This window comes from Gossypium hirsutum, chromosome D11, assembly GCF_007990345.1.
Source record: "Gossypium hirsutum isolate 1008001.06 chromosome D11, Gossypium_hirsutum_v2.1, whole genome shotgun sequence".
NCBI classification, from domain to species: domain Eukaryota; kingdom Viridiplantae; phylum Streptophyta; class Magnoliopsida; order Malvales; family Malvaceae; genus Gossypium; species Gossypium hirsutum.
Genome location: NC_053447.1, coordinates 61,742,440 through 61,814,528, shown reverse-complemented (window position 1 = coordinate 61,814,528; position 72,089 = coordinate 61,742,440). Strand labels below are relative to the sequence as shown.

Here is a 72,089-nt window from a genome sequence, read left to right as displayed (position 1 = left end):
GAAAATTTTTAAAATTTTAAATTTCTTCATATATTATTTAGATTTTATTTATAAAAAATTATAATTTTTTTAAAAATATAATTTTTATAAATATTTTGAATTTTTGAAAATTATTTTGTTTTTGTTATAACTTTTTTTAGAGAGACCAATTTGCTCATTTTCAAAATTGAAAGTGATCAAAGGGGGCATTTACACCAACCTGTTATTCGAATTATTTAAGTTATTCGAATTATAAAATTCAACTGACTTGAACTCGGAACTCAAATTATTTATTCGAGTTAACTCGAATAACTCAAATAACTTGATTCGATTACCTCGAAATTCAAATTCTTTTTTTTTTAATTTTTTTAATCGAATCGAGTTTTGCTCACTCCTAAATATAATATCATAGTTATATAAAAGGAGACAAGTTTTGAGAAAAATACGTTTAATTTTTTTTATAAAAATATATTGCATAAAAGTTATATTTATGTAGTTTTATATTTTTAGTTAATTTATGTTTATTTTTATTTTCATATATATATATATTTAATTTTAATTTTTTTACTAATTTACATTTAATGTTAAGGTAGAAATGAATTTTTGTTTATTTTCTTTATTTTGCTGAGGTTTGAAACTAAAATTTTTACGATTTTTTAATTTTGTTTTAACCAAAAGTTCAAAAAAAAAAAACAAGCTTATGATTTTTTTCAAGATTTTTTTTTTAGATTTTGGTTGTTCATTGGTGTAGATATTTCATACAGTATTATTTTTAAATATACATATTTCTTTTATTTATTTAATTAAATAAATTTATTTTATTATAATTATGTTTAAAGTTGATTATTGTTATTATTTATCATTTGAATAGAATTTTAAAGTTTGATATATTTCTTTTTATAATATTTTATTAAATAAAAAATTAATATATTAAAAAAGCACTTAAAGTATCGCATAATGTTTAAGCAATCCCGTACTCATTTTGTAGTTAAATAAGCCTATAATCTATAAATTTAGTCATTTGAACCTTTAATTTTAATTGAATAGGTTTTTATGGATAGCGCGCTTTAGCGCACTCGAATCCACGTCTTCCTATATTGACAACAATGTCCATGTCAATCAAATTAAGATTCAATCGGCATACTTATATGCATGAGTCAAATATTAGAAGGGTTTGTCTAAAAATGAAATTGACCTTAAATTATTTGACACATGTTCACACCCTTTGTTATAATAGACATCGAAAATGGCAATAGAACGGTCACAAAGCAATAAAAAAAGGAAAAGTAAAACATATAGATTTTACGTGAAAATCCTTTCGAGAATAAAGTACTGGCAGAGGAGGAGAAATTCACTGATGTTAGAAATTGAATGATACAAGAGGAGTTCTGACTACATCTATTTAAAGGTTGAAAAATCCTATTCTAATCAATGTTAAATCGAAGAAGTGTAATTCTATACAGATTCTACTTGTGCGACATGGTCCGTACCACGGGAACACCCCCAATCACAACCCCGGTCCAGTTTTGTGCTTAATAGGGATCTATGGCGGGCTTTCGGCCTCTTGTCCCCACAAATCCCCTTATTTTTTCACTATATTTATTTTTTTAACAAGTGACGGGATTCGGTTCACTCAAACTCTAATCCCCTTTTTGACTTATTCACTTCATGAATTCTTTAAAAGTTGGTAGTTTTACAATTTAATCCCTCTTCCAAATATTATAAATGAATATAATTCAATAGATATTTACAACAAATTAATAATGAATATAATTTAATAAATATGTACAACAAACGGGATAAAAACTAATTATAAACTAATTATATATATAAAGTCATATATTAATTGTATTCAACAAGATATTTACTTTTTAATACTAATTTAAATGTAAAAATTAAACATTAATTATAAACAAAAAAAAGACATATAACAAATTTAAATGAATCTACTTTTTTTCGTTCTTCCTTCCTTATTTATTTTATCTAATTCTTATCTAATTCGAAAAAAAAAACTAAACAAAGGGGGGGGAGGGGGGCGAGAGAGTAGTCACAGATATTTGATTGTATCTCGATCTAATCTTTTTCGCCCCATCCCGCGGTAATAACTAGAATTAAAAAATAATTTAATTATTGTTTCTTGATTATTCAAAATTAAACATTAACATTTTTTAAAATTGAAAAAAAATCAGCATTTTAAAATATTTAAATTTATTTAGTGCTTAAAAAGTATGTGTTATATTTTTATAATAAAAAAATTATGTATTACATTTTTATAATAAAAAATAATGTGTATTGCATTTTTATAATTAAATATATGTATTTAAAAAATGTTGTTGTTGTTGTTGTTTTCAATGTTTTTTTTAGTATTTAATCAGCGTAATGTTGCTTTTAAAAAAATCATAAAATTATAATTCTGCCAAAGAAGATGGTTATGGAGGTCGAAATAGTTTCCAAACAACTTATCAAACCCACTTCTTCAACACCTCACCATCTTACAACACACAAGCTTTCCTTTTGGATCAGTTCGTTCCTTCATCTTATTATCTTCCTACGGTATTCTTCTATGTGAACCAAGAAACAAGCATTCCACCAGCTGATATCATTGCCTCCAACTCCATGAGGTCCCAATTGCTTAAGGAATCTCTATCACAAACCTTAACTCTCTTTTATCCATTTGCAGGAAGGATCAAGGACCATCTTTCCATCGCTTGTTGATGAGGGAGCTTACTATGTAGAGGCTAGAGTTAACCTTCCACTTTCTGCATTTCTCAACCTCCCTGATTCATCTTATGTTTCTCAACTCCTCCCTCAATCTAATTGTACTGAAATGAGTGCAGGAGGTTATATAGCCATGATACAAGTCACCACCTTTGCATGCGGTGGCATTGCTATTGGCACATTCCTCTCCCACGTAATTGTCGATGCACCTGCCGCCGCCACGTTTATCAGCAATTGGGCTGCACTGACTCGAAAATGTGGTGAAGAAGCTCCATGTCCGAATTTCGACGCCTCTTTTGTCTTCCCACAGAGTGTGGCATACCCCAGGGACGCAACCTTTTTGGGAATGGTCAACCCATTTGTCAAAAAGGGAATATGGCAGTCGAGGAGAATTGTTTTTGATGCCTCAGCAATAGCTTCACTGAAGGCCAAAACAGCAAGTTCAAGTGTGCCATATCCAACACGGGTCGAGGTTGTTTCAGCCCTCCTCAGCAAGTGTATTATGGCTGCTTCCAAAGCAAAATCTGAGATCCAGAAGTCAACTCTTATAACGCATGCAGTGAATCTTCGTCAAAGGGCTAGACCACAAATCCCAAATTATTCAATGGGAAACTTCGTATGCTTAGCAGCTGCACTAGTGACAGCAAAGGAGACACAGTTGGATAACTTGGTTTGCCATCTAAGGAAAGCAATAGGAAAAATAGACATTGATCTTAATACCGCCCTACAAGGAGATGGTGGATGGATTAAATATTGCGAGAACATGAAAGAGATAGGTAAGGCGTCGCCTGGTACAAATGATAAGATTGATTTTATTGTGTTTAGTAGTTGGTGCAACATGGGTTTTTATGAGATAGATTTTGGGTGGGGAAAGCCAACCTGGGTTTCCTATGCCCCTCAAACCAAATCAGATTCTGAGATGGTGAATACGATTTTGCTGATGGATACAAAGATGGGAAATGGAATTGAAGCATGGGTATTCTTAGATGAGCAGCACATGGTTATGCTAGAGCAGAACCAAGAGCTACTTGCGTTTGGCATCTTGGAACCAAGTCCGTTGAATTTAATGAGTTAGGGTGGGTTTGGATGGACGGTAAAATAAACGCATGGCATCGCATCTCACCGCCCATATATACTTATTTAATACAAGAATAAACAAAGTTAGCAAATGACACATATATACTTATTTAATATAAGGAATAAATAATCCAGTATTTGATACATAAATTGCAAAATACGCAATACATACATTTTCTTTTGTTTCGTTATTATCTATAAAATATCATTTGTGCAAAGGAAAGAGAAACCAATAAACGAAACTTTGAGAATTTTGTAACATTAATTAAGGCTAAATGTTTGATTGAATTGAGTGAAAAATTTTATCATCCTAACTTAATTTGAAATTTTTTCGAATCGAATCGAGTGAAATCGATCGAGTTAAATTAAAAAAATTAAACATGTCAAATTAAAATTTTGTTATAATATAACTAATATCATTTTAGAGCCCATAAATTTGTAGTTAAATAAGCCTTTAATCTATGAATTTAGTCATCTAAACCCTTAATTCTAATTGAATAGGTTTTTATAGATAATGCACCTCAACGCACTTGAACCCACATATTCTTACATTAACAACAATACCCACACCAATCGAGTTAAGACTCAATTGACTTGCTTATATACATAGATAGATCAAATATTAAAAGGGCTTGGCTAAAAATGAAATAAACACTCATGTTCACATTGTTTTTTTTTTTTTTTGACATTTGACGTTAAATTATTTGACACATGTTGACACCCTTTTTGACTTGTTCACTTCATGAATTCTTTAAAAGTTGATAGTTTTACAATTTAATCCCTCTTCCTAATATTATAAATGAATATAATTCAATAGATATTTACAACAAATTAGTAACGAATTTAATTCAATAAATATTTTCAACAAACTCGTGCATTGCACCAAATAAAAACTAATTATATATATAAAGATATATATTAATTGTATTCAACAAAACATTTTTAATTAAATATTTACCTTTTAATACTAACTTAAATGTAAAAATTAAACATTAATTATAGAAAAGTAAGATATAACAAATTTAAAATTAAATTTTTTTCAATATTTTTAAAATAATTTAATTATTATTTCTTGATTATTCGAAGTTAAACTTCCGCATTTTTTTAAATGATTTGTTTTTTAAATATTTAAATTTATTTAGTGCTTAAAAATATGTGTTATATTTTTATAATTAAAAGTGCGTGTTGCATTTTTATAATTGAATATATATGTATTTAAAAAATATTGTTTTTTTTTCAATTTTTTTAGTATTTAATCCGTGTAATTTTTTTAAAAAATAATATCATAAAAATATCAATAGCTTTGATTTTGTATAATTTTAATTTCGATTAATAATTAAAAAAATGTTTATAACATTTATTACCATAAATAATAGTTCTCATTTAAACGATGGGGTCTATATTAGTTTAATGTATAAAATGTTGATGTATCAAGCAAAGACACTATTTATTTCTCATTGTTTTAAATATGTCACTTACGATTATTTCAAAAGACCTTGTAATACATATATTATATGGCTAGTTTTTACCCCTGCAATTGAGTGTATTAATTTAATTCAATTGTATTTATTTGCTATGTTTACACAATTTTTTTTGATGAAAACGGGGTCAACTTGGATTTTGAAAATAAAAATGAAAAGGAGAGTCGCCACCAATCATTTTTGATAAGGTGTGATCGGATCACCTTGAAAAATGGTTATTTTTAGTAAACGATTTAATTTTATTAAAACAACGAGTTTGGTCCACGAAATTCAAAAAACGGATTCGGGAGTCGGTTACGTACGAGGAAGGATTAGCACCCTCATAACGCCCAAAAATTGGTACCTAGTCGATTAGTTAATATCTTAATGTCGAAAATTGAAAACTTTGAAGAATTTTAAAATACGATCCTTATTTAAAAAAAACTTATATAAATCAAGTTTCTCGTTGAGACTCTCTCATTTCAGAAATAGAAAATATCATACCCAATGCGTTTAGGCACGATATTTTACCTCTTCAGAAATGAGTTTGTCTAAAAAATTTGCACGATAAAATTAAAAAGGGTATTCGATTGTTTAAGTCAAATGAAAAAATCGCACCCAATACGTTAGGGCACAATTTCTCAAAATTCTAAACATCGAATATTGCCTTTATTTTTTTTTTAGAAAAATTTTCGTCTCGAGAAAACAATGTGTTATATCCAATGCGTTAGGACACAACGTATTGAATTCCCGATAACGAATTTTTATTTATGTTGATTAAAGAGCATTCTCAATTATTTAGATCCAACAAGAAAATGGAAACCGAATACGTTAGGGTTCCATTCTCTTGAAGATCTCGAATACCGAGTAATGCTTTTATTTTCGAAATTTTTCCCTTTTTGACAAATCCGAGTGAAAATGGATGGAAAATAATGATAATGATGACAATGTAAGTAAAATAACGTGTGCAAAACAAAAGATAATTAAATAATAAGACTAATATAAAAAAACAATCACGCAGGCATAACAACAAATAATAAACTGATAAAAGCTAAAACAAGAAAAATAATAGTGACAGACATGTGAGTAAATAAATGAGCAAAATTAACAACATTATAAAAATATAAAAGATATATATACATCTATATATATGTATAGAATTATGAAAACACGAAAAACATATGCATGTATAAATATTTCAAAATTATTATACATGAAAAATTATGTAAGTGTATGTACATACATATATACGTATATAACAGTTATCAACTATAAAAGTATATATATAGGTATATAGATATGAATCATAAAATATAGAGAACATAAACAAAATATATTTTGAAAGTATGAAAGTATCTGTAAGTATAGATATATATTTACGAAAATGAAATATAGACATGTATATAGGTATGTGTAAATGTTATAAAATATAAAAATATATGTGTACGTATAAGAAAAATATATATGGGAATTATAAAAAATAAAATAAGATGAAAAATATATATATATACATAAAAGTATACATATTTTTAAAATATATATGAGTATATATTTACATATTCGTGAGAAAAAGAATATAGATATACGTATATAGATATGTATATATAAAAAAAATGAGTGTTTATGTATATATTAAATAAGTTGGAAAACAATATGCATACATGTATATGTATATAAGCTATTATATAATAATAATAATAATATGATAAGACATATATATATCTAAAATTTACATAAGTAAATATAAATGGAAATATAATGATAATAACAATAATATTAACACTAATAATAATAATAATAATGTTAAAATAATTAACTAAATAATAAAAAATGCTAAAAAAACAAACTAAATCGAAATGAAAACGAAAATATAGGGGCCAATTCAAAATAATAAAGAACAAAAAGGATCAAATTGCAACACGCGCAAAAAATGGAGGACCGAAACAGTAAATAAACCAAAGTCCCAAAACGCGGCGCTTCAGTGGACTAAAATGAAACAAAAATAGAACTATGTGGTTAAATTGAAATAAAAGAAAATAACGAAAAAGGGCCAAATTGCAACACGTTGCAAAGTCGGAGGGACTACGCACGGAAATATCCCATTTGATGAAAACACCCGGATCCTCCCCCTGGGTCGGGTCACCGCACGGGTCAGGCGGCCTCAAATGGCGCCGTTTTGTTCAGGGTATTTAAACCCCATTTTTCTTCAAAAAAAAAACATTACAGCTACTATTTTAAAAAAAACCAAAAAAAAATCCTTCCTTTTTCTCCCCAATGTCCAGCCTTTGGGGTTCAAAGATCCCCGTCGCGCCGACCGTCGGTCCACTGCACCACCATCGTGTCGGCGTCACGCCGGCCACCGCGAAAAATTCAAAAAAAGGTAAAAAATTTTACTTTTTGTATTTTGCGCGAATATAAACTCTTTTTTTAAAAATATATATGTATATACGTATAAAAATAAAATGAACAGGTATGAAAAGAGCAGAGATGCGAAAATGAAAAAAAAAAGTCACCTCTGATTTTTTGCTTTTATTTCTGTGAAAATGTTACCAAAAAAAAAGAACCCCCAAAAATTACATTTTCTTTGGCTTTTATAGCCGATTGCTACTGCTTCTATTGTCTTGTTTGCTTTCTTCTTTACAGGTGACTGGCGGTGCAAGTGGGTAGGCGGTGGCGACGTGACCGTGGCGGTGGCAGGGCTAGGGCGGCGCCTCGCACCTAGGGTTTGAAAAAATTGTTTTTTTTTTCTGATTTGTTTTTGGGCTAGGGTTATTTTGGGCCTGGGGTATTGGGTTTGTTGGGTTTGGGTATTGGGTTTAATTTTGTTGGGTTGTATTTGGGTTTTGGGTTTAGGTGGTTTGGGTTTGGGGTTTAATTGGGTCTTAAGCCTGGGCTAAATTTGGGCTTGTACAGCTGCCCCTCTTTGCTCGTTGTCGGGTAATGAGAATATTACGCGGTGGCATGAAAATTCAAAAAAAGGTAAAAAATTTTACTTTTTGTATTTTGCGCGAATATAAACTCTTTTTTTTAAAAATATATATATGTATATACGTATAAAAATAAAATGAACAGGTATGAAAAGAGCAGAGATGCGAAAATGAAAAAAAAAAGAAATCACCTTTGATTTTTTGCTTTTATTTCTGTGAAAATGTTACCAAAAAAAAAGAACCCTCAAAAATTACATTTTCTTCGGCTTTTGTAGCCGATTGCTAATGCTTCTATTGTCTTGTTTGCTTTCTTCTTTGCAGGTGACTGGCGGTGCAAGTGGGTAGGCAGTGACGTGACCATGGCGGTGGCGACGTGACCGTGGCAGTGGCAGGGCTAGGGCGGCGCCTGCTGGTCAGAAGACCCTAGGTGCGGCGCACCTAGGGTTTGAAAAAATTGTTTTTTTTTTTCTGATTTGTTTCTGGGCTAGGGTTATTTTGGGCCTGGGGTATTGGGTTTGTTGGGTTTGGGTATTGGGTTTAATTTTGTTGGGTTGTATTTGGGTTTTGAGTTTAGGTGGTTTGGGTTTGGGGTTTGATTGGTCTTAAGCCTGGGCTAAAATTGGGATTGTACATGCTAAATTTTAGTACAAAATTTGAATATTTTTAAAATTAAAAGATAAATAATAATTGGCATAAATTATATATTGATTTTATTCAACAAAATATTTTTAAATAAATATTTACCTTTCAATACTAATTTGAATGTAAAAATTGGTAAAGTAGGATATAACAAATTTTACTTTAAAATTTTTCAATATTTTTAAAATAATTTAATTATTATTTCTTGAATATTCTAAATTAAACATTAACATATTTTAAAATTGAACAATAATTTTCAGTATTTTTAACCAATTTGTTTATTAAATTATTTAAATTTATTTAATGCTTAAAAATGATGTATTAAATTTTTATAATTAAAAATACATATTGCATTGTTACAATTAAAAATATGTATTTCAAAAAAAAACATTGTCGTTTTTTTCAATGTTCTTTATGTTCTTTTTTTTCAAAATAATATCATAAAATTAAATATAATAAAATATAAAGAAAGGGATAGAAAGTAGAAAAATATTTCTTCTGTGTCTCTTTTTATTTTAATATATGTGTAACTATCAAAATCTTTGTGTAGAAAACGTATCACAAGTGCGAGTGCTTTATAAATTTTGATTAAACTTTATGCTCCTCATCACTTTATTCTATATTAATAAATACAACTAAAGTTGAGTAATATTTTCTTTTACTTATTTAAAAGTTAGCTGCCACTCTCTTGGACCACCACAATAATAATCAACATTTTTTAAGTATATTTCCTATGATAGGAGCACACTCAATAAATATAAATTTTAAAAAGGAATATATATATCGAAAATTAATTATAAAAAACTATTAGTGCTATCACTATTACATAATTTAAATTTTATTTTGGTTAAGACTTTGATATATATCGTTGTGCTTGTATGTGTGGACGGTCCTCTTAGTACAAAGTTATATGGAGTGTTAGAGTTGTGAGGAGTCATTAAGGATGATGATTTGTTTGAGTTGGGTGTTGGCTAGATGGGTAATCTTATTTATAGAGAGAAGTTGACTTAGTGTAGGTTCCAATCGTCAAGCATTCTATCTCATAGGTGTAAAGGAAAACATAAACACTAGTTTAGAGAGATTGTTGGAATCAATGTGAGATAATTGAACAAGCATCGTGACGCTTAGAGAGGTGATGGATTGATAAATGGTGATGAGAACGTTTCTCTACATATCTTCTAGAGATTTTGTGGGCTCGTCTTACATGATGTGATACTTTAGCAAAGCAAACTTGATATAACAACTATTCTCTTGGCGAGGCCACAAAATTGAGTTCCATCTAGTTTTTCTTTTAAGCATAGTTGTGGGGTGTTCAACAAAGAATATTAGGGTGAGGGTATACAAATTTTCTTTTTTCTAATAAATTTAAAACGATAATATTTTGCCGACAACGTACTGTTAACGTGAAAAGGAAAACGAAATGTTTGAAGCATGCATTTGAACATCCAATTGATCTTCGAGAATGTGCTCCACATGAAATTTCACAATGATATTTTATGTGAGCATTGAAAAAGAAGATGATATGGATAGATCCCTTATAAACTAACCTTTATTTATTTATTTATTTATTTATTATTAACCCTTATCTACCATTAATTAGTTTAATTATTCCAAGTTATGGGTAAATTACTACCATTGTATTTCACTTATTTTAACTGCTACTTTTCTTATTTATTGTGCTCTTATCGTGAAAGAAAAGGGCCCTTTTAAGTAAAATATTTCTCTAGTTAGGTCAATCATATATTCTTCTTTAACAAGTTTTATCTAATAATTTTGGACTCAAATGGATAAGTTTGTAACCTTTCACCTATTATTTTATAATATATATTTTTGGAATTTGACTTTATTAATTATGTGGAATATATCTCGTATTTCAGATGAAATAGAGTCGACGTCCTGACGAGAAGAACTCGTCGTCCCAACGACACGATGCATGACGTCCCGACAATCCGAACACGATGTGGCGACGTGTTCCCTACTCAACCAAGTTTTTCTTCTTTTAGTTAAACTCTGTTATCTTTTCCCGATCTAACTTTGATTACTCTAAGGATGTTTTAGTCATATTTTTCACACGATTTTTAGCCTATAAATAGACCTTTTAGCAACCCTAGATAGTTTGGACTAAAAACAACAAAATTAAGAGAGAGTTTGTGAGAATTTCAGGAAAACTTTGTATTTCAGGTTCGAGGTTTGTTTGTTTCTCCATCTTGTACGCCCCTTTCAATTTTTGCTGCTTTTTAGTGAAGTTTTTCTTTGTCCATGATTTTTTATTCTCTTTGAAAGGATTTTTTCATATAAATATTTGTGGCTAATTTTCTCAATTTTGGTTCGTGTTGGTTATATAATTCGCACAAATCCCAACAAACTAATTAGAATCTATGTTGCATTCGATAATAAAAAATCAATCACATAAAATAATCCAATTCAAATTCAAAAATAATATTCAAAAAATCATAATTCTTAAATTTAAAAGACTTAACTTAAAACTTAGTATGAATTTTTCTTCTAAACCAAAATAATAAGTTAATTTGTCACCCTAAAATGCGACCAGAACAATAAATTAAATTTCTAGCCGCCTCTTATATCATTTAATTAATCTCATTCATACGTAACAATTCCTGACACCTCTTATAATGCTTTCACCTATTATTTTATAATATATATATATTCGAATTTGACTTTATTAATTATGTGGAGTGTATCTCATATTTCAGATGAAACAGAGTCGATGTCGTGATAAGGAAGAGCTAACATTCTGACGACGCGACACACAACGTTCTGACGAGAAGAACCCGTCATCTCAACGACACAATGCATGATGTCCCGACAAGCCGAACACGATGTGGTGACGTGTTCCCTACTCAACTAGGTTTTTCTTCTTTTAGTTAAACTCTGTTATCTTTTTCCAGTCTAACTTTGATTACTCTAAGGATGTTTTAGTCATATTTTTCACACGAATTTCAGCCTGTAAATATGTAGGCCTTTTAGCAACCCTAGATAGTTTGGAATAAAAAGAACAAAATTAAGAGAAAGTTGGTGGGATTTTCTGAGAAACTTTGTATTTAGGTTGGAAGTTTGTTTGTTTCTCCATCTTGTACACACCTTTTCAGCTTTTGCCCTTTTTAATGAAATTTTTCTTTGCCTGTGATTTTTATCGTCTTTAAAAAGATTTTTCCATATAAATATATGTGTCTAATTTTCTCGATTTTCATTCGTGTTTGTTGCATAATCCATGCAAATCCCAGCAAACTAAGTAGAATCTATGTTGCATTCGATAATAAATAATCAATCACATAAAGGAATCCAATTCAAAACTATTAAAATTTAAAAGACTGAAAACTTAGTATGAATTATTCTTCCAAACCAAAATAATAAGTTAATTTGTCACCCTATAAAATGCGACCAGAACAATAAATTAAATTTGTAGCCGCCTCTCATTCATACCTAACAATTCCTGACATCTCTAAAATTTTATTACAATAACTTATAATACTTAGGAAACCTTAAAATCAGTGTGATATTAAGTTTTCCATTTTGAATGTCTATTTTACTATTTCTAGATGTTTACAATATCATCCACAGTGGCCTTGTAATTGATCAAGTAATAGTTGAGCTGAAATTAATATTATTATTTGAGCTATACATAATTCTAAGCTAAAAATAAATAAATAAAATACAGTAGCCACTGGCAGTGAAGAACGAAACAAAAAGAAGCTTAGAAATTACAGGGAACCAAGGAATATGGAAGCTGTGAAACTGGCTAATAAAAATGTCTTTCTAACCGTCCGTTTCAACGGCCATAGTCTTCAACGATGCATATGCTTTGTAACCATCGGATTCCCCGAATTTAAGAAGCATCTCGGTTCATGGCTGTTTGGATGATCTTTCGAACATTATTAAACATTGTCATAAGAGTTGTTGCGAGGGTGGACGGTGACGAGAGACGGGGAAAGAAGACATGAAACGTGGGATAGGAGGGAGAAGGGGGAAATTTTATTTAATTTAATTTTTTTATTTAATTAAAAATGTTTGAGTATTAACTGACGGACTGTTAGTATAGAAACTAAAAATATAAATAAATATAAACCCCTTGTCAGAAACAGTGGATGAATCTTTAGAGCCAGCCCACACGGATCATGTTTAACATTTAAAAAAACCTAATAAATCCAATTTAGACTGTTTACTTACATGCATAATCCCTGTTTTAGTCCTTTCACCTTTCTATATATAGTGTGTTCATGACATTTTTCCTCTCTACCAAACAACAACAAACTTTCCCGGGAAAGTGAGAGAAAAAAATGGGTTCTCTTCCTCATGTCGTTGAAGACTGCTTTGGTCTCCTCAAGCTCTACAGCGATGGTTCCATTTCTCGAAACCCTGAAGTCCCATGTCCAACTCCTCTCCTCGACGACGACTCCGTCCTTTACAAAGACCTCCTTTTCGACGCCAACCGGAACCTCCATCTTCGTCTATATAAACCCTCCTCTTCCACTTCTCTTGAAAAGCTTCCGATCCTATTCTATTTCCATGGCGGAGGCTTCTGTTTCGGTTCCCGTACGTTCCCGCATTTTCATAACCTTTGTGTTCGCCTAACAACGGCGTTTAACATGCTGGTTGTGGCGCCAGATCATCGGCTAGCACCCGAGCACCGGCTACCCGCGGCCTCCGACGATGCGTGTTTAGCCCTAAAGTGGCTGCAGGGACAAGCAGCCATGCATGGGAAGAATGTTGAAGACGTGGATACGTGGTTGACTGGGGTTGACTTTGACCGGGTGTTTGTTTTGGGCGACTCGTCTGGGGGCAACTTGGCACACCATTTGGCTGTCAAGTTGAAGGCTGGTTCAATGGAGTTGGCACCGGTTAGGGTTCGAGGGTACGTGCTGGTGGCTCCATTTTTTGGTGGGAGTGTGAGAACAAAGAGCGAGCTAGAGCAGCCTTGTGAAGAATTTTGGAACTTGGAGATGTATGACAGGTTAGGATCATAGTAATTTCACTCTTTCTTTTTTCTTTTTAATTAACAAATATTACAATTCAATCTTAGTTAATTAACAATTGGGTTAATTTCACCAGGCATCCTCAAACAATTGTTTAAATCTAAATTAATCTTCAAACTTCAAAACATTCTAATTGAGTCCTCAATACTAATATTGTATCAATCAAATTTTTTCACCAACTTGAACATTAAATACCAGTTTGCATCTGACGTAGATAATATTTAAAACATGTCATATCCTACAATGCTTTAATATGATATGTTAAAAAAAGTACTAGATAATGTCGTTAATACACATGTTTTAAATATGCTCTACCGAATATCTAAGTTGAATAGAGCATTTTTAAAGTTTGGAAACTAATTTAGAATCTAAACAGTAGTTTACTAATGTCTGGTGCAATTAATCCTGTAAAAGTACCATGGAGACCCTTATATTAAGAGCCAGATTGCATTTTGCCCTTTCTAATAAAAAAATAGGCAGATTAATCCCTATACGTCTATTAAAAATGTCATCAATTTCTACTCTTAAAAACTAGTATATGTATATCAACATGAGTTATATGTAGCACGTCACATGTAACTGTTTGGTTATGCCATCAACCGCATCAGGTTTTAACAGTGAAATGGATGAAATGTTTAACAAAAAGGATTAGTTTACTCTTTGATCTAACCTACAGGACTAATTTATCCCTTTTTAGAAGACAAAATTAATCGTTAACAATTAATGGGATTGGAATCCAAATTTCATTGAAAAAATTCAAAAATTTTTCATGGGCAGTTTATTCGATATTCTATATAAAGGTAAAATTGAAGTTAAGGTAAACAATTGTATATATTCACTGCTTTTATCATATTTATTATTAATAATTAATTCATGGTTGTTCCACTAATTGCAAGGATAAATTCCTCTTAATTTTCCACTTTAGATAAGCATTTTAGCCTACTTTCTTTCTCACATTTCTTTCATCTTCACTGTTCACTTAACATAAAATTAATTCATAGTTTGAATGGAATATAGAGGACCTTTTCTTTCACAAAAGTTTAAGTATAAAACCTTAGAATCTTTCAGTGTTCCATGATTTTTGAACTGTCCAATTAACACATGAACAATTGAAAAATCTTTTTCAAAAAGGAATGAATGCATAATGTCAATAACATCCTTCAAATTAACGATGAAAGCATCTAGAGACAGTACCCTCCATTATAGGATTAAATTGAATTGCTAATATTTAAGAGGACCCAGATATGGAATATAACCATTTTATACATGTCTAATGAAGTGACCTTTCATTATATCAGAAAGAGAAGGCAATAAGCTTTGATCAATATAAATATGGTTTAACCCTTATCTATGCAGAAAGAACAAGCAATATGGGCAACTAATATAATCAAAAATCTATTCAATGGTGGAAACAATTATGATTTTATGAGAATCTTTTGAATAGAGCAACCAAAAAAAAATTGAAAACGATCGATGAATGGTCTAGTATTTTCGATTTTGTAGAATGAAACTAATGAATCAATTGTGAGGATAGGCCAACTAAATTGAAATGTCACACTCAATGAAGGACCCCTAAAATCGATGATTGGCTCTTTGATTTCCGTGTGTATGTATATATTTCCCCCTCACCATGCTTACACAGTAGTCAGCATACATGGAGAACTTTTATCTTGATGTTTTCATTTTCATAGGTTTTGGAGGCTATCGATACCTGTTGGAAGTACTTTGGATGATCCGTTGGTGAACCCTTTCGGGCCCTGTAGCCAAAACCTTGCGGAGGTACCGTTGGATCCCATTTTGGTAGTGGTGGGTGGGGGTGAAATATTGAGAGATAGGCTTGAAGGTTATGCTACAAGGTTGAAACAATTGGGGAAGAAGGTTGAATTTGTGGAGGTTGAAGGCCAACAGCATGGCTTTTTCACTGATCATCCTTTCTCCGATGTGGCTGAGAAAGTAATACAACGTATAGGAGACTTCATCTTAGATAACTCCAATTGAAAGTCTTATATATAGTGATTTCTGAATAATGTGTATTATTTAGCAAATTTCTTTTATATATTTTTGGTGTAGCTAGTTACTTTTTTGTGTTATATTGTGTTTTTAGATGGTTTGTTTCACTGAAAAATAATTTTATTTTTTGTAGATCAACTTGTCTCTTTATATTTCGAAAAAAGAATTTATTATAAATAATGTTATATTTTATATAAAAATTAAATTCAATCAAGCCTAATATTATTATATTAACAATAAAGTTTTAAATTTAATTTTTAAAAATATTAAAATGTTAACATCAAATATTATAATATCCAATACTATTAAAAATACATATTTAATAATATAATTAATTGTTTTTAGTTAATTATTTAATAGTACAATTTTAACAATAATAATTTAAATTTTAAAATAATATTCTTATTATATTATTGGAAATATTTATATTAATATTTTAATAATAAATATATATATCATATTTAATAATAAATGTTTTATTGTGTAAATTATAAAATATGGATATTTTAATTATATAAATACGAGTATTTATTTAAATCATGCTCAACTTCATTTATCACTTCCAACTCTTATGTGTCCCTATCGACTCTCATATATGTAATATGTGTTATTTAAATTAAGTTTTAATTAGAGATTTTTTATTATTAAGTTTATATATTATATTAATTATTATTTTATTATAAAAAAAGTTTTATTGTCAAAAAGAAATGCTACTATAATATTTTGTAATAAATATATTTATGTTGCGTTTATTTCACTAAGAACAACTTTTAAAAAATGATTTCAGGATAATTTGTCAAACAACAAAAAATATTTTATGCAGAATTATCCAAATACCAGAAAATTAATACATTTTTCAAAAGCTGTTTTTAATGAAACAAATGAAACCTTAATTATTTTTATTGTATCATATAGTTATATATGTGAAATACTATATTAATACTATAGTGTAAAACCCTTTTTAGATATGATAATGCCAATTTAAACCCAGAAAATTTTCCCGTCAACTTGAATTTAAACTCAATTCAATTTAATCATAAATTAAAGTGAATAACCCGAACTCAAATTAACTTAAATATAAAATAATCTGAATCCAAAATAACTTAAAGTGGAGTATGAGATTAATAGAGATTGCCATAGTACAAATTCAAATATTCCAAAATTAGATAATATTAGATAATAATATAATAATAATAAGCTTACTATCAAAATGGGTGATTGATTTGTTCTGGCATTCATGGCTGCTCAAAATTGGTTTGAAATTGAAGGAACAAGAAAAGGGAATGGTTAATCTTCCAGACGATAATGCTCCTGAAATTAAGGATTAAGTTGTCAAAAGCGATGATGTCTCTTTCATCACCACAATCTCTCCTTATTATAAACTAATCTTTATCCTCTAAATTATGAAACAACAAATTCCATAATTTAAGCTCTTTCAGATAGTTCATCTTCTTTTTTAAAATGGCAAAATAAAAGGTAATATAAATAATACATTTTGATTTATTTTTTTACAATATCCACGTGTGTTAAAGGATGATACAATCATGTCATACAAACCCACATAAAATTAGTCTAATAAAACCAAACAAATAACGAGCAAGAACATGAGTGATCTATCTTCTCCCTTTTTGTCAAAAATAGACAAAGAGTAGGCTGCCCCTTGTAGAATATCTAAAAGGAAAATCAAGAATCTGTCTCTAAGGTTGGGTGAGTTTGTATAGATCTAGACTATAAAGTGAATGTTGATACACATATTCAACAAAGGAGGAGACAAGGAAAAGATGATTATAGTGGTGTTAAGGAGGTCAATTCACCTAAACAGACGGAGAGTCGAAAAAGTAAAGGAGGTAGAGGAAATTGTAAAGATGAGGAAGATAGAGTGCGGAGGATATTGCTTAGGGTTGCTAATGGGAAAGATCCTTTCTTTATCCCTTCTTCATGTACTGCTCTGATATTCTAGTTAAAAGCAAACGACCTGGTGAAAGGTGAGATGCCCAAATAACTAATCCCCTAATAACCAATCGGATAATGCATGATAAAGTTCCACCCATAGGTACTTCACAAATAACCTCTCGTGGTGTCACATGCACAAACACTACAGCAAAATGGGTTTTTAGCGGCGCTTTTTTAAGCCTATAGCAGCGCTTATAAGCGTCGCTAAAACTATTTGCAGTAATTTTATAAGTGTCGCAAAAAACGCCGATATAGACAACGCTGCTAAATTTTGCGGCGTTTATGTGAAAAACGCCACTATAGACATGACCTTTAGCAACGTTTCTCACAAAAACGCCACTATAGAACATAACCTCTAGCAGCGCTTTTAACACAAATGTAGCTAAAGAACATGACCTTTAGCAACGCTTTTCCAATAAATGCCACTAAAGAACATGACATTTAATGGCGCTTTCACACAAACGCCGCTAAAAAACATGACCTTTAGCGGCGCTTTTCCCAAAAACATAAGCTAAGCTACTATCATTTGGCCGCGACTAAAGTTTCAAATTTTGGAAATTACTAGAGCTAAAATTGACCAATTCAAAGAATACATAAACTAAAATTGATCAAATTAAGTACAAGAGTACTGGCAAATTATTTATAAAATTACAAATATGTTATAAAACCTTATCAAATTAAAATTATTGTTTAAAAATATGATTATAAATTTAATAGCAGTATTTTAGTAAACATATTAACAAGGGAGAGTAAAATTTTACCTAAACAATATCTTTAATGTTGCAGGAACTTCAGCTGGATAAATTCATCACACACACTGTGCCCTTCTCAAGGATCAACAAGGCATTTGAGTTGATGCAGGCGGGTGAGGGACTGAGATGTGTTATTCGTATGGATGAATAAGGAATGGCTGGCCCGGATTGTTTTGCAAAGAGTGATCAAGGAAATAAATAATGTATGTTATACATGGTTTTGTTATTTTTAATGGTAAATTTTGTCCTATATTCATGTCTCTCATTCTGCTTTCTTAATGTCCTGGGTTCAACTTGTTGACCCTTACAGGCTTCTTTATTAAATGTTTCACATGTCATGGATAAATATCATATTCGACAAATGCCAATGTTACTCACTTTCATAAAAAAAATATTGTATTGAAATAGAGAAAAAAGAAGAAGAATAAGGTTACAACATATATGCTACTTTTTGGCATAATTTCCAAGGGCACTTCACCTACTAGCAATATATTTCTCAAAATCTTATTGAATGCAGATATCATTGGTGGTCAAGATAGGAAGAGACTTTACTTGAGAATTGATATGATAACTTAGAAAGTTTTAACATCGAAAGGTCTAATGGAAATAATGCTTCTAAAACTAAAAATTTTCAATGAAAAAATCAACCCAACCCATCCCTGAATTCGATTTCTTTTAAAAAAAATAAACAAAACAGGATAACATTTACTTTTTCTTGTTCCCTTAACAGATAACATTTACTCTATTTAAAAGTAAATTATTGTCATCAAGGAACATGTAATTTTAGGGCTAACAATAATCACAAACAAACGGAAAAAGCTTACACGCCAATGCGGCAGAGGAGTGTAACGGCGATGCGACAGAGGAGGGTCAACGACGATACAGCAGAGGAGACAGTCGACGGTGATGCAGCAGACAATCGGTGAAAATCAAAGAGATTTTGGGATTTTGGTTTGGGGGAAAAATTAAGGGATTTGGGGATGCCGAAATTTTAAGGGGGAAAAATAAGGGATTCTGGATTTAGGGATATAAACTAAGGGATTTCGGGGTTATGGTTTAGGGGAAAGAGAAGGGATAGAATACAGGGAGCAAAACGGTATTGCTTACCTTTTGCGGCGTTTTTCTCATAAACGATGTTAATGCCTTTGATACTAATAAATATTTAAAGTTAAGATTCAATCCAATTTTCTTTTTTGTTTATATATTTGAAAGGTTTAATTATTTCTTAAATTCCTTTAAATTAAGTTTGTTTTGTTTCAAACAATATATTTAATTTGTAAAATTTTATAATTTTGTACGAAAATACTTTTAAAAAATGAAACCAAACTTCCTTACGAAGAGTTTGTATCCACGAGTTTAATTTTTTGTGCAACTGATAGAATTTATCCAAATTGATAATTTTGATAAAATTTAACTTCTCAAATTCTTTTTTGATATTATGCCTACAACTACTCATAATTCCTCCCCAACTCATAAACAGGAGGATAATGCTTTTCAACACACTCAAACCCATGTTCTCTTATCTTGATAACAATGCTCACACTAATTGATCTAAGACTCAATCTGCTTAACTTCCCAAATTCAAAATTACCAAGAGGTGGATTTTTGTATACGGAAATAAATCCTAAACCCTAAAACTCTAAACCTTCAACCTTAAAACTCTAAACCCTAAACCTTAAACATTGAACCTTAAAAATCATAAATCCTAAATCATAAACTTTAAATCTTAAACCCTAAAATAAAATATTTTTTACGGTGTTTTTATCAAAAGCTAAAGGAATTGGGGAAATTGGGGAAAAGAATTTGGGGAATAAATAAAGGGTTTTGGGAAAAATTTTGGGGAAATCTGATTTGGGGAAAGCTAAAGGATTTTCGGGGCTAACAAAATGACGTCGTTTAAATCAAATTGGTATTGCAATTTTGCGGCGTTTATGAAAAACGCCACTAATATATAACCTTTGCGACGTTTTCAAGCCAAATGCCACTAAAAAACTTAATTCCCTATAGTGAAACGACGACGTTTAAGTCAAATTGGCATTGCAATTTTGCGGCGTTTATGAAAAACGCCACTAAAAACTTAATTCCCTATAGTGAAACGACGCCGTTTAAGTCAAATTGGTATTGTATTTTTGCGGCGTTTATGAAAAATGCCACTATTGTATAACCTTTGCGGCGTTTTCGGTCAAAACGCCACTAAAACCTTAATTCCCTGTAGTGAAACAACACCGTTTAAGTCAAATTTGAATTGTAATTTTGCGGCGTTTATGAAAATGCCACTAATGTATAACCTTTGCAGCGTTTTCAGTCAAAATGCCACTAAAAATTTAATGTTCTGTAGTGAAACAACGATGTTTAACTCGAATTGGTATTGCAATTTTGCGGCGTTTATAAAAAACGCCACTAATGTATCACCTTTACGGCATTTTCAATCAAAACGCTACTAAAAAAACTTACTTCCTGTAGTGAAACGGCATCGTTTTACGAAATTTTAATACATATTCACAGCGTTTTTGGTCCAAACGCCACTGTAGCTCTAACCTTTTGCGGGGTTTTCCGATTAGCGCCACTAATGTATAACTTTTGCGGCATTTTTGGTCCAAATGCCACTAAAAACGCCGCTAAAAGCTTAATTTCTTGTAGTGAAACTAGGTAAAGATATAACAACCAACAATTAATACGAACCAATACTAGATTTCTAAGTTGTAGAAGCTAATTAAGAGGGGTTGAACAATAGATCCAAGATGATTAATCCTTTCTAAGTTGATATTGAGTGTGCTCCACCAAACCATTCGTTCTGCTTCATCGATGTCTTTTTTTTTAAAAAAAATTTAACTCATATGAGTAATACTCCATTGAACCAATATTACCACTCTGGTGACATCTTTTCTATTTTTTGGAATAATTACATATTTGGTATTTAAACTTTATCAAACCTTCTAATATGATATATGAACTTTCAAAATGTCTAATTTAATACTTGTACTTCTGTATCGTTAACCATGCGGTATTTCTGACTAATGGTGTTAATTTTTTATCTATCAGAACACGTGACCTAATTGTAAGACGCCACATGTCACTTCTTTTAGAAAATTTTTAAAAAACACTAAAGACCGCACCCCATATTCAATAATCCTATTTTCCCCTTGCTTTCATATCGTTTCTCACCCATTATCCCCTAATTTTATCTTTTCAACAAAAAAACTAAATCCTAACATGTTAATTAATCCTATTTTCACCCTTGAATTACAATTGGGCCACATGTCCTAATATGTCAAAAATTAACACTTTTAGTCAGAGGTACCACATTGATAAACAACATAAAAATACATGTATCAAAATAGACATTGTGAAAGTATAAGTACCACATTAGAAGATTTGATAAAATTCGAGTACTGAATATACCATTATCTCTTATTTGTATTAGACGAGATCCAACAATGCGATAATTTTAATTAAAATTTTTAATTGGTCTTTTCTAAGTTAGGTTTGTACTTTTTTAACCTAATTTTTTTTAAAATAAAAACCAACTTCAAATATTAAAATAAACTTTTAAAAAAAATCATCTCCATCTTGAGCGAATTCCAACAATTTGAATATCATATCTGTTTTTTTTTGACATAATACCTAAAATTACTCATAGTTCCTCTCCAACCCATAAAAATAAAAAGTCTCAAACTTACATCCTCTTGCATTGACAATAATATTCATACCAATCGAGCTAAAACTCAATCAATAATAATATTGGTTCTTAATTTTCTATAATTAACATATCAATATTCCATTCATCGGCAAATTTAATTGTCAAATGGAGGTCGCTAATGGTCTTGATTCAAGAAAGCAAACTCAGAAGGATTGAAGCAAACCTCTTGAGGATGCTATTGGCATAAAATTTAGATTAAGGATTAAAAATTTTGAAAGATAATTTTGTCAATCACTTTTAATTATATCATAACATTAAAAATGTTTTAAAATTAAATATTAAAGAAATATTTTGGTCAAACACTTTTAATAATTAATTTGCATGGTAAATCACTTTTAATTATATCAAAATATTAAAAATGTTTTATGTGAAAAAGATATTTTAGTAATCAGTTAACCTGTACTTCATACTTATATATTGATGATATATATTTGATACATTTTAGCTTAAAGTTGTCGAATTTAACGGCAGAGATTTCATGGAATTGGAGGATGAGGGACTCCGTTGACGACATTTTGAGGCGGCGGCATTAATGAAGGTGGGGATGGTGGAGGGCAGTGGATGAGTGGGAGTAGAAGTGGAAGGAAGGAAATGACTTTGTGCTTTGTGAGGTATAGATACGCAAATATTGTTTGAACTTTAAAGGCTTTGTCTTGGTTTGAAATATGCCTTTAGGTTTTTAAATGGTCGGTTCGGTTATTAATTGAACCGAATTAGTATTAATCGAATTATATAATTTTTTAACCGTTAATTTAATCAAAATTTTTTCAAAAAAAAATAACAGAATCGAAATATTTTGATTAATTTGGTCGGTTAACCGAATTAATCAAAATTCATATGTTTTTGTCTTTTGGTCAAAACAAAGTATAAAACATATAAAAAAATACATTGAAATTAACCGAAATATATGTTTTTGTCTTGAAAGTTAACTAAATTAACCAAAATTTTATGTCTTGAAACACTACATAATTAAAAATATTACACAAGTCTTGAAATTAACACATAATATTAATTATTAAGTTCGGTTAATTCAGTTAATTACTCGATTTCGAACTGAATTAACCAATAACCAAAATTCTAAAAAAACTATTAACTGACCTCCAGCTGAACTAAGTTCAGCCACCAACCGATTAACCGAATTAGATCGGTTCAGTCGGTTAATTCGATTTTAACCGAAGTTTGAATACCCCTATAATTCTCTGTAATTTTTATATAGTTAGAATTTAATCTCTATACTTTTTATTTATAGAAATTTAGTTTCTCTACATTTTAGATTTCAAAATTTATGTCCAATTGTTAATTTTACTATTTTTTGGTTAAATTTGTTGGTGTGATATTTTGAAATAAAAAAAAAACTAATTTGATAGGTATGTAACTAAAAAAATGATGTTGTAATGAACATGATTTAACAAAAACAAACTTCAGTAATGTTAATAGTTGGACCTGAATTTTGAAATCTCAAAAAGTAGAGGAACTAAATTCCTATAAATAAAAATATAAGGACTAAATTCCAAATTTATGAAGAGTGCATGTACTTATGACATATTTTAACCTTTTGTCTTTAAAGAAAAATTTAAATTTAGTAGTCGGTGTCATTGGTCATCGGATAAGACATCAGACACAATGGAGGTGAAGACGACCGCAGCTAAGTTTGGGGGAGTAAGAAGAAAGGAGAATAGAAAAGAAAAAAATGAAGAAGATAAGGAGGAAGGAAAGAAAAGGAAGTAAAAAGAAAAGAATTTTCATTTATTTATTTTTAGAATAACTACTAAATTGAGATAATGTGTAAATATTAAGAGTTAATTTCTTTAAAATCATGACCACGTTGGCACAATATTTAAACGTTGAGGGTTAAATTTGTTAATATGTCAATTTTAGAACTGCCTTGTCACCTCTCCATCATAAAGTTAATGCCAGTTAATAGAATTGGACCAAAAAATGAAAATTGGATTGGTTGAGTGATCATTTTGTATTTTTTTTTAGTTAGGTGACCAAAAAAATTAAGTATGGTAAAAGTTGGTTGATTTTTGCTAGGCAAATGTAAGATCAATTGCAATTGGACCAAGAGTACTGTAAGGAATATAGAGAGATGAAAACCAAGAACTTGTTTACATAGTTTGAAATCTTCCTACGCCTGCGGTCTTGCTTAAAAAGTCATTCCACTATACATTAACGAGTATAAGGTGTGATTTAAGTTTTATTCTAGCAATCTCAATCTTATACTCTAAATAGTCTAAATAGGATCACTCTCTCCAAAGATTTATCTCCACAAAGTTCAAATTTATTTGTACAATATTTGTACTTAAAAAGACAGTTTCTTAATGAACAAAATGAATTTTCAAATGTATATATATATAAAGGTCTTCGATTATCTTCGTAACTCGGGATAAAGATGAATAAATAGTGATATATATATACATAAAGATTAAAATTTCCTCTATTATAAGATAACTTAATTTATATTAAAAGATTTAAATTCAATTCTTGCTTGATTTTATAGCAACACGTCTGACTAACACAAAGGGCAAGAAACTAAAGCCCATAAAGTTTTGGGTAAAAAATGGCAAGTGAGCTCCATGATATGTAGTTTATTCTTTAAAAAGGTATTAAGCTAGTAAATTTAGGGGTGAGGTTGAATCGAATCAAATAAAAAATTTTAAGTTAATTGAGTTGATAAATTATATTTTATTATTTTTACTCGATTTGAACTTTTCTCAAATAGAATCCACTGAGAAGAAATTCAAATCAAATCGAATATATTTGTTCAAGTTAAATTAAAAAAATGACTTAAGGTTTTTGTAACGACTACCACCCACCGTAATCAAATTTGTTATTAACTTTTATCCCCTCATAATTTATTTATTAATCTTTTATACGGATTAGCTTATTTACTTACTTAGTAGCTTCAATTATCTTCTGATTCTTGTCACCGTATATTTTGAAATTAAAAAAATATAAATTAAATGTAAAAAATGTGATTTTTTAATAAAATTTATTTTAAAGATAAATTTTATAACATCATCAATCATTCAATTTTAACAGAAATTGATAAAGATTCAGCATAATTAAATAATTAAATAATATAAATAGTACAAAATTTGAAATTTAATTCAATAATATAAATTGTAGACAAAAGTTAACAAAAAAAGTTTTTGAAGTTTGTTGGAAATAAAAGTTCTAGGGAAAAGCAAAAGGAAATTTTTTTTGAAGATTTGTAGGAAGTAAAAGTTTTGTGAAGAAAGTTGTAAGGCCCAATATTTGCCCGGCCTTTAATAAAAATATATATCAAATCAAAATAAAAATAAAAACAAAAATTTTTATGTTTAAAACACCAGCCCAATGGCCTAAATCTCAACCCAATACCTAAACTTAGACCCGATTCTGAGCCCAGAACATAAGCAGAAACCCTAGCAGTTTCTGAAACAGCTCCAGCCACCACAGCAAGTAAACCCCCAGCAGCCACTGCCCTCACACACGAGCCTCATGTGCACCACCATCACGCGAGCCTTCGTACGTGCGTTCCCGCGCACATCCGTGCGTTCCACGTCCCAGCTGGCCCTCGTACGACCGTACCTGCAACGCAACAAACAAGCAAAAACGAGCAGAAATTGACAGCAAAAGGGAAAGAGAAGAAAAAGAGCGAAAGGTGTTTTTTCTTTTGTAATTTTCATTTATTTTCGGCTATATAAAGCCATTTTTTAGCGTTTTGTAAAAAACCGAATGGACACACATACATACGAGATTGAATAATAAAGCGAAAAAGAAAATATTCAAAGAAAATAGTGTAAAACCTAGTTTCATAAGGTGATTTTTGAAATCTTTCTTTGTTTTTCCCTGTTTCTCTTTTGTTTTTCTTTCATTGTTAGTGTAGAAATTTAAAAGGGGGTAAGTTTAGAGAAAGGAAATTTACCTGGTGACTGGTCTCGAGCTTGCTCCACCGCAATCGGAGCCGTGCATGGGATTCGGAGAGCCCTTGTTTTGAGGCGATGAACGGCGCAAGAGGAGAGGGGAGAGGCAAAGTTTTCTCTGTTATGTCTTAGTGGCCGAATAACCCTATTTAGGATTTTAAAGTTGGTTCTTGTGGGGTGTCGAAACGGCGGCATTTGAGGCCTGAATCAGTGGCCACCAAAACGGCGCCGTATTGGCCCTATAACTTGCGCGGTGACCCAACCCGAGGGAAGGATCCGCGTATTTCGTTTGATGGTCTATTTGCTCGCACAGCCCCTCCACTATTCAAGCGCACTTCAATCCCATCCTTTTATTTCTTTTCAGATTTAATCTCTTATTTTGTTTTTGTTTCATTTTAATCCATGTCAAGGCACTGCGTTTTGAGGGAAGGGAATATTTCCCATTTGGCCCTCATGTTATTCGCGCATTATACTCTGGCCCTCCGTTTTGTTTTATTTTTGTTTTTTTCTTGTAATTTAGTCTTGATTTCAATGTAGTCCTTTTAATTGATTTGTTTATGATTTATCAATCCGTTTAATATTTTTATGCTAATATTATTTTTATTTTTATTTTTATATTATACTGTTATTTTATTTAAACTTTACTTATTAATTTATTTGACTACTTATTATCCTATTATTTAGATTAAATACGGCTTTTCATATTTTTCTTATTTTTTTAGCATATACATATTAGTTAATTTGAAAATTTGTTTCTTCCCTCTGTTTATCATTAATTGGTTTTATTTTTTTTAAATTTCTCATATATATATATATATATATATATATTACTTTAAACTTTTACATGATTATTTCAATTTTCTTTGTAAATTATTATGTTAAGTTGCTTTGTGCATTATTTTATTTTTTTTATTAGTTATTTTAAAAATTATCCTATACTATCGGTTTGAAATCAATTTATATTAGTCATTTAAAACTCATTGTCATGTACTATTTAAATTGGTCTTGTATTTTTAAAAACCCTATCTTATTACATTCTTTGTTTATTTCAACCTCTTGTATATATGAATATATATTATTATTTATATTAAGATTATCATTTTATACGTATGATTTGTTCAAATTAATACATATATCGTTTTATGTATTTTGGTTTTCTTTAAAATTTATTTATATAGTATTTATTTCAATTCTATTTTGATTTATTCTAAACTTTCATACATGTGTATTTATTTTTCTTTGTATGTATACTTTCATATATATGTGTATATATATATCTATATATTATTTATTTTTAATTCATTAGCTTTTAAATATGATATTTACATGCAACTATTGCTCTTATAAATACGGTATTTTGTTTATTAATTGCTTATTGTTCATTGGTGTACATTTCAATTTACGAATTATCAATTCGCGTTGTACATTATTATTCTATTGGATTTTATTCGCTTAAAAGGTTATGTTTCAATCATTTAAGTATCAAAATCAATTTATTCAAAAATATTCAAAATACTCGAAGTTTGGAATCCTCGAGAGAATTGAGCCCTAACATATTAGGTTCCAATTTTCCTCGTCGAATCTAAATAATCGAAATTTTTTTTAACATACAAATTTCAAATAAAAACCCATTCTTGGGAATTCGACACGTTGTGTCCTAACGCATTGGATATGACATGTTATTTTCTCGAGACGAGGATTTTAAAAATAAAGGCAATGTTCGATATTTAGGAATTTTATGAAATCGAACCCTAACTTACTGGGTTTTGATTTTCTCATTTGACCCAAATAATCGGATATCCTTCTCAAAATGCATAGGTTTTAAAAGTCGAGAGATAAATTTAATTTTGAGGATGCAAAATGTTGCACTCTAACTTACTAAGTGTGACGATCTATTTCTTTGAAATAAGTGAATCTCATCGTCCAATTCATTTTACTCAAATTTTCTTTTCAAAGGATCGTATTTTAAAAACTTTTCAAAGTTTCGACATTAAGACATTAAACAATCGATTCGGTACCAATTTTGGGCGTCACGAGGGTGCTAACCCTTCCTCGTGCGTAACCGACTCCCGAACCTGTTTTCTCAAAATTTGCAGACCCAAAATTATTTTCAAGGTGATCCGATCACATCTCAATAAAATATCGATGGCGACTCCTTATTTTTATTTTCAAAGTCAATCCCACTTTTTTTGAAATCAACAAAATTGATTTCGACAAAAGTAAAATTAAATTTTAAGGGTTTGGGGAAGTAAAATTTTCGATGGTAGAGTAAAAAGTTTGAAAGGAAAGTAAAAGGAAAAAAATTTTGGAATTGGGAAAAAGTAAATGGGTTTGAGGGAGTTGAAGGAAAGGAAGTAAAAGACTTTGGTATTTAGTTTATTCGAATTAGAGTTATTTAAATTCAAAAATTGAACTTGATTCGAACTTAAAGTTCAAAAAAAATTAAAATTAATTTAATTAACTCGATTAATTCAATTTAAATAATTTAAAATTTAACTTTTTTTCAATTAAATTAAATTTTATTCACCCTTCCATCCAATTAATGTGAGGCAAAGACAAAAGAGTTAGGAAAAGTGGAAGCCGCTGATTAGTTTAAATCATGATCTTTGACTTTGAGTCAGAAAACATCCAAACTTATATTGTTTGGCTTTACTTGACAAAAGCAAATTGAGTCAAATCATAATCTTTTATCACACTAAATCGCCAGATTTTATTCCTTTTTTCTTCTTTCAAATCCGTCTATCTAAAAGTTAAGACACCAAAATAAAGTGAAAATATCTTAAAAAGATAAAAACAACTTTAATTGAATAAAATAATAGTATTACAAATAATAAAAAAACCTCTATTTATATTTATAGTTGAGTTCTCCTAAATTTAATCTACAGATATTATTCAAGGTAATTTTAGTTTAATTAGAGTATTTCATTAAACTACCAAGACTTCAAATAAATAATTTTCTTCATATATTCCATGAACCGAAGTAGTTTAAGTGCATTAAATAAGTCTCATTTTATCAGTTGACCTCTAGGATAATTTATGTACATTTTTTATCCGCAACCCATGACATCGGACCAATTTAATATTTTTTATCACATATTTATATTTTTATTCCATTTTCACCAAATAATTATACTTTTATTGTTTGCCTTTAATAATTCATTCATCTCTGTTATCATATAGTCCGATCACTTTCGTTTCCCTTTCCGGGTTTTCACCAAAAGAATATATACATACACACATATATATACATGTATGAACATGTGTCATGTCCATTGTATATGCAATTAAAGATCAGAAAGCCGACAGAGAGGTTGATATATCATTAACTTCAGTGGATCAATCTGATATTTTTATACTTTTCCATCACCATTTAGATCCCACAATAACTCACTGCATAGAAGTTTCATCTCCAAAGCAAAGTTCCATTGTTAGTTTAATATTTTTCTCCAACATGGTTAGTTTAATAACCATTTTTGGGTTGCTAGGTAATACCAATAACTCGTTTTAGTTTTTGATTAATGCATTGTGACTTTGTAAGAGTGTCATGATTGTAAGATTATATGTTTTTGCAGGCAACATTACGACAGGTCTGGTTTACCTGGCTCCAGCGTAAGTACTATGTACCTGTCTCTTACATTTTTATGACACTTATGGGAAAAACCATGCTTTGTTTTGTGAATCATTTCACTGTCATATTTTCCAGCAAAACATTCTGGTACATCATGCAGCGTCGATCCACCGAGGAATTCGATTGTCTTCCTTACGTTGTCAAACTATTAAATGGATATATGTGGGTTTACTATGGAATTGTGAAGCCTAACAGTATACTTGTAGCCACCATTAACGGCTTCGGTGCCGTCCTTGAGCTTGTATATGTGACCATATTCCTCATCTTCGCACCTCCCAGGACGAGAGTAAGTTGGTAATTTCCATTGATCCTTTCATATAGATTGATCATATATTCTTAAACTAAGCAATAATCATGTTGTGTTTGGATTCTGGGAAAATTCCAGGCTATAACTGCGACACTTTTCGGAGTGTTGGATGTGGTGTTCCCAATAGGAGCCGTGTTGGTTACTCAGATTTTTTGTAATAGAGAAATGCAAATCGATGTTTCAGGATTCTTGTCTCTGCTTTTCAGTGTTGCAACCTATGGTTCACCTCTTTCTATCATGGTATATCACTTCTAAACTCTTGTTTTTTTTTTCCAGACGTTATTGCATGTAGTGATTCAAAGTTAATCGTAGCCAAACCCCATTTGAATAAAAATCATTCCAAGTTTTTTGAATAAGATCTAGCATTACATGTGGGAGATGTTTAATTTGATAAATATAAGAGACCAAATTAGATCTGGTTTGAGCCTAGTACTTATCAAAGTCAAATTTGACTTTTGTTTTAGCTAAGCTTAATCTTTGTCCAAACTTTGACAATATTTTTGTCTAGGTTTTCTTAAACATTGATTAAAATTCCTATATTTAATAAGTAGTATAATTCTTAAATACGAAATTGATATTGATGTAGTAATAAATGATATTGGTTATAATTAATATATTAACCTAAATCAATTTGAGATAAAAGTATCGTAGAGACACTTATAATAAGAGTCCGTCCCTCTACTAAAAAATGAATAAATTAGTTCTATAAATCAATTTTTAACGATACAAAGAGATAAAATTTTTAATAGAAAAAATTAAATTACTCTTGAATTTAATATATAAAGACTAATTTACTCTATTTTTTAAATAAATGTGACAAATAATTCTACTCCAAATTAATGCATTCATGATTTTACAATTGTGTGTGTTGAGAAGTGCAGAAAACAGTGGTGAGTACAAAGAGTGTGGAGTACATGCCATTCCTCCTGTCTTTCATCCTTTTCATCAATGGGTTAACCTGGACTGTTTATGCAGTGCTTACTAATGACTGGTTTATTGGAGTGAGTTGCCTGCCATCATCATCTATATATATATTATTTTTATTTATTGCAGTCAGTTCATTTAATGTCCATCCCTATCTTAATGTTATAAAATAATGGATTTTTTTTTTGAACAGATACCAAATGGGAGTGGGTTTGTTCTTGGAACAACTCAGTTGGTGCTTTATGCAATATATTGGAAACCTAAACAATCAAAGACAACATCTGATCATGTTGATGATGGATGGCAGCATGAGAGCCTCATGTTAAAAAATTAAATGATTATCTCCTCAATAATTAAATGATTGGGTTGTTTGATTATCTATTTAGTGATATGACTAATGATTATCCAACTAATCATTTGTTTGTACAATAATTAAAATATTAAATAATGTGGTGAGGTTTGTTCACGGTGGGTTAATAGACCGGGTGGGATGTGTTTCAAGTAATCTGTAAAATAAAAAACAGATTAAAACTTTTATATAATATTTCGAATTAATTCATTTAATGAATGGAATTATATAATTCAGATAAAAATAATAATAAACACTTATCGTAGATGTTAAAGGATAAATTTCACCAACACAATAAAAGTTTTAACCTCAACATCAATAAAATATTATGATATGTTGACAATCGATTTTGTCACAACTCAAAAACAAAATACCTCGAGCGATTGCAAGCACTTAATACGACAAGGAAATCAGCCTCGGATGATCCAAAGCAGTGAGCAAAAATTGACAAAAAAATTAAGCGTTCACCAAACTAAAGAGGATGACTACAAAATCATTGCTAAAATCACTTGTAAAACTAAGATTCCATGCATAAGCAAGACTAAAAAACGTGCTACAAGAGCAGACAAAAACTTCTAAAACTGAAGACTTATTAAACAATGGAAAAACTGTTAAGTATGACTCCTATTTTCAGTCAAATTTGAGAAATAATCTTTTAGTTAAACTCTGTTTATTTGTTTCAGTCAAACACTGATTAGTTTAGATTATTTTATTATTATTTGACATATAAATTTAGCCTATAAATAGGCTCTTTTACAACCTTAGAAAAAAACACTCATTAGATTAGAACTCATAACACATTCAGAGAATTTTGTGTTTACGTTTTGAGGGTTCTTTGTTTTTCGGGTTTTTGGGGTTTAGTTTTATCTCCATCTTTTGTACTCTTAATTTTTTTGCCATTATAGTAAAATTATCTTTGCCCGTGGTTTTTTATCCTCTTTGGAGGGGTTTTTCACATTAAATTTGTGTGTTCATCTTCTCAATTTCTTCTGCTATTTTACTTGTTTGTTGCTTAATCAGGACGATCCTAACAAGTGGTATCAGAGCTAGTTCAATTTTCATAGATCAGCCCATTCAGATATGGCAACAACAAAGTTTGAAATTGAAATGTTCGATGGTGAGACAAATTTCAATCTGTGGCAAGTTCGGATGATGGCAATTCTAGTTCAATCCGGTTTGAAAAAGGTTGTTACCGGGAAAAAGCCTGAGAATCTAAATAAAACAAAATGGGAAGAGCTTGATGAAAAGGCCTTGTCTGCAATCCAGTTGTGCCTCACGAATACGGTATTGCAGGAGGTATTGATGGAGAAGACCTTATCCGCCTTGTGGAAAAGGTTAGAAACTCTTTATGCAACTAAGTCTTTGGCTAACCGTTTAGTGTTGAAACAACGTCTATTTACGTTTCGCATGAACGAATGTGAGCTTCTTAGAGATCACATCAGTCAATTCATTACTCTTTTAAATGATTTAAAGAACATTGAGGTTCATATTGATGATGAAGATCAAGCTATGCTATTATTGTACTCTTTACCCCCTTCATACAAGTCTTTCAAGGAGACCCTGATTTATGGCAGAGACAAAATCTCGTTCAAAGATGTGAAGGGTCATTTGTTGAGTAGAGACAAACTCGACAATGAGCTTCATTTGGATAGCAAGGTAGATAGGCAAGCTTCCGTTTTGGTAGCATCAAAGAAACGAGACAAAAGGTGTCGCTATTGTAAAAAGTTAGGTCACGTCAAAGCAGATTGTTATAAACTGCGAAATAAAAGAGCTGCTGAGAGTAACGAGGAAGATGTAGCTGATGCTAATTTGGCCAATGAAAGCGGTGATGATTTCTTGTTACTGTCAACGAGCGATAACTCCAAGCTCACGTCCGAGTGGATCCTAGATTCGGGATGTTCTTTCCATATGTGACTCAATAGAGAATGGTTCTCTACATACAGTTCGGTTGAAGGTGGAGTTGTGCGCATGGGAAACGATTCATCTAGTAAGGTAATTGGTATTGGTACTGTTAAAATTAAGATACACGATGGGACAATTAGGACACTCTCAGATGTCAGGTATGTACCTGATTTGCGAAATAATCTCATCTCCTTGAGTATTTTAGACTTGAAAGGATGCAGAATCAACATTGAGTCAAGCGGCATTAAAGTATCTCGTGGAGCTCTCGTTTTGTTAAAAGGTAAAAGAACTGGCAGTCTTTATATTCTGGAAGGTTCTACAGTGACCGGTGAAATCGGACGTCCCTCGTCCGTTACAGAGTCGAAGTCAACTCGTTTGGAGCAGATGCAACTTGGTCATAGGAGGGAAAAATGTATGACTGTTTCGTTGAATAGAGGTTTTCTTTTGGATGCAGGTTTTGAAAAGTTAAGGCACTGTGTTCGTGAAAATCAGACCCGGGTTAGTTTTGATTTGGCAGTGTACAAGTCGAAGGCTAGAAGTCTTCCAGTTTCTAAGCACAGATTCGACTCAGTTAATTCCCTGCATAGTTCAAGATAGGCTCGTAGCGGGCTTTGGCAAAGATGACGTTGTGGAAATATAAGTCAATGTGGAGATTTGTTAAGTATGACTCCTATTTTCAGTCAAATTTGAGAAATAATCTTTTAGTTAAACTCTGTTTATTTGTTTCAGTCAAACACTGATTAGTTTAGATTATTTTATTATTATTTGACATATGAATTTAGCCTATAAATAGGCTCTTTTACAACCTTAGAAAAAACACCAATTAGATTAGAACTCATAACACATTTAGAGAATTTTGTGTTTACGTTTTGAGGGTTCTTTGTTTTTCGGGTTTTCGGGGTTTAGTTTTATCTCCATCTTTTGTACTCTTCATTCTTTTGCCATTATAGTAAAATTATCTTTGCCCGTGGTTTTTCATCCTCTTTGGAGGGGTATTTCCACGTTAAATTTGTGTGTTCATCTTCTCAATTTCTTCTGCTATTTTACTTGTTTATTGCTTAATCGGGACGATCCTAACAAAAATAAACTAAAGAACATATAAAACTTAAAACAACATGGGTCAAAATCGACTCGTGAAATCATTTATTATTTTGAAATACTCTTTAAACAGGAAACAGATTAAAAAGCTGAAGAAAAACCACCCATTTTCCAAGAAAAACTACTGGTGGATGGTGGAGTTTTAACGAACAAAAGAAAGAAAAAAGTGATTGGTGGGTGGAAGAAAAAGGCAGGTCGTAGCCAGCCCGGAGACTAACACTGCCGCTGAGAAACAAACATATAGTAAATCAAAGTTTAAAAGGATTAAGAAAAACAAACGTACATTCAAATTTAAAGTTTATGATAATACCACACTCAAAGTTCAAACATATACTCTTCCCTAAAAGAAAACATGCTTTATTACTGCAACTCGTATTTTTTATAATATGATGGGTAGATCTTATAATGATCTTGGGCTGGCTTAAGTAACAAAAACTAGCCCAAACTCACCAAGAACTAATCTAAACTAGCCTAACCCAGAACCACTTAATATAGTAATATTATTATAACAATAAAATTCCAGATATCTTGCCGTTGAAGGAATCATTTGATTAGGACAAATTCATGGCTGTCTTACTTTCATTTCTGGTTTCAAAAAAAAAAAACACCACTTATATTGAAATACATCTAATCTAAGGACAAACAAAGATCATTACTACAACAGGGAAAAAGAAATAGAATTTGAGAAATGGGTTTTTTCTCAATTCAAAGATTCATATTTTCATCAAATTTTCTCTTCCTTTTTCTTCTCGTTTCACAATCTTTTGTCCCGGAAACAATCGCCCTTGAAAACAACAAGCCAACAGCATATGAAGTTCTCAAAGACTTCGGTTTTCCAATTGGTATTCTCCCAAAAGGTGTTGTGGGCTATGACTTCGACCATTCGTCGGGAAAATTCTCTGCTTTTTTGAACGGTAGTTGTAGTTTCACCATTGAAGGGTCTTACCGATTGAAATACAAGAATACCATTAAAGGGTATTTGTCAAAGGGCAAAATTGCAAGCTTGGAAGGTGTTAGTGTGAAGCTTTTCTTCATGTGGGTTAATATTGTTGAGGTCTCAAGGAGAGGGGATGATCTTGAGTTTTCTGTTGGGATTGCTGGTGCTGGCTTCCCTGTTGATAATTTTGAAGAATGTCCTCAATGTGGGTGTGGGGTGAATTGCAATGATATTAATCAACAAAAAGTAGGGAAGATTTGGAAAAACCCTCTTGTTTCTTCTAATTAGCAGAAGTTTGTCTGAGAGGATTGTACTATTATGGATCCTTGTTGAACTTTAATGCAAATCAATGGAATGGACTGTGCTTATATTAACAAATTGATAATATGCTTATGGGTTTTATTGTTTTAAAGTCGAAACTATGCTCTCTTTTTTTTTCTTTTTTTTTTTTATCAAATCGTGATATGGAATGGGTAGCTATTTCATAGAATCTTTGTAACAGTGTCTCAAAATGTTTATGCTATGCATGTGAATGGTTCAATTCTCTTTGGGATGCATGTAAAATGCCATATGCTTCCATGGTTGGAAGAGGGATACTGAAGGCCTTTTGCTAGAACCTTGAATATCTATCTATGTCTTTAACATTAGTTTAGAGCTTCAGATAGACATAGTTTCTGCATGTATTGTGCTTCATCTTAAACCTTCTTCCCTTGCATTGCCTGTCTTAGTACATTTGGAACAAGATTCTTCATAAACTCCATTGCTGATGCAGCAAGGATTGGTCTCTTTGGACAATGAGACCTGACCAGTATTATGATTGGCATGCTGATGCTTCTACTGTGTGTTTGAAGTATACCTGAACCCCTAGTTATGCATTTAGAATAAATAAAATGGAGTTTGGAACAAGTTTTTGTTGTGTAGTTAAGTAGTTTCTGTATTAACTAGGTATTAGGATATAGATCTAGAATAAAATTCAGGGGATGTTTTTTCCTTTCCCGGAAATTCAGGATTGAAAGGGAATAAGGGACCATGATTGGTGATACATTTGGAGATGAACATTAAAGTATACCATGTCATTTTCATCTTTTGACAAATCCTTTGTCTTTTTATCCCTCTTTCCTAACCTTAGTAGCAAGGCAACATGTTTGACTTGTTAGCCCTTGCTTACAGTGTCAAGTTATCGATCTGTTTCGGTTCATCTCATTTGCATGCATGCTGGTTTCTTGGAACCTTGATATAAGGGATCACACCATTTTTTTTCCTAGATTGAAAGTGACTTTCAATCTGCTTTACTGACTACAAGTGATTTGCCTTCTATATAAACCAAAGTTGCGGTCTTGCTGTGCCTTCTAGATAGAAAGTGACTTTTAGGATTAGTTTCCTACACTTGTTTGACAGTGTATTGTGTTGTAGTCATGTCTTCCCACCGTTTAAGTCATTGGTCTCTTCCATTGTTTCAACATCAAATATCTTAAGCCATATACTATGATTCATTGTCTCCAAAGAACAAGGTTTCAATAGATATGGACTAGTTGAAGCAATAATTAAAAATCCAACCTTTTAAAAGTTACTATGAGTGAACTTTATCAGCTAACAAAAAATATCTGACACCTAATCTACTTGATTAAATTAGGAAGATATTATTAAGACAGAACCATAGTTGGAGCCCATTTTCTGTTTCTTTCTTTTGACATGGCAGAACTCTGTTGGCAACCAACAGCCAATGTTCTGTTCCTTTGGTTAGTCAACTGTAATAAAAAAAGAAATGGATCCCATTAAAGAAAACCCCAAAAAAACTAAATACAGAAAGATTCCAGTATACTGGTATCGAAATTGGACCCCATCACTCAACCATTATCTCTCTACACGTGTATATAAACGAACTTTTCAAAAAACGCGGTTTTTTACCCTTTGCTTTTGACATTCAAAAGAGCAGAGTGCTTGAATTGAACCTAAGAAGACTCTGTATTAATACATTACAGCATCCAATTTCTTTTCTTTACAAGTTTTGTTTTTTTCTTTTTTTTTGGGGGGGGGAGGGGGGTTTGAAGGTTTCAAAACTATTGGCCATGTTGAATCTTTTATTGGCAGTTGGCATAAACAAAAGAGATAAAGAAAATGACAGCAAAAAATCCATGAAATTACTCAAAAAATATCTGTCTTCTTCGATTCCCTTTTTGTAAAGGTTGGTTCTTTATCCAAAGTTTTATTTATTTTTTCTCTCTAAATTCCAAACAAGGCCCTCTCTTTCTTTCTCTCTCTCTCTTATCTCTAAAAAATAAGTTGAAGTATTGTTGCAAAGAACATTTCTGGAGAAAAAAATGATGAAGGTGACAATGGAAGGAAGCATGGATAAAGGAGTATTGGATGATATAATAACAAGGTTATTGGAAGGTAAAGGAAGCAAACAGGTTCAACTTTCTGAAGGAGAGATCCGTCAGCTTTGTATTAATTCTCGTCAAATCTTCCTCTCACAGCCTAATCTGCTTCAGATTCATGCTCCCATCAGAATCTGTGGTCAGCTCTCTTTCTCTTATTATATATAAATTATGAAGTTTCAAGCTTGTTTATTCAGTATTTATGGTTGTTGATAATTGGTTTTCCTTTGTGGAATTTTGATGGCATCAATTTTTTAAGTGAATTTTGGAATTTGTTTTGTTTGCTCATTAAAATTCTGGGAAATTGCAGAGGAATTTTGATGGCATCAATTTTTTAAGTGAATTTTGGAATTTGTTTTGTTTGCTCATTAAAATTCTGGGAAATTGCAGAAGAATTAATATGTAGGGAAGTTCTTTTTTTGATAACTGCAGCCATTCATTTTCATTTCTTTGTGGATTAATTGCATCGTACGTCCTTAAATTATAGGCCAAATTTTAAATTAGTTCCTAAACTTCATATAATTCCAATTGAATCGCCGAACTAATTGACAGCTTCGATCTAATGCAGTTCTGTTTTTAAACATGTTTAAATCTGTCGAATACAAGCAGACACTCAACGCCAAAGCTGGCTGCTATACTAATAGAATGACTTGATTGGAGCCCCTCCTTAGTTTGATGATTAAATTGTAACGTTTTACGGTTTATGGACCAATTTAGAAATTAGACTATAATTTGGAGATGTTTAGTTTGTTGAAATGTTTGTAGCCAAGTATATAGACTGTTTGAATGGGATGATTTTTGGTTCAAACATGCATTTTTTATATCAATTCTAATGTTGAAGGTCATTTGCAGGTGATATACATGGGCAATACCAAGATCTCTTAAGGCTGTTTGAATTTGGAGGGTACCCTCCATCTTCAAACTACTTATTCCTTGGGGATTATGTGGATCGAGGCAAGCAAAGTTTGGAGACAATTTGTTTGCTTTTGGCCTATAAAATAAGATACCCTGACAACATTTTCCTCTTAAGGGGAAACCATGAAGATGCAAAGATCAATAGGATTTATGGGTTTTATGATGAGTGTAAAAGAAGGTTTAACGTTAGGCTTTGGAGAGTATTCACAGATTGCTTCAACAGTTTGCCTGTGGCTGCACTTATTGATGGGAAGATACTTTGTATGCATGGAGGGTTGTCTCCGGAACTGGAAAATTTGGATCAAATAAACAATATTAGAAGGCCGACCGAAATCCCAGATAACGGTCTTCTCTGCGATCTTCTTTGGTCGGATCCTGATTCTAAGGTCAAAGGTTGGGCGGACAGTGACCGAGGAATCTCGTGTACTTTCGGAGCTGATGTAGTTGCTGAGTTTTTGCAGAAGAATGACCTTGATCTCATATGCCGTGGTCATCAAGTAAGCTATAGTTTCTTGTACTTTCGAATATACAATGGAGCATTTTTTTTTTCTAAGTTTTGAATTGCAGGTTGTGGAGGATGGCTATGAGTTTTTCGCTAAACGGAGATTAGTAACGATATTTTCAGCTCCGAACTACGGCGGGGAATTCGACAATGCAGGTGCTCTATTGAGTGTCAATGAGGCTCTTATGTGCTCATTCGAGATATTGAAACCAGCCGGTGCTCAAGCCTCACCAGGCAGTTCTAATAAGTTGCCCTTGAAGAAGGTAAGTACAAACCCAACACAAGCAGTACTTTCAAATCTTATCTTGGTTCTTTTAAAGTTGTAAGAAACATTTACTTCTGGTTTTGCATGATTGATCTGAACAGCCACCAAAGCTTTTCTAGAATTGATGTGCAATGAAGATGGGGTTTTTGAGGATGCCATTGTTGAAAGCTCGATTCGATTAAAAGTTCCGATTAGTTGTAAATGAGTGGATTGATTGCATTGTTTGATACTAATTGCAAGCGAAACCCTGTAAATCAACCACCCATTTTCATCTACTGTGAAGTAACAAAAATGTATCCATTGGACACCATTGTTGTCTCTTTTATGCTGTACCACAAACAAAGTCATTTACTCCACATTGGTTCATTAGCACAAGAGAGAAAATCATTGACTTGATTAGATGATGGGATGCACCATGAAGCAAACCATCCTAGAACAATATAAAATGAAATCTGAAAAAAGAAAAAGACGATCCACCCCAACCCCATTAGCGATTGATCTTCACATAGACACACTTGTATTGCAATACCTGTGTCTTTGCGTCCATTGAGTAGTAGGCATTAGAGCAACCCTAGTATAGTATATTATTGAAGGCAGCACGGGGATCAGGCCGAACGCCAATCCAGGAATCATAGATGGTACATGGTACATACAAGCAATTCCCAGAAATGCAAGCACTCGTGTTGTATATAATATATAATAATATTATATTAAGTATTTTCATATAAAATATATATTACTAAAGTTTTATTTATAATATATACAACAATCATATATACATATTGTATATATAATGAAAAAAAATATATATATAATTGAAAAGAGGTGTCTTTATATAAATAAACATAACTATTCATAAATATTTCTAAAAGAATGGTTGTGTCCTTTCAAAGAGTCACATAGGTACCTCTTGATAGACACCAAAAATGAGAATTGATATAGGGAAATGAGTTCTAAGAGAAGGAGACTATTAAATTATGCTACAACTGGGACTTAACTACGACTTTAGAGAAGTTCCAAAATGGATTCAAGAGGTATTTTTATCCATAGTATGCTGAGAAAAAGGCTTGGGTTAAGTTGTGCCGGCTTACGGAACAAGATACTGTTCGGAAGTATGTGAAAGATTTCAGTGAATTGATACTTCAAATCTCTGACTCAAGTAAGAAAGAAGCATTCTACTGGTTTAAAGATGGATTGAAGTCGAAGGCAAAACATTAGTTACGTCGACTGGGTCTCATTGAACTTACCAAAGTCATAACCGTAGCAGAGTTCTCTTTATGTAAATAAACATAACTATTCATAAACATTTCTAAAAAAAATGTTGTATCTTTTCAAAGATATAGACACCAAAAATGAGAAATGATATAAGGAAATGAGTTCTAAGAGAAGGACACTATCAAATTATATTATTTTTTTTCTTGTATGTCTCTGGAATTCATTCTGGTTTAAAACAATTTGTAGTATGAATTGTTTCATTCGAGTAAAGGCATTGTATCCTGGAAATAGTATTTATTGATCATTATGTACACGGAAGGGAAATAACTATTTATAAAATAATTAATTTTTTTATACAACATGTTGATTGGTTTCCCCTGTTAAAGCCAACCTCCTAATAAAAAGTATGGCAGTATTCTGAATACTCAAAAAAAGAGAATATCTTGTATTACCAATAATTCATGGATCATATTAAAAAAAAAAAGAAATTGTTGAGTGTAATGGTAAGACACATTACACTTTTAATGGAGAATACTAATTTAAACATTAAGGACGACATTATTAAAAAGAACGGCCATAATTTTTAAACATAAACTAGACATGAAGAATAGTAAAAAATAATAATAATATTTCTTCTGGTCTATCATTTGGCAATAAATACGTTTAAATAATCTCATAAAAATATTCAAGTGGTAGTTATTCTTTAATATTATGATTTGATCAGAAGAAATTATACCGTATCTAGATGCAAATTTCCATCTTATATTATATAAGCAAACTAATTTAACATTTACTATATTTCTAAGGGATCATAATCATGTAGGTTACATATAATAAATTAGTGTTTGATTTTTATCAAATAAATATCCAATATAATTAACTATTGAAATCTAATTCATGAAATGCGAGTAAAACAATAAATTTGGCATATGTTTTCTTGCAATAAAAAATTATCCTAAATCGAAATTTAACAAGATGACTAGATTGAATCTAGTCCATCCTTATAGTACCATGACGGCAGTGGCATTTGAATATGTCAACTATTGATTTAAATTCAACCTATCGTCTCACAACGATTAATTGCAACCACAAAGTTAAACCCAAATTGTCATATTCACTCTCCTAAAAACCTCACGATATATTAATCAATTAAACTCTTCGATAAATAATCAGCTCTTAATAAACATATAGCAAGGAGTCCTTATCCTTCAAAATTGCTACCACAAGAAACAGCTCTTTCTGATCAAATTATTTTGTACATAAAAACACGTCCACTACGTATGTTTGTTACTTAATAAAAATATAAATAACCAATAGTACTGCTACCACGAGAAAGAGCTCTTTCCAATCAAATTCCTTTGTACATATGTACATTTGCTACTTAATAAAAATATAAATAAGATGTACTTTAACTACTCCAAATTGTATAACTTGAAAACTTTGTAAACTTTTGAAAAAGCTTCAATTCGACCATGAGGACCTAACAAGTTGAAATCGATCACCAATGGAGAGTGGGTTCATCGAAATATTTTGATAAAGGCGGCGTTATAGTCACAAGAGTAGAGCAAGGCTCGCAAGTGACCATATCGTGATGTATTTGCGCTGTGCAAGAAGCAAAGTTGTAGCAGTAAATTTTGCTTCGACACCAAAAATATAAAAATGGAAAGGACTAAGGTCTCTTACAGGAAAGATAGATTTCAATTTTTGCAAAAAAGAAAATCTAATTTAGTTGAATAACAAGTAATCAATATGGAAGAGAAAGGAGCTAAGCTGTTGAAACCAGGTTCGTGGTGCCTACTTTAAGCCATACAATGATTTTCGCAATTTTCAGACATAATTAGGGTGGGTTTTATCAATAAAACCAAATGGACCAAATGGTTTTTGTTGGATGATGTTTAAATAGGCAAAAATCAGGTGGGAGATGATAAGAGTGTGTTAATGGATTGAACACTAGTTTCAATTGCATAGTTTCCAATATCTAAGGGGTACTTTTGCATGAACTAACAAAGTGTGGTGTCAAATGGCATGCCTTATTCTGTGTTGGAAACAGTACGACGATACAAGCGTGCCAGTCGTTAAGGTTGGGAACAGTGACTGTCATAGCTTGTTTATGGCCTGATTTAAGGGGCATACACACCATCTTCACTTGAGCCCTGTAGGACGATCTTGTTTGGCACCTGGTCCTTTAACAAGTTGGCTAAAATTCAAACACTACAATAAAACTTTCATTTACTCATGGTAAAATCCATTGCTATAAATATGGGGAACTTCTACTGTGAGCTCCAACAAACACACCAAAAATTTTCAAATTTATCAAAATTTCTAACTTATATCAATACTATGCTCAATATCCAAATACCCAATCTAACTAAGGTTGCATTCGGCATTGATTATCTAATGAGCTTTTAGGGAAAAAAATGCTTTTATATAAAAAGCAATAAAGAACGGGATAAAAAGTAGAAGCTTTTTCAACTAAAAAAAAATCCTTTTTCTTAGATGAAAAAGCCAAATTTTAGTGTTTTTTAGCCAAAAGTGCTTTTGGAGGTTAATATTACATTTTTGACCTTATTTGCTGTCTTTCTTTTTTTTCCCTTTTTTCAGACGTTAGAATTCATTTTTTTCTCCTTTTTTCTTTTGTCTGACCCACTTTTCCTAAAATATTTAAAATTAATATTATATATTAAAATATTAACAATAAGTTATAATAAATTATTTTTTTATATTTTGCTAAAATATCATAATATTAACTAATTTGAACATTATTTAAATACATATTTGTTACTTTATAATATCATGTTTAAAATGGACATTTTATTTCTCAAAAGTATTTTTTGACAATAATACCAAACACTCAAAATTTTCAAAAATATTTCTTAAAAACATTTTTCCACAGCACTTTTCAAAAGTATTACCAAATTAACCCTAAGCTCAACATACAAACCCAACCCAATTATCTAAAAATAACCCAACCAAAACTCCCAAAACCCAATAAAAATTGTATTTTAATTAATTAATTTAATAAAAAATAACTGTAATATTTTAAAGGGAATAAATTATATTAGGATATACTAAAATATATAATTTTTAAGCACCAATAATATAATTTCACATCATCAACTTTTAAAAATATAAAAGTCTTATTATACTTAATAAATAAACATGTGTTCTTTTATAATTTTTAAATCATTTTAGTTCTTTTTCTAATTTAATCATCTATTATTTATTTTCTTTCAAATCGTGTTTTATTTTCATTTCTAAGGTCATTTTTTTTTAATTTTCTATTTCTATTTTTATAAAATTTTTAATCAAATTTTAGAATTTGATAATCCACCAATAATGGTTATAATTTTTCAATTTTCAATTTTTTATAATTTTTAATGGTTAATTTTATTTTTTTAAAATTTGTGCTTATTATTTTTATCTGCTTTTTTTATTTTTAATTATTGATTTAAGAATCTTCGTAATTTATTTATTTTTGGTTATGTTATAGTTTCAACGTTTTTTCCTCCAAAATTTTGACTATTTAAATTAAAGTTAAATTAAATTAGAGATGATATTATATGTGATTAAATGTATAAAAAAATTTATATGTCTTTAAAAATTAATGAAATGACATTATTTTATTAATATTTAAAAATCATATATTTTAAAATCATGATGTAAGCTATTCCTTTTTTTAATATTAAATGTAGGTAGTTTACAATGATTTTTATTTTATTTTATAAATAAATAAATCTCAAAAACCAAAAGGTCAAAAAAAACCCAGAAATCTGACAATCAAATTAAAAGATTGGCTAATTGATACGTATTCACATACATAAAATAGACGTATTCACATACATAAAAATCTATTTACAATATCATATCATATAAATAGAAACACTCTCACAAATATATTGTTCTAAAAAATTGGATTCAGTCAGTAACTATTTATGAATCAAATCAGAGGGTTTTTTTTTTTTAAAAAAAAACCTATATGAACCGTAACTTCGATGGTGAAATACTATTTTTAGCGAGGAAAATTCTAACAATGCATCATATTTGTCTTGATTCCTTAACACACACACAAGAATGTCCGCTGCAAAGGCTTCCATGTTTCAAGCACAGCATCGCAGTATTACGTAAATAAGCAGTAACAAACATTTCCATTTTCATATCCCAATCATACAACCAAATTGATCCCACAAAGACAGATTTCAAAAATACCATATTCCACGACATTAATCATCGATAAGCCCCCACCACTTGTCCATAACCCCCATTGCATCCACCACCACCACTCTTATCTGTTCTACCTTTAGCAAACACCGTCACATTCATCACCCACCATTATAACCCTGGCTCCACACACCCACCAATACATAAAATTACAGTTTTAAGATCCATATAAGCAAAAGAGAAACCAACACCGAAATCTTATTCCGACAAACAACGGCCGAACCGTACTATTACAAGCTCTATATACACAAGTACCAGACTACATTCTTGCATACATCACCCCATACTACACTATTAAGTTACACATTTGAAAGACCTAAGCATGCAAACAGTACCAAAACCCATTTGATTTGTCGCCAAATATGGGAGAGGACTCATATCTCACACGTCGTAAGGAGGAGGACAAGGGCTCCTTGGTCCAACCTCGTTAGCCTTCTCGTATGCATCCGATGTGGACCTTCTCCGAAACCGATATGATTCTCTGCCTCCTAACAAACATTTCATCCACATAAGCAACTATACATCTACATCTACATATATATATACTCTACCATTACTGCATGACTCATGACCCTACAAACAAAAATAGTAAACTAAATGCAATTATGATAACAGTAGGGTCGTCTATAACCGTGTAATGCACGAAATCATGAACAACTTCAAAACCCCATTAAATCTAGGCCAAATGGATCCAAATCTTTTAGAAGTAAATATGGGATAATGACATCAAACATCAAAGCAAATGTGGCAAATTTGGGGTATGTATTTGCTACACAAAATATAGCCTTGCGTGATGGCTATGGCTTTTAACATTAATATATAGGAATTGATGTGACATTATAACAATTATTATTGTATTATACCCCACAAAGGAAATGAAAGGCCAAAATCACATTATTAATAAATACACCATGAATTATTGAGGAGTTTAAGGAGGTAACCTAAATGGACCAAACTAGGTAGATTCATTTCCCTAAGCGTTAATATGATCCATGCAATGATAATTGTACGTCAACGAGGGCAAGTTTGTCATTTCATAATTCTCGAACAAAATATTCGCTTGCATCCCACCTAACATTCCATTTTCTTTATCCGTTCAGGAAACATGTGCAAAACTCATAAATTGACATAACTACCCTCCTAGAGTCTACTTATCAGAAAATAAAAATAATTCAAGCTGACGTAACTACCCACCAATACTCCACTTACGAAGATGTTTCTAGACAATCACTCCTTTCGAGAAAGGGGACAATTTTGGAATTTAAGAAATAAATTAGGGATAAATTTGGAAGTTAAAGAATGAAAATAAATTATTACCGGAAAAAGGAGATACCGGAGGGGTCGATCCGGCCGGCGAAACCGGAGGCGATCCGCTCTGGTAACCAGGCGGCTTTACGATCATAATACTACGTGTCACTCTCGTCGCTTCCTCCGGCGCTTCATCACCGTACGATCTTACACTCCCGCCATCAGATTCTGATCATTAGACCGCACCAACTCAAATGAAGTTAAGAAAAATAACTATGATACAGAAAAATAATAATACTAATTTTCATTCGTAACAGCTTTTCGTTTAATTTATAAACGGTTCCGCTTAACACTTTCAATTTACGTTTTAGTGACAATTAATTCCTTTAAGCGAGGAATTGTTGTTCTATATTTAGTTCCAGTGCGTCGCAGCCACCGTCGACGCAAAATAAAAAGCGTTTGGCGGGGGGGGAGGAAGGCCTAAGCGTACCCTTGGCAGAGTTAGGCCGGAAAGTGAAAGTGGAGTGCTTTCGGAGCTTGCCAAGGCCATTATCGGGTCGGGGACCAGCAACGGTATCATCCCACAACTGGTCAAGCAGCCCCATATGATCGGAAGACGGACGGGGATCGGCGTATTTTAGCGGATCCGGCGTATCTTAAAAGATCCTTATTCTTAAACAAAGAACTCGATAGCCAGGATAGAGAGACTTCTAAGTAGAGTGACGAACATATTTAACGACGAAATGAAGGTTAAAAGCCGAACAAGTTTAGATAAATATGGACCGTTGATTTAGATCTGAGAAAAGGAAGTGACGTGGCAACTGGATCGAGGAGCACGTAGTTGCGGATAAGATCAGGTAGGACCAAACAACTCGGAGGAGGTCTTAGGCTTCAGGGCTTGTCACGTGACTGAGTCGTCTTTAAAAAGGACGAAAAGTCGAAAGTACCCTTAATTTATCCAGTTGAATAGTAGATAGCCTGGGTTTTGAAGAAAATTACGAGGCAGACCTGATTAGATTCTCAGCCGCCTTTTGATATAATATTGTATTTATCAGGACAATAATTAGTGTCTCTTTTATTTTATTAATTAATATTATTACCACACTAATCCGCCATTATTGGACTTGCTTAAAAGGAGAGAGCTTGTCCCCAATTCAATGTTTAAGGGGAAATTATTCAAACAAATTTAGGTTGAAACTGGGGGATCTCTTTCAAATTCTTCCTCTTTTAAAAGCATTCAAGTCAAATTCTTTCCTTTACTCCACTTTTTAAATTTATTTCTTTATGACATATGCCGGAATAAAAAATTTTAATATTAAAAGCTTAAATATCTTGAATTTAATTTTTTTTTGAGTTGGTATTTATGATTTTTTTTAAAATTGATATTTTTTATAACGCGGACAAAACACACGGCGTTATTATATTATGATACACGAGAGTGATCGCATCATAATGATGTAATAATTTTATATCTTTAAAGAATATATTAAAATCTAAAAATTATACATAAAATATATTAAAAATTAAAGATGAAGAAATTAAGGCTACTCTTTTTTATATGACCTCGTTAAAAGTCTCAGGAAGTGATGATTTTCACGCCTTATTTTTCCTAAGTCAATGGGAACACCTTGGTACTTCTGTTTGTGGTTGGGTCAAAAAGATTTTCGATGGGGTAATTATTGATCCAAGCCTTAACAAGATTTTAGTTGTTCTTTTACCTAAAGTTCATGCCTCTGAAATTTTTTCTCGGTTTAGGCCTATCAATTTGTGTTCTATCTTATATAAATTGGTTATGAAGGTTATTAATTGTTTTAAGGAGGTTTTCCCTAAAATTATTGCTCAGGAACAAGTGGGGTTCATAGCAGGGCGCAACATTACAGTTAATACCACTATCGCTCAATAAGTCATCCACTGTATGAAAAGCAAGTAGAAGAACAAGAAATGGATGGCTGTAAAGATCGATTTGGAGAAAGCGTATGATCGAGTTCACTAGGATTTTATTAAGGCTTCTCTTAAAGCCACAGGTATTCCTGATCTCCTTATTAATGCTATAATGTCTGTTATCTCTAATTCTACCATGCAGATTTTTTGGAATGGAGTTTCATCCCCAAAATTCTGACCAGTCAAGGGTATTTGTTAGGAGTGTCTGTTATCTTCGTATTTATTTGTTTTGTGTATGGAGTGGCTTGCCCACAACATTCACTCAGCGATTCAAGGTGGTCAATGGCAGCCTATCCACCTTAGTTGTTCAGGTCTAGCTATATCTCATTTGTTTTTTACAGACGACCTTATCAGTTTTGGGAAAGCAGATGAAAATCAAGGTTGTTGAGTAGAATTCTAAAAGATTTCTATAATTTTTCCAGCCATCAGGTGAATGCAAGGAAATTTAATATTTTATTCTCTAAAAGAGTTAAAGAAAAGATCGAGAATTCCTTAGTGATATGCTGGGATTCAATAGGGTGCAAAAGCTTGGATCTTACTTGGGTTTACCTCTCCTACATGAGAAAGTGACTAATAGTACCCTGAGGTTCGTTGTTGATCGAGTTCGTAACAAACTGCAAAGTTGAGAGGCTAGAAAATTATCCTTAGCTGGGAGGGCCACTTTGGCCTAGTCAGTTTTGTTAATGATACCAAGCTACTTCACGCAATCGATGAGGATACCCCAAGGTCTTTATGAGGAGATTGAGCAATTGGTTAAACAGTTCATTTGAAGGGCGACGAAAGGGGAAAAGAAGATGGTGTTGGTCAGCTAGGAGTCAATATGTCAACCAAGATCTCGTGGATGACTCGATTTTAGGTGTTTGGAAGACTAGAATACTTCATTCTTGATGAAACTTGGTTGCAATGTTGTTTCCAATTCGAATGCTCTATGGGTACGGGTGTTTAAATTGAAGTATAGAGTCTCTACTAGTTTACTTGAGTCCTTAACACAAGGGCATTATTCTTTTCTTTGGAGACATCTTACTAAAGTATGGTCACTTGTTAGAGAGAATCTTTTATGGTCAATCGGGGATAGGAATTCGATCAATTATTGGTGTGCCATTAGATTCCAACCTATGGTCTTCTAATAAATCACATTTCATCCCATTCGAATATGGATAAAGAGAACTTGCTAAGTGAAATAGTTATAGAGGATGGGCTTTGGAATATTGATTTACTTTGTTTATGGATGTCGGAAGATGTGATTAGGTGCATTATGGGTATTCCTCCACCTCAATTGGAAGCTAGTTTGGATAGGATCACTTGGGTCGAATCCTCAAACAGATCATTTTCAGTCATGAGTGTTTTTTGGAAAATCTGAAAAGATTCTTAGAATCTCAAGAATGTCATTTGGAAACTCCCTTAGAAGTTTCAAGTTCCTTGGCGGGCTAGATATTTTATTTGGCTCATTCTCAATCAACGTTTACTTACTAATTCAGAGCGTGCAAAAAGAGGGATTGGGATAGATGGTTCTTATGGTATTTGTGGTAATGAGTATTAACAAAGCTAACAATACTATTTCTTAGGCCTCTTTGACTGAGTATTCTACTTTAGATAAATCTGTTAATATTTTGTTATTAATTCAAATAGGTTGTTACTTGTTTAAATAGGTTGTTAAGATTTACTAGATAAGTCAGGATCACATTTGTAATCTGTATATATATATTCCATACTCTATCAAATATAGAAGCAAGCTCTTCACTCCATTCAATTACTTATCTCTTTATGGTAATCTGAGCCTCTCAAACTCACACGAGTTAATTATTTTTTCCCTTTATTCTTTCCCACCCTCTCCTACTCTAAAACAATGGCAGTCACGGTTGTTAACTCCAACAACACTACTCCCTCAACCAATACAGTTATCCAATTCAATCCTGCGTCCCAGCTGCCGATCAAGTTAATCGGTAGCCAAAATTACTCCACATGGAAAGCTCAAGTCTCTATGTTGATGCACGACCACAACATCTTTGGCCACCTTGATGGCTCTCTATCTGCCCCACCACCAACGATCACAACCGACAACCACAATGTCATCAATCCAGCGTATCAAAAATGGTTTCAACAAGACCAGCTTGTTCAAAATGCTCTCTTAGCCTCGGTTAAACCAACATTTGCCTCCACCGTGCCAATGCCCCAACAGCCCACAGAACCTGGCTTACCCTTCAAACTGCTTTTGCAAACAAATCACAAACCCGAATTATTACTCTGTAAGATAATCTTGCCCGACTCACAAAGGACACTTGTCCTGTTACTGATTATCTCAATGATATTAGAACCATTGCCAATGAACTTGCCACTGCAGGTAAACCTTTGACTGATGTTCAACTCACGGTTCGCATCCTACAAGGGCTTGGACCAGAATATTTTGCCATCTCTGCTGCCGTTCGCTCTCGATCAACTCCGATCTCATATGAGGAATTGTATGAGAAGCTTCTTGATCATGAACTCTTCCTTCAAAATGAAGAGAGAAAGAAACCACCAACCGTTGTTGCTGTTGTAGCCCAAAACATTTCCAATCAAAGGCCATCTACCCCAAGAAATCAACATTGGCGCTCTACATCCAAAAACAATGCTCCATGGCGTCAACAGCGCAACTCGACCACCTCTTCATATAACAAACCTCGTTGCCAGTTATGTGAACGTATCGGTCACACGGCAAAGGTGTGTCGGTCACAATCTCATAATCATCATCAGGCTCGTGCTAATTATGCTGGCTACACTACCCAATCTGAACAAACATGGGTGGTTGACTTCGGAGCAAGTCACCACATGACATCGGATTCTGGAAACTTGGTCCATGCACATGACTACCACGGACCGACTGAGATCACCATGGGCAATGGTAATACCATTCCAATCTCCCATACTGGTAAAACTTACTTAGATACTTCAAATCAACAATTTCAACTATCCAATACCCTATGCTCTCCTAATATTGCCTATAATCTTATCTCTGTCTCACAATTTTGCCTTGATAACAATACATCAATTGAATTATTTCCTTTCTCTTTTGTTGTGAAGGATCTGAGTACGGGAGTGCCTCTAATGCAAGGACCGAATAGAGATGGTTTGTATGAGTGGCCGCGAAACAATCTGTGTCTGCCCACTCCTAAATGCAATGTGGCGGTGCAAAATTTAGACATGTGGCATCGACAGTTGGGACATCCCAATCATCGAACTTTACTTCAAATTTTAAATAAGTTTTCAATTATGTTTTCTACTTCAAAAATTTCATCCGTTTGTAATTCATGTGTTTCGAATAAAATGCACAGGCTGCCATTTTTTGAAAATACATTGCCCAGCATCAAACCGCTTCAAACACTTTTTAGTGATTTATGGGGTCCTTCCCCAGTCATCTCAATTGATCAAAAGCGATATTATGTTCTTTTTGTTGATCAATACTCCCGTTACATGTGGTTATACACTTTAAAAAACAAAATATGAAGTTCAAAACATTTTTAAAACACTTCATCCTCTTTTAGAACGACAATTTGACACCAAAATTTATTCCTTATATACTGATGGCGGTAAAGAGTATCTTGGGTTAATACCGTATATACACACTCATGGCATTCAACATCTAATTTCCCTTTCATACACACCACAACGAGTAGCCCTTGTTGAAAAACGCCACCGACATGTCATTGAAACCGCAAAGACCCTAATGCACCAAGCCTATCTACATAGTACATTTTGGACCTTTGCTTGTCAACATGTTTTTTTTCTTATCAATAAAATGTGACACCAACACTAGAAAATAGAACTCCTCATGAAATACTATTCAAGGTTAAACCAAAACTAGACAACCTTAAAACCTTTGGCTGCTTGTGTTACCCATGGCTCCGACCCTATGCGAAACATAAACTAGTCACAAAATCCAATCCGTGTGTATATCTTGGTTTTTCATCCAAGTACTATAGTCACCAATGTTTTGATCGGTGTCCTCTAAAATTTATCTCTCCTGAGATGTTGTGTTTTATGAAAATGATTTTCCATTTCAAACTATGTGTGCCCGTTTCAAAACGAATTTCAAACTTACATCTTAGGAATCAATTGATCAACAACAAGAGGCTAATAATCTCAATCAAAATATAGATCTTAGTGTGCAGGCAGGTGATTGTTTCCGGCTACTGTCTCCCATCTTCATCGACCAACATCAAGGGTCGTGTCTGTGCTCAGGTACTCTTGCATCTCCTGCTGCCCCTATGCTCGACGTTGAACCCAATTCAACTGAAACCACCAACTGCCCCACTTTTCTCCTTTTGCCTCACACTATAGCTGAAACCAGCACATGTTCTATACCTCTCTCAATGCCTCGCAATTAACCAACAAACAACCCCATCCCAATGCCGAGCACTACCCAACCAAATTGCACACCCACACCCTCGGCTGATCCCGCAAACAATGTAAGCCAGCCTGAACCCACAGCCAACACGCAACCCACCACCAATATGCATCCCATGATGACTAGATCCAAAAATAATATAACCAAGCCAAAACTGTTCGCAGCTTGTACCACCACCAAAACCAAACACATCTTGCCTACAAATTACAGACAAGCCTTGAAACAACTCCATTGGCACAAAGCAATGCTAGCCGAACATGACGCATTAATTAAAAATCAGACATGGAAATTGGTTCCATATGATCCCTCTCAGAATGTGGTTGATTGTAAAAGGTTATTTCGAATTAAATATAAGCCTAATGGTACAATTGACAGGTACAAAGCTCGTTTGGTTGCAAAGGGTTTCACCCAACGAGAAGGCCTAAATTATAAAGCAATATTCAACCCTGTAGTCAAACCGGCTACCGTGCGGCTTGTGCTCACCATTGCCACTCAAAATTTATGGCCGATTCGTCAGCTTGATGTTAACAATGCTTCCTTATAGGGCACTCTTGATGAAGAAGTATACATGAGACAACCTCCTGGTTTCGTGCATTCCTCGAATCCATCTTATGTCTGCAAATTAAAGAAAGCAATTTATGGATTGAAACAGGCACCATGGGCGTGGTACACGGAACTCACTCGTTATTTGGTCAGTGTTGGATTTCAGCGTTCAAGGTGAGATACGTCTCTATTTATTTATCAACAATCTGGTTGCCCGGTATATCTGTTAATCTATGTTAATGACATCATTGTAACGGGCCATGGCACTACAATTGTTGACAAATTCATTTCTGGATTGGCACAACGTTTTTCAATCAAGGATCTTGGTACATTACATTTGTAACACCCCTTACCCGTATCCAACACCGGAATAGGGTACGAGGCATTACCAAAACACATACACTTGTAGACGTATTTAACCGAGTTATAAAATTTCATCTAAATTAAAACTTTTATAATTATTAACATGCTTTTATAATTCTTCATAATATATAATATAACATTTCCTGCCAACCACAATCTCAAATAATGAATTTACCCAATCTAGCTCAATATCAGATGTCAACTTATATTTTAACATTTAGCTTCAATTGTACTACAAATACTTGTCAAATTAAGGATCGTCTTACCGATTTGAGTACATTGTTTGCTTGGTGCCACGATTTGCTTGAATATTTCACATTGCTATAACTCAGTATGGCTTTCTTCACGGAATTACCATACCTACTTTTCACAACTCGGTATGGTTTTCTTCACTGAAACACCATACCTACTTTTCACAACTCAGTATGGTTTTCTTCACCGAAACACCATACCTACTTTTCACACTTTGCCATGGATCCACCATGGACTTATCCGTCAATTCGTCGTTGGTTGCCAAACATGTGTACTCAATCCTGCGTATCCCTTAATTTGAACTAACAATCTCATCTTCTTCTCATTTTTACCATAATCATAATTCAGTAACAATATACGAATTTATACAATATATCATTTCCACATTAACAATTAATCATAAAAATTCAGCCATATGAACTTACTTTTCATTATCTTTTCACACTCGTTTTCTATGCACATCACTCAAGATATAAACACATCATTCAACCATAGTCGCAAGCTAGTGTATTTAAACATAACTCTTTTTGGAACTAACCACACGATAAACCATTTCAATGTATAACTTATAAATTTAACGTGGCATAATCTAGCCACTACTTGGCCAAAACCTAAGCATATAAACCAAATATGTTAGCCAAATACACGTATAGCACAAGCATTATAAGCATGGATGAGCACAACATTTATTCATGTATCAGGCTTACCAACATGTGTTAATTCATAAACCATTCATGACATTATTTTATGTCAAATCATATACCGAATACACCATACACACATACTATGAAACTTTTATTTTCACACATGAGCTTAAACCATGACCAACAATGCACAAATATAAGCATCATTTCTATTTCATCATTTATCAATTAAAATCAAGCATATGACCAATTTTACACAAATCATTCATATATTTCCCAATTTTCCTCCTCCTCTCCATTCCACATCCTTAATGTGTATAACACACTTAAACAACATTAGCTATAATTTCACTATTCACTCACATGTATATTCAAAACTATTTATCCGAGTCAGAGTCACTAAATTATTTTTATCCGGAGCTACAGAGCTCCAAATTAAGATCCGTTAATTTTTCCTGAAACTAGACTCATATATCTTCACACCATAAAATTTTCAGAATTTTTGGTTCAGCCAAATAGTACAGTTTATTCTTTAAATTTTCCCTTGTTTCGCTGTCTGACAGTTCCAACCACTCTTCACTAAAAATTAATTATCTAATTGTAAAGAATTCGGATGATGTTTTCATTTGTTTCTTATAAAAATAGACTCATTAAGGATTCTAACCATATAAATTATAACTCATAATAATTTTTGTAAAATTTTTAATGATTTTCCAAATTCAGAACAGGGGAACCCGAATTCATTCTGACCTTATCTCACAAAATCTATTATATCTTATGATTTACAATTTCATTGCTCACACCGTTTCTTTTATAAGAAACTAGACTCAATAAGATTTAGTTTCATATTTTATTCATCCTCTAATTCAATCTCTACAATTTTTTGTGATTTTTCAAAGTTAGACTACTGCTGTTGTCCAAAACTGCTTTAGTGCAAAATGTTGATTTCCATTTTGCCCCAAATTTCACAGTTTATACAATTCGGTCCTTTCTCAGTTAACCCCTCAATTAATCTAATTTTCTCAATTAATACTTTACCTAGACATTATAAGTTGTTACACAACTATTGAAATTCAGAATTTCCACATATAACTCTATCTTCAAACTCTTTTACTGTTAGGTCCCAAACATTCACTTTCTATTCAATTCTTTCAGTAAAATCAACATATGAACAATTTAAAGCTCTAATTTCATGCTAAATCATCATATAATTCCAGCACATATTCATATCAACTTTCAACTTATTTCATAAAATCAAAAACTAATGAATTTAACAAGTGGGCCTAGTTGTAAAAGTCATAAAAATACAAAAATTTCAAGAAATAGTCAAGAATTGAACTTACTTGTAATAAAAATATGAAGAAACAGCTTGAAGAAGCCCTTACATGGTGTTTTAGCTGATGAGAATTCAGAAAAATGAAGAGAAATCTAGATAATTCCACTTTAGTCCTAACTTTATTAAGTAAATTTTACAATATTCCAATTTTTCCCTTAATTCTTCTTACTTTCTTGCTGATTTCATGCATTTGCCGTCCAGCCCAAATAGACCTTGGGTCTATTTGCCTTTTAAGCCCTCTTCCTTTTATCATTTAAGCTATTTAATCATTTCTCAAAATTTTGCATTTGTTACAATTTAGTCCTTTTTGTTCAATTAATTATCGGAACTTTAAAATTTCTTAACGAAACTTTAATACTAACTTTTTAACACTCCATAAATATTTATAAAAATATTTATGGCTCGGTTTAAAATCCCCGAGGTCTTGATACCTCATTTTGATTCTAATTATTTTAATATTTATTTCTAGTGCACTATTCACTATTTCAAAAATTTTCCTAACTTCACATTTAACTTATACTTACTAAATTAATAATATTTTCTACCCATTTGTCGAATTTAGTGATCTCAAATCACTGTTCCGACACCTCTGAAAATTCAGGCCATTACATTTTTTTTTCTCGTTGGATTTGTGGTCCCGAAACCACTGTTCCGACTAGGCCTAAAATTGGTCTATTACAACATTGCTTTCTTGGGATTGAGGTAGCCCCATCTCAGGGAGGTTTGTATTTATCTCAATAAAAATATGTTACAGATTTACTGCACGAGGCTAATATGCAGGACTCTAAGTGTGTCTTGACTCCAATGAGCTCTGACACAATGCTTGTTGCTGTCTCTTCTGATTTGATAGTTGATGGCACGGGATATCGCAAACTTGTGGGTAAACTTCAATATCTTGCCTTCACACGACCAGACATAGCCTTTTCTGTAAACAAATTGGCTCAGTTTATGCACTATCCTGGAGCATCACATTGGAGGGCCCTTAAACGATTGCTTCGGTACCTCAATCGGACATCAAACTAAGGATTACGAATAGTAAAAAAGAACAATCCACGCCTTTTTGTCTACTCCAATGCAGATTGGGCTGGTGATCCCGTTGATCGTACATCCACAACGGGGTACATTACTTACTTGGGCAGTACACCTATCTCCTAGTCGTCCAAGAAACAACGAGCTGTATCTCGTTCCTCTACAGAGGCTGAATACCGCGCTGTGGCTGCTGCTGTTGCCGAGACTAATTGGCTCACTAATCTGCTACGTGAGCTACGGTGTACTCTCTCGACACCACCAGTTATATATACAGATAATGTCGGTGCTACTTATTTGTCCAAAAATCCAGTTTTCCATAGTCGGATGAAGCATATTGCCATCGATTTTCATTTTGTCCGTGACCAAGTTGAGAACAAACGGATTATAGCTCAGTATCTTCACTCTGCTGATCAGGTGGCTGACTTACTTACTAAACCGCTTTCTTGCAAAACTTTGATCGATTGTTCACCTAGTTGCCGCTTGTCGAGCCAACCACCAACTTGACGGGGCGTAACAAAGCTAAAAATACTATTTTTTAGGCCTCTTTGACTGAGTATTCTACTTTAGATAAATCTGTTAATATTTTGTTATTAATTCAAATAGGTTGTTACTTGTTTAAATAGGTTGTTAAGATTTACTAGATAAGTCAGGATCACATTTGTAATCTGTATATATATTCCATACTCTATCAAATATAGAAGCAAGCTCTTCACTCCATTCAATTACTTATCTCTTTAAGCATGAAGACATTTTCCACGCCATTCGTGGTTGTCCTAATGCTAAGGATACTTGGAAACAGATTAATCCAGCAGTCAAACACAATTCATTTTTTTTCAGGTAACTTGCATGATTGGATGATTGCTAATCTTCAAGATCGTCTTAGTTTGCAATTAGATGGGGTTGAATGGCAATGTTTCTTTGGTATGGTAGCTTGGCCTATATTTGGAAAAACAAGAACTTATTTGTTTTCCAAAGTATATCATGGAGTACTGAAGAATTGATTAAAATCTCTTACAATTGGGATAAACAATATACCTCGCCATTTAAGGTAAATGCTGCCAACCAGCAAGCTCCAGTATTAGTTCCACCCATGTTTGGGAATTAGATTCAATTAAACTCTAACAGAGTTGTAAAAGATTATTCTAGTTTAGCCTTAGATCGGGGGAATTCTTCGTGATAAATATGGCAAGTGGATTCTTGGATATAACTGGCTTGTAAGCATTTGTTTTGTTTTAGATGCTGAATTGTGGGGCATTTTGGAAGGCTTGGTGATTGCTATTGATAAGGGATTTGAAAGAGTATTTATCATTTTAGACAGTCTAGAGGCAGTACAAGTTGCTCAAGGGAGTGCTACTAAAGTGTTGAACTCCACTTTAGTTAGAAGAATTAATTTACAATTGGCTAAATTGTCGCAAATGGGCGATCCAACACGTTTCAAGATATTATAATAAAGAAGCTAATAGTCTAGCTAAAATGCCTGTTAATAATAACGATGGTACTCAATTTTTTGAAACGCCTCTATAGGGGCTTGGATGTATCTCTGGATAGTTTCATGTTATGATGTTTCATTCACCAAAAAGAAAATTACAAAAATTAAACTAAATTTAAAAAAAATAAACAAAAGTTTCTTCATGTTCCCTCTTTTCTCCACCCTTCTTAATCTTCTCTTCACCAAATTGTTGTTATTGCCGCTTTAAATAGGCAAGTAGTGTAATTTCTAATGATTTCATTAAATTGTAAAGTAATTTTTCCAATTTGACAATAAAATAAAAGATTGGGATCAAATAAATTTTAAAAAGTAAAGATCCAATTGATAAAAATTCATGATTAAATTTATGATTATGTCTCATTTTTAAGCAAAACTAACAGAAAAATTAAAAAATGAACAATTCAAAAAATAAAAACATCGATTTTAAATAAATAAAAATAGGAAAATGAAATTCCTACAAATAAACTCTCTTCAGAATTGAACCAAAATTAGCTTTAAATTCAATTCAAGTAATTCATTTTATTGGGCTTGGCTTCCATTTGCATGGATTTTTTTTAATTGAGAGATGGTATATATGATACTGTTGAAACATGGAAGAGTTGAAATCTTAGATCAAAACACTATTTATGGATGGTATGAACTACCTAAACAATAATTCTTGAACAGCAAACAACTAAAGTTATTACTCACTACATCAAAAAATTTCCATTAATGAAAGATGTAGATCCATTGGAAAATAAAAAAATACATATGTCGGATGAAATGGTTGTTACTATCTGCTCCAATAATGAATCATTGGTTTAACTGAATAACTAAATAAAATAGATAGATCTTTCTCTTCGTCTAAGGTCGATGGATATTTTCAACTGGAGGATCTTCTATATGGATAATATATGAATAATACACATTCTTGTTTACCATGCCTAATTCTATTCTAATTGTTTTGTTTCGAAACAAAGATATCCACGAGGTAGTTCGCCCTATTCAGATATTCACAATCGAGAAGTACTAGATTATCCTTCAGAAAGGTCCTGAAATGAGAAGGAAAGTTGGAATGCCATCAGGCTTCTATTATTGAATTCACCCGAGCCAATAATACCCATTTTTGGAACGTCCAGTGCCAAAGTCACGGAATGGGTAAGTCACCAATGTAACACCCCTAACTCCTCTTTGTCGTTAGATTAGGGTTATGGAGCATTACCATGCAAATCCGAACAATTAATATCAAAACATATCAATAATATCATTTAACAAAAATTACCTAAAACTCATTACAACCCTAGCATACATGTACATTTAGGCCTTAAATCAAGCCTTCAAGGCCCTAAAATCAGTTTCGAAACGACCTAGGACTAAATTGAAACAAATTAGAAAATTTGGGAAAAAGTTAAAAATTTTGAAAACATGGGTCACACGGCCATGTGGTCAGGCCGTGTGACAACCGAACAAAAGGACACACGGCCATGTCCCAACTCGTGTCTTAAACCGTGTAACTCACTGAGTTAGGTCACACGACTGTGTCGAATGCCGTGTAACTCACTGACTTGATACGCACGGTCGTGACTTAGCCGCGTGAAACTTACACCAAAAATAACAACTGACACACGGCCGTGTAGCTAGGTCATGTGTGTCACACGACCATGTGACAGCCCAAGTCTCAGGCCGTGTGCTCCATAATTTGACCCTAAAAACAAGTCATTTCAAAACCAAAACATACCCAATCATCCACTCCATTTGTACATACATTCAATAGACTTAAACATCTTTCAAACACATCTAAACATACCAATTCAAACAATCTATTTCATCTAACCAATATGTCATTCAAAGGCATCACATTTATACCAAAACAAAACAATATAACCACATTTCAAGTACAAAAACCTAGTTCCTTTAACTACCAAATGACATCAATTATAACCATTTACAACTCAACACACACATGCCAAAAGGACCATATATTGCAAGTACTTAAAAGTGGCCAAAAGATTTAAACTTGTCAAGGCATTAAAAGTCCATCATATAAGACTTAAACTCCAAAAGCCTATTCATACCAATTTGATCATTAACACATTCAAAAACTACCATTATAAAGAGGTCCTCTACATGTCATTTATAACATTAGTCAAAATAACTCAAAAACTACCGAAGTGATTGTTGGATAGTATGATAGATCTCCGACAAGCATCCAACCGGTCGAACTTCTGATAATCTACGAAATAAAGGAAAGTAACTATGTAAGCAGCTAGTGCTTAGTAAGCTCATATAAACTCAAACATAACTTACCATTCTTAAGCACAATTTATAGAATAAGCATAACATCATTACCAAGATCATAAGCTTAGTAAAATCCTATATAAGTACCATCAAACTCACAAGTTAGTAATTTTACAAATGATACATATAAGTTTAACCATAACATAAGTAGATTTTCATGTACACATCATTTATCACATTAACCTTTCCATAAGATCATGAACCAATATCCAATTGTATACATACCATGCCATTTCCTTTAATTACCTATTGAACCATCTAGAATTACATTGAATACTCATGAATTGCTCACACATAGTGTGCATTTCCATATAACCATAACATTTCCTTTTCAATAGTGCTCACACGAGTTGTGAAATGTGTCTGCTCACACGAGCTGTAGGTTAGAATATTAGCTATACGATGTTGCTCACACGAGTTGTGGAGAATCCATAACAAATGCAGGACCTCAGCCATCGGTAGGACATTCAAGACCATCACCCGAAACATGAAATCCCTAATGACATGTCATTCGTATCCTAAAAATTCTTAATATTCAAACGGGATCATTTGTCCGTCAATTACTCAAATTATCGATATATGTACATGTTCAAACCAATTTGTAACTAACATAATATAACAAATAATCAATCAAATTACATTTAGTAAGATTATAATTCATACGAACTTACCTCGACAATTATGGTTGCAACAACCGAATTGAAGTCTAATCCTAAGCTTTAGCTTTTCCTCGATTTAAGTCCAGTTGTTATTTATCTTGATCATCTAGTGAAACCAAAGCTAGATAAAACTTTTCTCCTTTCTATTGGTGATTCATTTTTGAAAAACAAAACGGGGAAGATGATAGTGAGTTTTACCTTTTGTTTTATTAACATTTTAACTTAATTATCGAATTACCAAATTAACCTTTTAAAATTATTAAAATTTCATTAAACCCTACCCATAATCATCCACTAACCATTAATATGGTATATTTACCAATTAAGTCCATTAATTTACCTTTCCATAGCCATTAAACCTTTTTGACTAATAGAAACCCACTTTTGCAACCTTTACGATTTAGTCTTTTTTAATTAATTAACCATTTAAACCTTAAAATTTCTTAATGAAAATTTTATACTACCTTAAATTAACCCTATAGACATTAAATAAACATTAAAATATTTATTCATTCGTCGAAATTGTGGTCTCAAAACCACTATTTTCAACACCACTAAAATTAAGTTGTTACAACCAATGCTTAAAACGAACTATGTAATGTACTTTATCCGCTGGGTTACAGGGGTATTTTACCAAAGGTTTATATTGTATCAATCTACCCTTGTGTGTGTGATTCCTGTTGAAGCATATACTCGGGGTAGATGCAGGGCAAACGATTTCAAAGCGGACTCCCCCATTCATTAGATAAAGAAGATCACCAAGATCTCGTGACCCGCTACCAAACTTATTCCAATTCAATGGCCATTCTCAATATTATGCATTGAAGAGGACTCGATCCTGTACGCTCTTTAGCACGAGATTTCGAGTCTCGTGTGTCTACCATTTCACCACCAAGGCATCTTGAAAGTGAATCATATTCCATGAATATGATATCTATCTAGTGTGATGTATGGAATATATGACAATGGTGGAGTATTGGAGTATTTCTATTTATTGATCATGTCATATAGGCCCAAGTCAGACATCCAATTGCTTCGATTTGAAGTATCCGGAGGATGTCTATATTAAATTATATTAAATATATATAGATTATATTAAAAATGGACAATCAAACCTATTTATTTCTTGATTCAATAGAAGAAAAAAATAAAAGAGGTGAATAGGGTCCCAAATAATGAGAGATATGTAAAAAGAATGCCCGATTACGCCCATTCCTAATCCTAAATGGAATGTAACGACGTAGGGATTCATATGTAAACATAGTATTTATTTAGATACGCTCGAATGACCCCTTCTCATAATGAGAATGTATATAGCCTTATTTTGGTCTGGTCCGCTATGGAATGAACTTATAATCATGGAATTGACTCGATCATCAAATTATAGATTATAAGTTCATAACCCCAGCCCATTTCCATTTTGGGCGGAATAGATCTACTAATTCTTTGATTCTAGTTAGTAAAGAGGGACCTTGAACTAAGAAATAGATTCTAGAAGCTAACTAGAAGTTAAACTAAAAAAGGGTATCCTGAGCAATTGCAATAATCGAGCTCATCGATATTTCTAGTATAGTAGATGCTATCACACATACAATCATACTCAATTCGATGGAATTGGTTGGTCTTAAAGGGGATCTTCTATAATTTCGCACATGAAGGGTTCTTTTTTGGTTTCGTCTAGTCATTAATAACTTGATAATTTTTAGATAATAGTAGATAGAAACAATGCTCGTAAAAAGTCCTATTGAAACCAAGAAATATAGGTCTGCCAGCCATAAAATAAATAATAAAAAGAATAAAAAGAGAGAGGAAAATAAAACGTATTTTTATTGATCAATGATAATGTTTATAAAACTTCTCCAAAATCTATATTTATAAACATAAGAAGTATACACTGTATAAAACTCTACTTCTAATGACTAAGAATCATAAAGTACATCAAACTTATCTTGATATTAAAGGACATCCACTTAATGATAAAATGTTTATAACACCTTCCCTTAGATGTCTATTGGTAGATAATGCGCCTTTTAAAATCTTACTAAAATAAAAACCCTGTGGGAAAAATTCTCTTAGTGAAGGAAAAAGAGTATACGCATCTATAATAAGCATAACATGATGCCTCATGAAAAAGCTTACTAGAAAAACCCAGTGAGACAAAACCTTAGTTAAGGGAAAAAGAGTATAACTCGTATTTACTCTCACTCATGACAACATCATATTCTACGTATTCCAATATTGAATACTAGCTTTTCAAATAATCACTTAAACAGATTTGATATTCTTCTGAAAGTCATGAGTAAAGAAGAATTTTTAGGAAATATATTATGATCTCTTCAAGAGTTTCAACAATAATTATAACAAACATTTTGATCATGATTCTTCTATACATGTGCATGTTAAATCATTTTATAATTTTCCTTCAACTATTATTCACTGGGTTGAATTTACCATATATGTTTAAATTAATTTAATTCATATTTTTCTCAAGAATTTTTATATGTTTTCAGCATTCTAAATCATTCAAGGATTTTATTATAAACTTCACTATGTAGTGATTTATATAAATGTTGTAACAACAATCATTAGACGCATGTCAAATCTTTCACAAACTACCATATTAATAAGATATCTAAAGGTCATTGCATACGTCACAATAGGATACCTTTTAATAATCATTGTCAGGACTTTAGCGAAAAACTTCATTTTTCTTATTTCATTTAAACAAACTACTCATTTGTACCCACATTAACTCTATACCTTTAGACATTTGAACTACTAGTCTAGAAACTTCACGAATTTAGTTCTACTTGAATTGCGTCTTTTTATGTTGGTCAATCTATTTCATGTTTATAATTTTCAACAAATTTCTTCAAGATTCCCATTTTCTTTCATTATTTTAATAATAAAATTGCACAAAATTGTTGTTGAAAACTTTTCATTTTTGTTGTTTCATAATTTCTCGTATTGACATAACTTATCAAGATCTCTTTATTTTCATTATTTCCATCGTCAATTTTATGCACCTAAATCTCTTCTAGAGTTTTAATAATTATTTATGTCTTGGGTCTCTTCTAGAGCAACAGTCTTGATTATATGACTATCTTGATTTATTTTCTTTTAAGAGAATTTTCATATTCGGAACTAGTCAATCTACCATGCTTCAGGCATGCAACAATTTCATTTATTCTAACAAGGTTATCCTAATAGAGCTTCTAAACATCAACTGATATATAACACTTGGTTATTCTCATTAGGTCAGTAAATACATCTGGCAGTTAACTTATAATTTAGTAAATTATCTTTTTGAACTTCTGGTTCAAATTACTTTCTATGACGATTTAGATAATGATAATTCATTTCAAGTAATTTATTTTATCCAGCTATTATTTCTCTCCCCTTAATTTTGGGAAAATTATCAAATCAAATAGTAATCACAAATCATGTTATAATTGAATCTCCAATTTATTCAACACATTAATAAATTCTTGCATTCAATATAACACAATTTATAAATTATCCAATTTATTATACTTGCATTCACTTCACGGAATGTGATTCAATATGACGGCTTTCTACACGTGTAAATAAATTCTTTTTATTTAAAGAAACTATATACCACAAATACTCATGTTTGAATTTAAAATAGTAAAAAATTAACATAATATCAATGTCATTAAGAGCCCTAACTTTGAAGGATAGAAAATGAAATAAAATTTGAATAATATAGAATAATTAGAAACTTTAAGGATCACACGTAACTAATCAGATAAACAAATGACCAATGTAATACCCTCTACCCGACCCGAATCACCAGATCCGAATATCAGATGTTACAGCTCAAAACACTTAATAGAAAATTTATACAACAGGTGTAAACTATTTCTAAGCATACTTCAAATTATTTTTGTATTATTCTTTAATATAAAAGAGAATATCAAATAATTACATTAAAGTATTAAACGGTGTACAACGTTATAATATAAAACTTTATTAAAGATAGACTCTTTATGGCGTAGGGTACTATACGCCATACTCCTTTGATGTCCTCTGTATACATAATATCCCAACTTGCTGCTACCCTGGCTTGTTCCCTCCCAGTGTACTCATTCTTATAACAAAACCTGAGACAAGGACAAACACTTGTAAGTTCACGCAAACTTAGTGAGTTTAACCCAAATTACCTTGAAACCTTCCCAGTTGAACATCTTATCTTGAATATTTGGGATTCCCTCTTTGTCTTTGGCGAATACTTTCCTGTTCAGTGTATACATATTCATCAACTTCCTGACTTGACTAATCTATTCACAAATCATTTTTCGGGCTGATTCTAGATTATTAACCAATACAAATCTCATTTCATTCTCAACAAATGTACCTTTTCAAAAGAATATTCATACAAAACCTACCATCAATGAAATCCCCTTCAAATAGACATAGAATACATTTTCCCTAGGATGGATACTCAAAAACACTTCTCTTGGCGGATAGTAAACTAACGGATCTTTTAAGTTGAACTTCATACTAATCTTAATTCTGGAAAATTCTTACTAATTCTGGTAGTTATCAAATTACCAATCAAATCATATCTTGAATCAACCCTAAATCATAACTTATACTGATAATGAAACGTTCCAGATCATCTAGAAAAATTCCAGACGACTATGTTACATAATACGAGAACGCCCAATTTGACAAACGACTTAGATTCTATGTGGCCCCTAAACGAGACATGAAAACCATTCAAATATGACGAATATCAGATAACTTAGATTTCATCCCTACATAGCGTAGACAAACTTAGTCCATTGAATAATTAGACCTTTCATAAATACAAATACGCCAATATCATGTATTGACAGACTACTATAGTGGATTCTTTATTTAGAAATACAAATGCATATTCTCTTTCAAGAAAAGCCCCCTTAAAGCTCATACAATTATATCCCAAGACTTTGTTTCAAAAAAAAAAATTATATCCCAAGACTAAACAAACCAAGTTAACTTCAAACTTATCAAATTATTATCATAAAATTAGCTATCAAAGAAGCCTCAGAACTTACCCAAATCTTACCACAAAGGCAGTTAACCAAATTCTGCCACGCAGACATCACCGAATACGCCACATAGACGTTACAGGATTCACCATAAAGTCAACACAAAATATGCCACTAAGTTTTAGCAGATCACACCACACAGGCATCACACAGAATTACGTGCTTATTGTCCTAACGGACTTTCTCAAAAGGTGTCACGGGTTTCTCCTTTATGGTCTTATACATATCTTCATATCATGATCTGCCAGTCTAGTCTATCTTTCATTGGAGGCATCACCATGAATGTGTTTATAGACATACAATGCCATGGGTCTCAGCCACATGGTCTTACATAATTCATTCTCATTTTGTGATTTGTCAGTCTGGTTTACATTTCACCAAAGGCTACACCATGAGTGTACTTATTATCAACGTGATTTTCTTGTTCAATAGCAATGTACCTACCCTACCAGAGGCATCACAAATGAATGATACATTCACTTAACATCAACTCTACTTACCCAGATTCATTCATTCACTTGACTAATTCATATTTTTCTATACTTGCTTTTACATGTGTACATATCATACGTTATTTTATTCATACAACAACTCATATAACTCATTTATAAACATGAAAAGTTTTTTATGATATGTCACGTATACATGCTTTCACCAGTTATCTGTGGCAACATCTACATAAAATTTTCCATTATAAAATACTACTCATGAGTCAAGATAAAGACTCACCTGAAACTCACTTTTACCACAACTCAAAGCTCTAAACCCGAACGTCTTTCATGAACCAACAACAACAACTGCTTAAAAAAAATGGAACCACTATTAAAACTCATTTATATATACATTATATATATACATCCAGCACCTCTTAATGGACCTAGACAAGTGTCAAATGCATACAGAAGTTGTCTCCTTAATGTCCTATAAAAATTAGAGAAAATTTGATGTCAATGTTATTTGACTGGTCAAACCATTCAATTGATCGTCAACCAGTCATTAATGGGCGCTGAAACCACCAAAAAAAATTCTTACGATAAAATAACTCTAAACAGTAGTACAAAGTAGTAAGGTCGAATCCACAAGGATTGGTTATTGTTATCTAATTTCATTTTTTTTCTTGTGAACAAGATTTTTGTTGTGGCAATGGTCGTACCAACAATTCAAAACAAACTTGCTGAAAAATAAATAAATAAAATAAATTAGGGGAGTTGAAAATGTTTAGAAATTAAATAAGAGAGATAGCATAAATAAACAATTATATTAATCAAAAATAAAATTAAATAAGAAAGTGGATTTGAATTTTGTAAACAGAAATATAAAGCCTTAGCCTTAGACTCAGTGAATTCCGATTTTCGAATTGATCCTCCAAAATAGATTTTCTCTTCCAAACCATAAGTTGGTTATAGCGATCAAGGACGTCCTAACCGCCAATTCTTCCTTTCGTAGCTGATTTCGATATGACCTGCAAATCAACCCTTACCATTTGTCTAACTGCGATACATGCATTCACAATTCAAGACCCCAATATCATAAAAGCTTGTTGTGATAATTCAGTTGATTTAAGACAAATAATAATAATAATAATAATAATAATATAGAAGCTCTTTATCAATTTAAATTTTGCTTGATAAATCTAAAAGCAAGGTCGAGATATTAGTTTTCACCATCCTCGTAAAAATATAAATAAAATAAGTTAATCAAATCAATCACAATTAAACATTAATTAAAAAATATTAATCATATCTGAAACTTTAAATAAAAGGAACTTCATATAAAACTTTACATCTTAACATCTAAGATCTTGGATGAAAAAACGAGGATGAATTTGATTATCGATTCAAAGGGACCATCACTTCTAAGCAAGATATTCTTTTATATAAAGTTATTGTCGAATATAAATGAAAATCCTTGAAGCAGCTAAGTGGTTAAAGGTGAGGATAATTGCTTAGGGTTATAGGTTCAAAACCTTTCATTATGGTTTTTACCTTTCGTTACTTCTTTGGCGTTTAGATGAAAATCTAAAATTATATATGAAGTATGGTTTAATGTGCAATTTGATTTTGTATAATTGTACATATGAAATTTTGATTTGACCTAATTATTGATATAACATCATTTTATGTTTATATATTACAAACATAAATAATTATATTTACCCAATATAAAAATAAATTGATGTATTTTTTAATGTGTATGATTAAATTAAAATTAAAGTTTCAGATATATATTTGAATCACAATTAAAATTTCACGTGTATAATTGCACCAAATTAAAATTTATGCATACAATTATACATTAAATCAAAGTTGATCAATAATTTTAAAATTTATCCCAAATAACAATTGTGTAGCGGAGCGGTTAAGCAAAAATGGGATGGTAGAAGACCTCTGATTGTTCCTCGTATAGGCAATGGTATTTTTTTCCCTTGAATGCGAGGTTAGAAAAGATAAGCAATAGCAATTGGTGCAGTTTCAATCCTTGAGTTTTCTTTTTAGTGCAAAATGTCTTTAGAGTAGTGAGAAAAAAATTTTGAGTATCGTATTGATAACATCTTATAAAATAAATAATAAAGAGAAAACATATTTTTATTGATTAATGAAAATATTTATAAAACTTCTTCAAAATCTATATTCATAAAAATAAGAAATATACATAATATAAAATTCTACTTTTAATGACTTCTAAAATCCTAAAATATATCAAATTTATCTTAATTTTAATTGACATCAATTTTTATTTTTATTTGAAATGACAATAAATTGAAAAGATTACAATAAGATAAAACTAGACTCCCAACGGGGAAACGTCCAACACTTAAAGATCTTCTCTCCTCTCTTGAACTAGTTTTGCGATCCTATCGGCCTCTTCATTATCCTCCTTAGGATCGATCTTTAATTTTGGTCCCTCATAACACCCCCAGTTGCAACAAAACCGATTCCCTCTTTAACGACACCATCAGATCTTAAGGGAACCCAATTATTGTCCAATGTCGAAAGTGGTGTTGATATTTGTACAGCCTCCTTAGTTGCCTTATTATTAGAGAATCCATAGTGTTTGGTCCAACTATAGGATACTTTGATAATTTCATTTGCACTCCATGAAATACCCTAAATAAAAGCAGATTACGATTTTTCCATACATGCCACACAGTAAGACCAAAGAAATATTGCCAATCCACATCCCCTAAATGAATCTGATGATGATTTTGTAAATTTGCCGCTAACTACTCAGTAAGGTCTTCTGAGAAAAAGAGAGACATCAATTTAATAAATAAAATATTCAAAACATATACTTACTTTTTTTAAAAAAAAAAGAAATGATATATACTCAAAATACTAAAAGAGGTAGGATTTTTATATTATAGATTAATTAGATTCAATGAATGGAAGTAATAAAAGAAAGAGAAGCTAAATAAATATATAAATTTCACCATCTAAAGTTATAAAAAAAAACATTAAAACTCCCTTTCCACTTTGCGATAATACCAATTTCAAGATTGGCCTAAAAATATAAAATAATAGTAATGAAAGGTGAGAGGACTTGACCATTTCTGATGTTGTGGGTCAGGGAAACCAAGCTTCGGGAACTCCGAAGTGATGGGCTTCCATGCTTGGTTACTTCTTCCTTTATACATTTTATAATCTATATATATATTAATTGCTGTTGAAAATTGGGTTTTCTTTTTAAACTAACTCAAAAAAATAAAATAGTTATAAAAATATTCAACTTAAAAAGTTACTATAGGAATAACCTGAAATGAATAGTACAGGACGATGTCGGCATCTCCATTACCGGCACCCAAGTCAATCACATGAAAATATAGGTATTATCCAAGTATAAATTATTTTTTTATTAAGTGTCGATACCGCCAAATATCAGTTAAAAATAATTATTAATTTATTAATTGCGATTGAAAATTCACCTCCAGGCCTTAAATTTTATCTCAAAGCATGGGGTTAATAATATTTTAGGTTCGTGAAGGGAAACTTGAGGATGAATTAAGTAATTTGTAAAGGTTTTGATAGGTATTTTAAGTTGGATTTAAATATTATTAATTTTAAAAAATAAATTAAGAAAATAGGTTTTTTTTTTAAATTTAGAAAAATAGGTCGAGTTTTAGAGAGAAAATGTAAAAGCACGCCATATAGAATGCTTATTACAGGACGCACTTTCTGACTTTTTTAACACATTAATTCTTTTGATCAGATGGTTAAATATTAGTTGTTTTGTGATTGAGTCCTGAGTTTGATTTCTCTACTATTTACATTTATATATTTTTTTATTTCATGTTGTTTTAAGGGTTTTTTAATTAATGTTTTTATCACATTAGCTCTTTTGGTCAAATGGCTAAATAATATTAATTTCACCTTTGAGTTCCAGGTTTGATTTATCTTCTAAGCACATTTGTATTTTTTATTTCATATTGTTTTAATTTTTTAATTAATAAATATATTGTTTTTAATTTTTAATTTTTAATTAATAATTCTTTTATTTATAAAATCAAATAATTATTGCGAATATCATTATTTTTAGTAAATATAATTTTTGTATGTATAATATTTATTTTTTATTTCATATCATGAATGTAGTAAATTTTAGTATTATATCTTTTTGTATATGTATTTGGAATAATTAATTGAAATATTTCACATATAAAAATAATAATGATATTTGAAATAATTATTTCATTTTATAATATTAGGAATCACCATACCCACAATATAGGTGGAGAAAATAAATATTATATATATATAAAAAATTAGTTGATGTTTTTTTAAAAATAAAATATATTTAACATAATAAAAAATATAAACTTTTATTATATAATTATTAATTTATTTATAAAAATAAAGAAGTTATTAATTAAAAATAAAAAATTGAAAATGATATATTTATTAATTAAAACATTAATTAACAATAAAAAAATCTTAAAACAAACGTGTTTAAAAGAGGAATCAAACTTGAGACTTAAGGACAAAAATACTAACATTTAACCATCTGAAAGCGCACCCTATGAGACGCACTTTCACATTCTCTCTTCAAAATCGATCTATTTCTCTAAATTTTGAACAACGTAACCTATTTCTCTAATTTTTTTTTAAATTGACATTTCCTTCGAATTTACCCACCATTTTGGTGCACCTATAATGAGAAAAAGAAATATAAAGTTGCATTAGGATTTAATTTTTGTAGTCTTAAAATATTAAGTTTTGTAACATCTCCGCAATAAATATACTTTTTGATATTATTATTATTTATTTATTTAATTTTTTAATTAAAGCACATACGTGAATTACCATAAATAAATATAGCTATTCAATCGTCTTGTCTGATAAACAAAATGCTTATATTAAATATATTTTTTCATCCTTTTCTTCCCAATGTTGATATTATTGTTTATCAACCATAACGATTTTTTTGGTTTACCCTTCAATCTAATTTTTCATATTTTTAAATTTAGTTCACCATAAAATGGAAATTAATTAATTTTTTAAAAAAATTTAAAATTTTAAAAGTAAAATATATATAATTTATTTTTTTAAATATAAATAATATTATTTTTTGTGAATACAAATAATATAAATTTAATAACTAAAAGAGGTAAAAAAATTGATTAAAAAATTAAAATTATTTTTTTATAAAATTGGAAGACAAATAAATTATTATGTCAATAATAAAAAGAAAATTCCTTTTTTGAGTCAGTAATTTCTTTGAATCTTCGCCGTTGATCGCCATTACTTTCTTCAGAGCAAATGGTACACCGCTGTTGCACTAGATCAAAAGAAAGCAGCAAATGCACAAATAAAAAGCCTTAAAAACCCTAGCTTGCTTCTTCTTCTTGGTTGCCGCCATTCCCCAGAGCTTCAACGCATTCTTTCACGGGTAGCTCTCTTTTCCCATTAGCAATAATATATGGTTATTTATATGTGTTGCTTTCCGAGAAATTAGGGAACTTTTCATAGAATGTCTGAAAACTACAATAAAGGAAAATCCATTTGTTACTCATAATGTTTTAATATTTTTCCTCTTTTTTAATCAATGTAGCAATTCCTCTGTTTCCATAGGTTTTCTTTTGAATGTAATTTAGTTCGTAATTTTGTCACGATGACCC

General features: G+C 31.6%; 7 protein-coding genes across 8 annotated transcripts in view; 6 read left to right on the top strand and 1 right to left on the bottom strand.

The window, feature by feature from the left end:
- Nucleotides 1–2,375: 2,375 nt before the first annotated feature.
- Nucleotides 2,376–4,030, top strand: LOC107927196 (stemmadenine O-acetyltransferase). The gene is made up of 2 exons (XM_041104685.1): nucleotides 2,376–2,532; nucleotides 2,660–4,030. The coding sequence occupies exon 2, from the start codon at nucleotides 2,807–2,809 to the stop codon at nucleotides 3,770–3,772; it is 966 nt and encodes a 321-aa protein (XP_040960619.1). The 5' UTR covers nucleotides 2,376–2,532; nucleotides 2,660–2,806; the 3' UTR covers nucleotides 3,773–4,030.
- An 8,891-nt stretch (nucleotides 4,031–12,921) lies between these two features.
- LOC107927190 (probable carboxylesterase 15) lies at nucleotides 12,922–15,936 on the top strand. Its single transcript, XM_016858219.2, has 2 exons — nucleotides 12,922–13,772; nucleotides 15,486–15,936. Exons 1-2 carry the CDS (start codon nucleotides 13,099–13,101, stop codon nucleotides 15,790–15,792), a joined length of 981 nt encoding a protein of 326 aa, XP_016713708.2. The 5' UTR covers nucleotides 12,922–13,098; the 3' UTR covers nucleotides 15,793–15,936.
- A 13,383-nt stretch (nucleotides 15,937–29,319) lies between these two features.
- Nucleotides 29,320–31,442, top strand: LOC107927236 (bidirectional sugar transporter SWEET17). Its single transcript, XM_016858258.2, has 6 exons — nucleotides 29,320–29,602; nucleotides 29,690–29,726; nucleotides 29,821–30,031; nucleotides 30,131–30,292; nucleotides 30,934–31,053; nucleotides 31,170–31,442. The coding sequence occupies exons 1-6, from the start codon at nucleotides 29,383–29,385 to the stop codon at nucleotides 31,308–31,310; spliced, it is 891 nt and encodes a 296-aa protein (XP_016713747.1). The 5' UTR covers nucleotides 29,320–29,382; the 3' UTR covers nucleotides 31,311–31,442.
- A 3,461-nt stretch (nucleotides 31,443–34,903) lies between these two features.
- Nucleotides 34,904–35,642, top strand: LOC107927173 (uncharacterized protein At5g01610). Its single transcript, XM_016858200.2, has one exon. It carries the CDS (start codon nucleotides 35,014–35,016, stop codon nucleotides 35,548–35,550), a length of 537 nt encoding a protein of 178 aa, XP_016713689.1. The 5' UTR covers nucleotides 34,904–35,013; the 3' UTR covers nucleotides 35,551–35,642.
- A 1,539-nt stretch (nucleotides 35,643–37,181) lies between these two features.
- On the top strand, nucleotides 37,182–39,678 carry LOC107927172 (serine/threonine-protein phosphatase PP1 isozyme 9). The gene is made up of 4 exons (XM_016858199.2): nucleotides 37,182–37,779; nucleotides 38,493–39,052; nucleotides 39,123–39,320; nucleotides 39,424–39,678. Exons 1-4 carry the CDS (start codon nucleotides 37,584–37,586, stop codon nucleotides 39,439–39,441), a joined length of 972 nt encoding a protein of 323 aa, XP_016713688.1. The 5' UTR covers nucleotides 37,182–37,583; the 3' UTR covers nucleotides 39,442–39,678.
- Nucleotides 39,679–44,924: 5,246 nt separating this feature from the next.
- LOC121223371 (dormancy-associated protein homolog 3) lies at nucleotides 44,925–46,761 on the bottom strand. Of its 2 annotated transcripts, none has more exons than XM_041104684.1 (3): nucleotides 46,494–46,761; nucleotides 46,073–46,231; nucleotides 44,925–45,236 (listed from the first exon to the last, which is right to left on the bottom strand). In XM_041104684.1, exons 1-3 carry the CDS (start codon nucleotides 46,606–46,608, stop codon nucleotides 45,130–45,132), a joined length of 381 nt encoding a protein of 126 aa, XP_040960618.1. In that variant the 5' UTR covers nucleotides 46,609–46,761; the 3' UTR covers nucleotides 44,925–45,129. The 2 variants fall into 2 exon arrangements, with proteins under 2 accessions (XP_040960618.1, XP_040960617.1); XM_041104683.1 differs by having other exon boundaries at nucleotides 44,925–45,243; nucleotides 46,494–46,746.
- A 24,934-nt stretch (nucleotides 46,762–71,695) lies between these two features.
- Nucleotides 71,696–72,089, top strand: part of LOC107927224 (60S ribosomal protein L22-3) — a gene marked incomplete at its 5' end in the record, with an annotated part of 1,551 nt that continues 1,157 nt past the window's right edge. Inside the window, one exon of the mRNA XM_016858249.2 lies at nucleotides 71,696–71,860. Within this exon, the coding sequence (XP_016713738.1) occupies nucleotides 71,696–71,860 (165 nt within the window). The remainder of the gene's footprint in view (nucleotides 71,861–72,089) is intronic.

Coding starts and splice junctions, on each gene's coding strand:
- LOC107927173 (XM_016858200.2), top strand. CDS start 35,014: ATGGGTTTTTTCTCAATTCAAAGATTCATATTTTCATCAAATTTTCTC.
- LOC121223371 (XM_041104684.1), bottom strand. CDS start 46,608: ATGGGGCTGCTTGACCAGTTGTGGGATGATACCGTTGCTGGTCCCCGA. Junction 46,232..46,493: donor CCGGCCTAACTCTGCCAAGG/GTACGCTTAGGC, acceptor TCTAATGATCAG/AATCTGATGGCGGGAGTGTA. Junction 45,237..46,072: donor TCCGGTATCTCCTTTTTCCG/GTAATAATTTAT, acceptor GTTAGGAGGCAG/AGAATCATATCGGTTTCGGA.
- LOC107927172 (XM_016858199.2), top strand. CDS start 37,584: ATGATGAAGGTGACAATGGAAGGAAGCATGGATAAAGGAGTATTGGAT. Junction 37,780..38,492: donor TGCTCCCATCAGAATCTGTG/GTCAGCTCTCTT, acceptor GGTCATTTGCAG/GTGATATACATGGGCAATAC. Junction 39,053..39,122: donor TCATATGCCGTGGTCATCAA/GTAAGCTATAGT, acceptor TTTGAATTGCAG/GTTGTGGAGGATGGCTATGA.
- LOC107927236 (XM_016858258.2), top strand. CDS start 29,383: ATGTCCATTGTATATGCAATTAAAGATCAGAAAGCCGACAGAGAGGTT. Junction 30,032..30,130: donor TCGCACCTCCCAGGACGAGA/GTAAGTTGGTAA, acceptor GGAAAATTCCAG/GCTATAACTGCGACACTTTT. Junction 30,293..30,933: donor GTTCACCTCTTTCTATCATG/GTATATCACTTC, acceptor TGAGAAGTGCAG/AAAACAGTGGTGAGTACAAA.
- LOC107927196 (XM_041104685.1), top strand. CDS start 2,807: ATGAGTGCAGGAGGTTATATAGCCATGATACAAGTCACCACCTTTGCA.
- LOC107927190 (XM_016858219.2), top strand. CDS start 13,099: ATGGGTTCTCTTCCTCATGTCGTTGAAGACTGCTTTGGTCTCCTCAAG. Junction 13,773..15,485: donor AACTTGGAGATGTATGACAG/GTTAGGATCATA, acceptor TCATTTTCATAG/GTTTTGGAGGCTATCGATAC.